Source organism: Cryptomeria japonica, chromosome 2 (assembly GCF_030272615.1).
Source record: "Cryptomeria japonica chromosome 2, Sugi_1.0, whole genome shotgun sequence".
In the NCBI taxonomy this organism is placed as follows: Eukaryota; Viridiplantae; Streptophyta; class Pinopsida; order Cupressales; family Cupressaceae; genus Cryptomeria; species Cryptomeria japonica.
In genome coordinates, this window is record NC_081406.1 from 409,520,048 (window position 1) to 409,592,136 (window position 72,089).

The following is a 72,089-nucleotide window of genomic DNA, read 5'->3' on the forward strand; positions in this document are numbered from 1 at the left end:
ATGCAACTTTGCACTCTAGTGCATTCCAAGGCTCCCAAAGGCCCTCTAAGAATCCTAAAATACCTAAACACAATACATTATACCCCTATTACATGATTACTCTCCAAAATCTAGCGCACACGCAATGTTCTTCCCGCAGACTTCTACTACAAAAGCGGAAGAGAAGAAGGAAGAAGAAAAGAACAAACAAGCGGAGACTCCAAAGGCAACCGGTGGTCAAACCAAACTAGCTGATATCACCAATCCTATTGACCTCCAATCTGCAGATGAATTGGAGTTGTTGCAAGTCATAAAGCTAGCACAAGAAAGACAGGAAACATTGAGGAGGAAAAAGGAGCAGGATGTCATTCACACTGTGATTGACACCCTTACCAGTTTGATTCCAAGTACCAACCTCCCCAGTACCGATTCCTCTCTGGCCAAATTAAAACTTCTATGTACAGTTGTAGAGGACTAGGTACAATGCCTGGAAGAAGTTGTTGAAGCTAATGCACAAAAGAAGCATCAAAAGGCACTAAACACTGCCTTAGTAAAGAAATTGAATGAGCTCCAGTCTCAACTTTAGAAACAGCAGAAGGTTATAAGAGATGCTATGGATGAGGGAAAACTACTGTTGAGCAAAATAAGCCAACCCCATCTATTTTGTGATGATGTGCTTGCACAAAAGGATAAATTGCAATCTGATTTGTAGGCATACATAAGCAACTTTAAGATGTCATATGATTCCTTCACTACATATGGGAAAATTGTTCACCGGTATCAGCTTCAGTCTGCCAGGATAGAATTGGAGATTAGCAACCAGACAAGAGATTTGCAGGAGCTTCAACTGGTTTTATTACCAGACTGCAAATTCTTTAGAAGTGCTTTCTCAATCTAGAAGCTTTAATGGTAACTCAAGAGATGAGTACAATTGATGCCATGAAAGCATAGGTATCACAGATGCAGACGGAAAGTGAGGTGGCTACCTCCTTACTTGAGTTATGGTCATTAGCCATGAAGACTTTTATGCAGGATTTTAAATTTGTTTTTGATAAGTTTCACTCATTATTGTCATAAACATTTACTCATTTTAATGTTAATGGGAAACAGGGGTTATTCTGCATTACTTTGTCATTGTTGGCAAAGGGGGAGTAGTACTTAAAATTTTGGTGAATGTTATGTATACTTTTATGTTACCTTTTTAAGGAAGTAGTATACATTGTCATTTTTGCAAAAGGGATAGTGCATATGCTTAGGGGGAGTAATTTTGATTATGTCATATTTTTTGTTGTAAAAACACGTAGATGTCAAAATTTTCCTAAGTGTTGCCATCAATGCCAAAGGGGGAGATTGTTGTCATTTTGATGATGTTGTGATTGTCATTGATGGACACACACTTGTTTTGAGATCACTTTCTTTATGTATGATTTATGCTCAACCGGTAATTGTTCCAACCGATATTATGTATTATAGTCTTTAGACTATCGATGTTTTGCAGAAGGTGTTTACCGATCACAAACTGACTGAAGACCCAAAGCGGTATGAAGACATCAAGCGGTTCGAGGATCTCAAAGTGGTATGAAGGAACAAAGCGGTAGTTAAAATTTTTCCAGTCTTCATTTTGACAACCGGTAAAATGTATGAACTGATAATCGGTAATGAACCGGTATTACTCTATGATAAGTTACCAACCGGTATTTCTATGATGAGTTATCATCCACCGACACTTCGGCGGTGATTTTGTGTTGTGTTACCAAATATGTCTAGATGCACTGAACCTAGGAACTTGCAATGTAATCCTATTGGACCGACATGAAATCAGACTCCTTTATAAGGACATCATGTCTAGGGTTTTAGGAGTTGATGAGGGTTTTGTATGTGCGATTATATAAGAGAAGATGAGATCTATGTGAAGAAACAGAGTGTGGAGATATTGAAGACTGAAGTAATGCTAAATATGTATTAACAATGAGCTATCAAGGATCTAACCAAGCATACTATGCTAGTATCTAGATCATCTACTTGTTGATTACTCATATCTTCGACAAGTCTGATACCCTTAACCGGGTAGGCCCAGCAAAGCCTTTGTAAATCCTCTAACAAGGTGGTTCACAACTATGAATCTGAAATCCTCTCACAAGGTATTCTTTAACAAGACTTATCTCCTAACAGAGATCTAGATTCCTAACAGGATCTGTTATGGTGAAGAACATTGTATGACCTTAACCGGTCTGGTTTCTATTCTGCAGATAGTTACTTGTGAGTTTCTGCTCACTGTGGTTTTTCCCATTTGGGTTTCCATGTCAAAACTTCTTGTGTTATGGTGATTGTGCTTTTGTGGGTGAATGTTTTATTTGTTGTTTGGTTTGCATTTGTGAATGCTTTATTTGTTGTTTGGTTTGCATTTATCTTAACTGGTTTGTTAGTAAATCTGTTATACCGGTTAACTACTAAATTGTTTAAGAGTTTGAGTTCATTATTTTTTGGTATACTAATTCACCCCCCCCCCTCTTAGTATTCATCACATCTTCCTTTGTACCACTATTCTCCTCGACCATGCTTGCCTAGCCCATTCAGACAATGTTTGGTGGCTCCATTTCCTCTTTTCCCTATGTTGGTCCTCTTGGTTCAACGTTTGCGGGTCAAGCTATTTCAGCTCTAGATACTTTTCATCAGCAAGTCTCCTACTCTAAGACTACGCGTCTTAACCGGGCTCACAAGAGGAAGGAGAAGGATGGACTGAAGCCAGCCCAGCCACATGTGCAGACACATTTCAGCGAGAAGAATCAAAGTCTCTTCTTTGCAACCGTGTTCTCGAAATTCAACAAGTGGGAGTCCCAAATGAATCTAGATGACTAATCCCTATATGTTGTCAGGATTGATCTCATGAATGCTACTACAATGGATGAGGTGGAAATGATGGAAGAAACTTTGAAGGCCGTGTCTTCATATTTCATCAAGAAAAGTCACCGCCTGGACAAGATGCAAGAAGAGCTCATTCGCCTCAAAGAATCCTTGGACCGTTAGAGGAAGGAGGACAAAGCTAGAAGTGTTGAAATCAATTATTTGCAAGGTTTGTTAACTCAAGCAAATTCTGAAAAAGATAAGTTGCAATCCACCCTGAACAATGTGAGTTCCCAGTTGAAGGGGAAAGAGGTGACAAGGAATGCAACACTGAAGGAATTGCAAGAGAAATAACTAGAGGTGCAGCAGCTGAAAGCAGCTTCTAGAGATGATACCTAGATTCAATCTTAGCTGCGGGAAGAGGTTGTCTAAAAGAAGAATATGCTTAATATTTGAGCAATGCGCAGGTCACTCTTTCTGAGGAAAGAGAGAAGTATGGAACAACCACGCGTGAAATACAGAATAGCCTGGAGCAAGCTGAGAAGGAACTCCAGAATGCAAGGGGATTATTATAGCAAGAGAAAGATCGCATAGCACGGCTTTAGAAAGCTTTTTAGGATAGAGGCAACAAGATCCTCACTTTGGAGCATCAAGCCACTCGTTAACAGGATAAAAATAAAGATCTACAAAATGAGATAAGAGCAAAGGACAATGAAATCGCAAGCTTATCTTAGGTTCCCCCCCTTTGTAATTTCCTCAAGATCTCTCCTTGGTTGTGCAAGAATTATATGTTTCTCATTGGGAAAAGATTAAACAGTATTGCCCTTTGTTGTAGCCTGTATTGAGGTTCCTAGGTGAAGCACAAACTCTTTGTGCTGAAGCAGGCATTCTCATTGATAAAGTTATGCTTTTAATCGGTCCTAAGCTCCCCATAGCCAAGAGGTTGATTCAGTGGTTGTATGTCGCTTTCGATGAGGATTTGATAGAAAAGGGAGTTGCAGATCGTAAGAAGATTATCAGAAGGGCCAATCTTTTCATCAATCAACACAAGGAAGCCACGCAAGCGTTAGAAGCACTTAATTCCTTGAGGATTTCGGTCCCAGATATCAAGCGGCGTGTGGAGAAATTTGTGTACATTGGCCTACCTTCACCTTTTCCTATAGATGATGTTATTTTGGGGATTGAACAAATTATGAGCCAGACCGAGCAGCTGCAGCAAGATCGGACTTCCCGGCAACGCCTCAATAGTCCTATCTCGATAGAGGAAGTTGAGCAGCTTTTACATCCCCTGGCTCAGCTCTATGCGCTTTTGAAGATGATCTATGAAGAACCAGCGATCTTGCCATTTGATGAATTTATTTGTTTGGACCAGAGTTGCCAGATCCTGGAAGCTCAGGTATTTCCCTCTGGAGATGATTGGATTCCATTGTAGAAGGTCTTGATCTTCTTTTTTGAATTCAAGCTTAAAGTCTGGTCTCTAAACCAGCAAATATGGGTCCTAGCATTCCACAGGCAGAATTCCCCATTTAGTCGCCAAGAAATGTTAATATTCTTTTGAAATTATTCGCAAGCGACATTTTGGTTAAGTGTTTAGCGTCCCCCTTTTCTCTTTGGCCTGCTCTTTAGTTCGTTCGTAGGTGCCACGTGGTGTCACGGTGTTGCGTTAAGTGGAACGCCTTTCTTGCCTTGTGTTGAGAAAGCATGGAGTTGTCGCGTGGCGCAGGTTTTTCCTTGGCGTATGTTCTCCCGGCCCCAACATTATTTGTGTGCTAGCAGTGACACTTGGCATCTCCGCGTTCCATGTCTCAGTCCCCATTTTGCACTCGACTTTGGGTCTCCTCTGAGTTCTCGTGTGTCCCTTCGATGATTCATGAACCAAAATGTTGTTGGCGTCACAATTTTCTTGTTTTGGCAGGTGCAGAGATCGCCATGATGAAGTTTGCATAATGACATCGAAAGATCATTTTCGCCTTTTTTATTGCATGCGTCTCTATGGACGCCACGCAAGGATTTCTTGACGAGGAGCGGTTGTTGGAATTTTTCTTGTGCTTTCCTGTTGTTGGGCTATTTATTGGCCTTCCCTCTATTGTTTTAGAGGTTCAAACTTTGAGAAAAGAGTATTAGACTTTGGTTCTGTGAAGAAAGCCTTTATGTTAATTATATTTTGTGAATGATAAACATATCAGGCTATGCATGTGGCCTTTATGGTTGTTTTATTTAATCTTAATAGATGAACTTGCGTGCTATGTTTTAATTCAGTAACTTCTATGATACGCGTTGTGAGACTCTACTGATTAAACTATGTTATATGACTTTTTATCATTCAGATGAATGGTGTATGTCATATTATGTTAAATGAGCCTTGTTTAATTATCTTTTCAAATTGTATTGGCCATGTAGATTGTTGAATGGGCCTTAAAACTGCACATTCTTGGGATTTTTGTGCTACAAATGTCTTAAAAAATATTATGGTGCATCACCTAATTAGTGTAGCTTTTATGATTTTCTTTCTCCCTTTTCTCCCCCCATTGTATGAAGAGTCGGCTTCTTAAACCCAGAGGTTATTCAATGAACTTCGTGCAAAAGTCCCTCATAACTGAATTTCCCATAAGGTTGTTAGCATTTAATGCAAAATTAGTAGCCAACATTATCCTAATCATTTAAATCAATTGACCATTCCCAGTTAAATTAATTAAATAATTTTATTATTTAAATAATCTTTATCATCTACTTAACTAAATAATCTTTATTGTTTAATTAAGTTCAAGTTCTAATTTCTCGTGACTAAATAATTTCTTTAAATTATTTAATTATCTAATTATTTCTTTTAAATTAAATAAATTCTAATTTATTTAATTAACTTTCCCTCCATTTCAAATTATTCAAATTTTCCCAAATTCGAATTTCATTCAATTTCAATTTCATTTCATCTCAAGTTTTCGAAAATAAAATTCAAATGAAATTCAGTTTTATGCTAATCTGCTATAGCACATGCCTAAATTCTAACTGCCACTGACTCTAATTCTAACTCCCAATAATGTTTCCTAACTAGTTAATCAATCCAATCAACTAGTCAGTCAATTCAGTTCAACTGTCAATCTCTTTTTTTCTGACTAAGCAATAAAATCAGTCAACTGGTCAGTTAACTCAATTAACTCTTCAATCACTTTTTCTAACTCCAAATCACCTTTTTCGAACAAATCAATCAAATCAGTTGACTAATCAATCTATTTAGTTCACAACTCCATCAAGCCAGTCATCCCCCAATCAATTTAGTCATGCAACCAATTCAAATGAGTTTAACTCTCAATAGATTTGAGTTATTTTCTCAATCAAATCTACTATTCAAATGTTCCTTCTAGAATCTATAAATTCGACATCAATCTCCAATTTTCAACAACCACTATCTTCATTTTTTTTTTGTCATTACTGTGCAAGTTTTCCAGCACAACTCTGAGAGCCATCCAACCACAAGATGCAGGTGAGCAATGGAAGCAAAATATTGATTCAGCAAGGGACTTTGATTGATTATTTTTTATGCTTTATTGATTTTGATATACTTTCATTGTCATTGCGGATTTATAAGTTAGATTTGTGTTTCTAGTGGTTAGACCTATTGAATCTGATTAATTATGTTAAAATTTCCTATAAAACAGTGGGTTGACCTGAAAATGGACCACAATGTCAAAAGAGATACTAAAAAGTGTCTTGCTAAACAATTACACTCTAGTTGCAATAGAACTTTAATTTAATTGTTTCCATAAATCAACCATCAAAAATTGAAAGTTTAATATCTCTCGAAATGTAAAGTATATTGTCCTAAAAAATTGCCATATTGGTCAAAATACTACCAAAACTCTCCCATGAAAGGATTTTGCACCAATTTTGATGAATTTTAAAATTTAAATGTTTCATAATTTGTCACATCGTCATGTCTACTCCCAAGATCTCAATTGAAATGAAGGATGATTCTTCTTTAAATGGTCATCCCTTTCAACATGAATCCAATCACCTGTGACACTCCAAAGATGGATGAAGGTAATGATAAGTATATAACACATCTATCTTATGTTAAAAGTATGGTTGTCGTTACATCAAAAGATCAACATGTTAATGCTCAATATAACCACTAGACTTATAGAATCCATAGGAGACGATTAAGCCATGTCACAAACTCGAGCATTGCACTGCACAACAAAAGGAGACCAAGGGCGCACACCTTGCAACAATCCCCACCCAATGCAAGCGAGGGGGTTTGAACCTGTGACCCAGGCTCTGATACCACTTGTTAAAAGTATGGTTGTTGTTGAACCAAAAGATCGACTTGTTAATACTCAATACAACCAATAAACTTATAGAATCCACGGAGGCAGTTAAGCCATGTCACAAACCGGAGTGTTGTGCTACATAGCACAAGGAGACCAAGGGCGCACACGTTACAACGTCTTATGGTGCCATTGGAATGTATGGTGGCTTTTTATTAGGGATTTTTTAATTTGTAAAAGGGATTTGTATCAAGAAATGGATTGTCTTGGATTTCTATTTTAGATGGCCCTTGGGAGTAAACTCGAAAGATGTCATCACTAAATGTATTATTTGATAGAAATTATGTGGATTGTTCTTGTAAAGCTTTGGGTGATGAATAAATGGTGGGAGATGTGGAGGCTACTTGTGAGCCAATTTATTTTGGATTGCCTATTACAGAATCACATGAGGTAGATATGTTGTTGGTGCGATTGTTTTGTAATGAGCCATTGCTAGTAGATGATTTTGATTGTGCTTGGAAAAAATTTCCTGGCATATCCTAATTTCTCATTGGGTGAATTAATGGGATTATCTTCAATAATGATGTCACCTCGATCAATAAGGTCCTAAATGAGGTTTTTCAATCTTGATAAATTAGAATTTTTATGTTTTTCATCTTATGGTATTCACAAAAGTCTATCTTTCCACCATGTTGGTTTGACTTGAGGTTCATAGTGAACAATTTTAGGCAATGTGATGATGTTTGACTGGACCAACTTTCTAAAGTAAATTTAATTGGTTTTCCAATATTTGTGTATTTTCATTTTGGTGTATAGTGAATGTTTTCTATGGTTTTTCAGCTTAGAGGAATGTGTGATTGGTTTTGAAGATTTTTCATGGGGATGGATGTGGTGATATGGCTATATGATGTGGTTTGTTGGATTAAGGGATTTTTGAATTGCGAGTTTTATGGTGTTTATTGGTTGATACACATGGATGTGTGAAGGTTGGATGATTTTGGGAAATGTACAAGTGGATTTGACATGAATGATAGGTTTATTGTGATGGTGTGGTCTCATAAGAGAATGGAAATTGGTATGATGGTGTTTCTCTTTCGATTGGAAGAATGGGCACTTCAACTTCTCTAAACATTTTTCTCAACCAATCCCTGATTTCTGTCTACAAATTTAGATTAGGATTAGGCATGTTTTGGAAAATTATTTGATTTTTTAGTTTATAAAGAAGACACTTAGAAAATAGTAAAAACGCACTGGCTAATTGACTCTTGACTTTAGGGTGATAATTCCTAAGGCTAAAAAGGCCAATGGTGTCAGTGATATAGCACAAACTAAAGATAATCATAAGAAAGTATAGTCTAATTATTCAAGTAGGTGTGTATACTTAATGTAAGTCCACAATTCAAGCACTAATACCCCAAGATCAGTGTGAGACACCTATCTTTTGAGAGTGGATAGTTAGAGGTCCAGTGGCACAAGGGCCCACCTTTCCTCTCTCCCCAAGAAGCTAGAGAATCCAAAAGAAATAATTTCTACCTCAACTCAAGGGAGTACATTGTGAGCAGCTTTGGGGTATGATACACATCCCTTGGACTAAAATAAGCAATAGGTGATGGCTCCTAGGATTTTATGCACAAATATTTGTACTAAGGGACAATTGTGAACAAAGAGTGCATTGGTGATAGCCTAAGATTGGAGGGGTCTCCTCTACTCTCCTCACCAAACAAGTCTTGGTAGACTAAGGATCTTCTAGCTCAACTTTGAATGATGCTAGCCACTCAATGAGGTATAGATTTCATTCTTTCTCCTTTATATACCCTGTCAGAAAATGTGGTTGAGGTCCCACCCTAAGGTGATGAAATCCCTAGGCATTTCTCCTACTAAAAAATTAAAAAGGGATATTTTTATGTGTTTCATTTGCACCCAGGTTTGCACAAGCACACAAGGGGAGAGGATATGCACACAACTTAAGAAAAGTGCACTAAACATGAAAAACATAGTTTTTCCCTTGAGAAAACGAAATGTGATCTTACTAGAAATCAAGAAAGACAACTTGTGAAAAATACATCACTATTTTTTAAATTTATGTCTTGTCCCAACATTCACCAAGATGCTATACAAATCTAATAAAAAATACTAAACCTTTATCTATGTAAATGAAAGCATGTGAAATGATTAAATCCCTGAAAAAATTATACCTTTGCATTTACGACTGCAACAACACTATTAAAATAGCAATAACTTTATAAAATATCAATAAAATTTAAAACCATGATATTTTGGAAATCTCAAACTAAGATCTAAAAAACCCAAAAACTATTTTATAAAACTATATTTGTAATCTATTTTATAAATGAAAGAATGATACAGATTTTAAAAGAACAATTGTGATATTAAAAAAAATTGTTGGCAATATGTGTAGCATGTTGTCATTGATGTCAACCTGATTGTGTTGTCATAGATGTCAATCAGTGGACAATTTAATATCCTAGGATACTTGTATAGAGTTGATTAATATTGTTGAAGAGGCTAAGAAATGTTGGAAGATTAGTATGTTTGATAGAGACATTTGAGAGAGATGGTTTGATATGTTCATCACAATAGAAGCCGATCCAAAAGACCATTAGTTGTATCTATGGCAGAATGTGAGTTCACATGTATGGTATGTATTAACATATTGTTACACATGCTTTATGCTTTGACCATGGGATGCAGTTACTTCGTTTGGTGTCTACATGCTCATGGAGTCAGATCAAGGCCAATTATGCTTTCGGTCCTACTTGTATGGTTGAAAAAAGTTGTCTAAGGGATAAACTATGTATTCTTCCTAAGTCTGTGAGACAATATTTTGGTTTGCATTCCTCCACCTTGCACAACTTGGCCTCACGGTTTTGGGGATAAGTTTGTCAGTCACTAAAGAATGTGCTTCCAAGATTTCATGTGATAATATCTTCTACAACAAAAGTTATGTGTGATTGTTATCTAGATTACAATATAAAAATGTAATAGTGAGTTTTTGGCTTTGGGTTTTGGAGCATATACCTCCTTATTCAAAAAGGTGGGTTGGGTTGGTCTTGCAACTAAAACGATAGTAGTCTTTTATGTGTGGCTCTAAGTGGCATCCAAATGATTACCCTCATAAGCACTTGCTTCACCCATTGCATATGTAGATGCATTCATTTTATTTTCCATCTTATGAAACAATTGTGTGATCGTATCAATGATCATATCAAACTTTATTTTGGCTAGACCATTTGGTTTGTCATCTACATTCATCCTCCTCTCTTTTTGTTATATTGTCATGCTTTGCAATAGATTCTACAGGAGATAGCGAATTATCTACAATTTATAGATTGGACTTGTTTCCTAATCTCCCACAAATGATATATGATTGCTCCATAATTGTACTACATAAAAATCATGCAAAGTTGAATTCTATGGAAACATGTTGGCAAGATGACTAGATCTTATAACACTATAATATCTCAAGCCAAAACAACAATATAAATCCAATTCTTAACCTACCACAAAAACTCATTATTTGATTAACACTATCAACCCTATGATTGAATTAGATCTTAGATAACTCAAATTTTAAAAATTACTATTTTTGCATCAACAATGTCATTACATTTCAAACAAATGACAAAAATGACTCATAATTCTTATTATAATGAACACAACAAGTAACATATGGAATTATGATCTTTGTCATATTATGTTAATAGTTGTACTACATTCAAATAGTTAAGCAATATCGTTAACTACAACAACAAATTCATACCAATAGTAATGGTAAATCGGTTTGCATTGATGATTTTTAGATTGTCTATGTGAATTTTTTATTAACGTTTCAGATCATGCCCCATGGTCCTCTTTTCTAGTTCTTGTATACGGTGAAAAATGATGATGATAAACTATTGTAAAACCACAAAGATCAAACCACAACAAACCCTAGTCGTACAATGAAACATTTACCATAGACCAATGAAGATACCTAAGAATTTGCAAATCACCAAATGAAGCAATCTCCATTGTCTCCTACCTACATTGATTTTGTTTGATACATTTGCTCTCAAATTTTGTATGTGCACAAGAGCTCAACAAAGAATGGATTGTGGTTTTGAAGTCGCTTGATCGCAAGAAGTCTTGATTGCATAAGCATCAATTAGGGTTGATAATGATGAAAGAATCCTCTTATATAGAAGATGTTTTAGAAAATGGAGGGATAAGATTAAGAGGTGAAAGAAATAATTGGTCGGCTAAGATTAAAGGGTAGGTAGAAGAAATAATAAAATAATGAAGGGGGTAGGTAGAGGAAAATTAAGAGATAAATGACATGTGTCGTAGAGGAAAAAAGCTAATGAATTAATTAAATAAATAAAGATTGATTTAATTAATATAGGAAGTGGGACCAATTAAATAAATAAAAATATTTATTTAATTTAGGAGAAGGGTAATTTTAAATAAATAAAAAATATTTATTTAAATGAGAAAAGGGCTAGAAGAGGCTAAATGAATTAATTAAATGAATAATAAGTTATTTAATTAATAGAAGACTTAAGATAAAATAATTAAATAAATATAAATATTTTTTTAATTAAAGAGGACAATTTTAGGTATCTACATTTTGCCCCTCTTTGAGACAATGTAGCTTGTCACGTTGGCTCAAAGAAGATAAGATAAACTGATACAAAGTTTCCCCAAGACGGGAATGATATGCCCCCTCGAGAGATTGGATGGGAAAAGTGCAGTCAATCTCTCGATAAGAAAGAATGGCTAGAACGAACTGACAAGGTAGGGTGACAAGGTCACGTGGGAAAAAGAGACGGACATGGGATAAGAAGACTGACATGAGAGATTGGGGCTAAGCAGCCTATATGTACAAGCCACAAAGAAAACAATCTCATTTGCATCCACAACATCCAGGAGATCAGAGCACCTAGAGTTTAGAGAGCAGTCAACAAAGTAGGAGAGATGGCAGAGAGGATTCATAGATTTAATCGCGTCCAATGGTTTCAGAAAACAAATGACACGAGTGACTCGGTATGTACCTCAACTTTTCTTTGTACATTTTCTGCATTTATTGCTTCATTTAATGTATTTTTAGATTAGTTTAGCAAAAACGTGGAATCAACAAATTAGGTCTTAATGTGTCTATGTTATATTTGTCCACGTCTATGAAAAAATGTCGCATCTAGGTCTTCTTAGAGCACGTCTGTGAATGTAATCGCGTCTACATCAAGGTACAAACGCGTCTATGATGAACGGGTGTGTATATGTCTGAAAGGTGTGTTTAAGTAGAACAGTGTCGTGTCTATGCTAATAAAGCACGTCTATGTTGTCAAAATACGTTTTGGTAGGATAAAATTGTCTGCGTAAGAGAAGTGTGTATGTGCTTTCAGAAAAAGGAAAAAATTGACAGTTTTGTGATCGACATACGATGTCAGTTGATAAGCTACCGAGAGGAAACACTCAAGCACGTGCCCTAGGAAGACAAACTGAAAGATAGGCTAGAATTGACAATTTTGTGATAAGCATATGTTGCCAATTGGATAAGCTGCTAAGAGGAATCACTCAACAGGTGCCCTAAACAAGTAGGTTTGCTAAGAGGAATATAGGATTGGTTGTCGAATTGATAAAATCCAGCAAGTGCTCTAGCAAAATAGGATCAAGTGCAATGTGATAAACATATACACTGATAGAATGCAGCACCATGTGATAAACATAAGCACTAGGATAGGAGTAAGCACTATGTGATGAACATTAGTACCACTAGAATTGACACGATTGATTTGACTGGATGCAGGAGTACTTTCCCCAGCTAGAGTCACGAGAGAGATTTCCAGTGACTTAGAGATTGCGACTAGAGTTGACCTTCGAGGAGCATGTCGATATTGACGTGATGGGCTTGAGACATGTGTTATATATGCCAGAGATCAGGACAAACATAGGACTGCTAACTACTCTTGCAGAGAGATGGCGCTCAGAGACATGCACGTTTCATTTGTCAACTGGCAAGATGTGAGTCGCATTAGAAGATGCCTACAGGATACTACATGTGTCGATCCATGGGGATCTCATAGTACATGATCGGGAGGGAGACAGGGATGCACTCAGATGAGTCTTTGCAAACCCGGATCTACAGTTGAGACCAGGACATCTGAGCTGGGAGGTTATGTACTCTAGCAGATGGAGATTGCCAATTGTGGTGGGAGGAGTGATTAATGAGTTCTTATGTCCCGACAGGGCTACACGAGGTTTGGCTATCGGATGGGGGTGGACATTGGAGATCCTTCTCACTGAGAGGAGGAGATTTGCATGAGGGGCATGGATTTTAATGCATTTGTACCATAAGTTGCACCAGTTTGTGTACCTCAGTGACTGCAGGTTAGGATGTGGGGTTACACTTTTGCATGTGTGGGCTTATGACCAAATTGTTGTGACTGGGCCAATACATTTCATATTTAGATGACACAGACAGTCATATGTACATTTGTATAGCATGATCATTTCTCAGCCATGGATTGGGAAGGTAGAGTACCGGTGTCAAGTGATTGATGACATTGATAGTGTGATATGGAGACCTTATCTTGACTGTGAGGCCTAGGAGGAGGACGCTACAAAGCTGCCATTTTGTTTTAGCATCAGGTATCTCATTGAGAGAACTCCTTACATATTGGATAGGCACTTCATTGACGAGGTATGCAAGCAGTTTGGCTGACAGCGGCATATACCATGGGGTTCTGGTGAGTTTTCTCAGACAGTCAGGGAGAAGGTCCATTGGGGGTCTGTTTTGTCATATGATGCAATGGTTACACAGTTTGAGCAGTTGGTGCCTATGCCTGGGGATATGTTGCCAAATGTTATTGATGCCAAGATGGATGATGAGTACGCAGCATATTTTGCGACCCATCCATTTCCTACGCTTACGAATCCAGGTGAGCCCATACCTACAAAGGAGGAGGACGGTGATGAGGATGGAGGCAAACGTCGACAGAGGAGACGGAGGAGAGGGGGATCCAAGAGGATGTTCCAAGGTAGAGGGGGACAGAGAGACGAAGGGAGAGAAAAGGGTGTACAGGGAGGCGAGGATGCAGGACAGGGAGGTGGAGAGGGAGGCAGACCACCGAGGCCACCCAAGGGCAGAGGAGGACAGGTCCTACAGATTCCTGGACAGGCTTAGGTACAAGGTCAGGTTGGATAGAGGCAGGGACAGATACAGGGTGGACGGGGACAAGATGCCCCACAGTAGAGAGAATAGGCAGAGGGAGCCCAAGGAGGAGATGAGGAGGAGGATGAGCTACTCATGCTACGAGAACTCACACAGAGGTAGGTCAATGAGATCAAGGATCGAGAGAGAGACGTGAATCGATTGAGGCAACAGCTGGGAGATATATATATATATATATATATATATATATATATATATAGAGAGAGAGAGAGAGGCCATCCAAAGATACACGGTCTTAGAGGAGACACTACAGGTGGCTAAGGCTACAACTGGAGGGGATACAGCATCATGGTTTTCCTTTTGTCTCCAGGTAGGGGATGAGATAGCCTACTGGAGGAACTTGTACTACGTGGCAGTACCTCAAGAGTTGAGGGCAGTGAGCTACATGAGAGCTTCATGCTCTACTACTACAAGAAGGGATGGGAGAGCAACATCCAGTGGCGGGATCATGGGTCCACCCGCACCACTAGGAAGAGGGGACACACAAGGAGATCCAGGGGTGGGTACTTCAAGCACTCAGATTCTGACGAGGCCAGCCGGCTCTGAGGGAGGGAATTCATCATAGCTCTCTAGGATCCCATTTTGTATCAATTTTTGTACGATGTTGGTGTAGGAGCACCTGGAATATGTTAATTGGGTGTTTTGAGTCTTAGGAGTTAGGGTTAGGTCTATTTTGATTCAATAAGGTCTGTTGAGACCATTTGTAATGTTATTTCATGTTTTTGGGTCTGTTGGTCAAAATTGGAGTCATGATTTTTCAAATTTGTAAAGTTGCTCAAAATGTTGTCATTTCTGTCATCGGGATAAGTTATACCGATAAGATGTCATTAGGTGTAAAAAGTTGTCATTACTATTATCGGGATAGGTTAAACCGATAAGGTATCATTGTTGTTATCGGGATAGGTTACACTATCGGATTTGCAAAATTTTGTTCAATCGATTTTGAATAGTTATTCTGATAAGGTATCAATATTGGCATCGGGATAGTTGACCCGATAAAGCATCATGGTGGCAAAAAGTTATCATCAGAATAGTTAATCCGATAAGGTTGTCATCGAGATAGTTTACACTATTGGGATTACAAAATATTGTTTAGTCGACTTCGATGGTTTATATCGATAGACCTTCAAATGTCTTGTTCGACATAAGCTATACCGAAATGAGCGACATCGGGTAGTTTGTTCTATCAAAATTACATGAAATTGTTGCTCTACCTTGAAGGGTTATTCCGATGGGTGAACAAGAAGACATACTCGGAATTGCTATTCCGATACTGGTGTCCGACAGTGATTTATCAATTTGGAATTAATATTCTAATACCTGTGTCCGACAACGACTTATCAGTTTTTGAATTTGAACAGTCATGCAGTCCAACAGTCACGGCGGGAAAGTTCAAATTTGGTATAAATTGTATGAGCAACGGGTAGAGAACGAGAGAGAGAGGGGAGAATTGGGATTCTACAATGTAATTTTGTAACTGTTTTTCAAAAATTGAAATCATTGGCACCAAATTGGAAGCTTATTTTTCTGTAATTCACTTTGTTTCTGTAATTTGTTGTAATCATGTATTTACACATTTCTGTTTGGATTTAAATTGTTTAAGTGAGCACATGTGGGTGTATAGTGGTGTTTTATCTTCCATTCGCCGATGATTCGAAATTCTAAGTTGTTAGAAAGATTTTGTAGATTGTTCACGGGGTCGCCTAGTAGCTAGGCTAACTAGGGTTCTAACAAGAATTTTGACAGTTTCTCCCTGATTCGATTTTCAGAACACCCTGAAACTTGGTGTGAGGACCCAAGAGGGCTAGAGGATAGCTATAGTTACAATTATGGTTGCTAATTTGATGAGCATATAAGCTTGTTTTGTTGTAATCCGACTGTTGAATTTGTAGCCGGGGGTCTTTGAAAGGGTTTTTTGTGTGTTGAATGTTGTAAGTTGAAGGGAAGGGGTTTTTGTACTGCATCAGATGCTATAGACACCTTGGGGTGATTTTGCAACCATATGATATTTTAACATCATTGTATCATGACACTTATTATTTTATATATATATAAATGAGATGATACATCCTTGCGGCAGTTATATACATGTGTTGTATGTGATGTTTATGATTTTATTATGATTTAATTATATATGATGATGTAGTATGTGTGTGATTCTATGATGTATATGATGATTATGATATGGATGCAAATATATACATGATGAAATGCAATATATTTTTGTTCTTTTCTGGATTTATATGTACACTATGATGCAAATGCGATGTGTTAAATGCAGATGGATGTATGCTTGTGATTTATTTACATGATGAGATGCATGATGTATATTTTTGTAATTTTATGTTTTATATGAGAATGCAAATGCTTATATAAGATGCTAATCAGTGGTGTGTGTAGGATGTGATGCTAGCATGATGTTTATATGCATATGTATGGTGTGCTAACATGTAATGATACAAGTGAAAGCTACGTGAAATGCATATCTTTTTGGTGTGTCATTATACTCAGTCGTGTGATAGCAAACTACATGGACTCAGGAAGGGACAACTGAAAAAGGGGATGGAAGGTAGAAGACATGGAAGTGAAAAGCTTCTTGTGCTATTATCATCATTGAGCTTTATTATGGCAAATAGGTTATGATAATCTAAATATATGTTTGACCAAGAAAGCCATTGTACATGTTTGCATGGAGATCAGACAGTCGCAAATGAAGAATGCCCCAATTCATACTAGACTCACAACATTCTCATATCTTTGGATAAGCCAAGCATTACTAAGAGACAATTCACAGACAGCAAAAATAGGTGAACATACCCCATCCTTGCCTTTCTAGTCAAAGACATTCTAGAGATAGAATCTCTAATCAAAGACTTCCTGGAAAAGCTAAAAGACATGTCACCAAAAGATAAAATCATAAGAAAACCAAGACTTGACACCACATTCAATGAAATCCTCAAGTTTTTTGTGTTTCTTGCCACGTATGTTAACATGTTTGATTTGGTCACAATGTTGGTTTCCTGATAAAGGACAGATGATGCTAAAAAACCATGTTGCCAAAGTCTGTTGAAAGATTTGATTTGTTGAAAGCCCACTGATGATTGTGTCTTATCTGAAACTACTGAATCCATGAAACTGGTACCTTTATTGTGGAGAATAACGGAATTTTATTGTAGATCGGCGATGCAAATGATCTAAAACATTTATGAAAAAATACTCAGCCAAATCCAAAAATCATCAATGCAAATCTAACATGGATTGTGGAAACATCTTGCATTTAATGGTAAAGTGGATCAATACAATGCAATTGGAGTCTGCACCAATTAGGCTCAGATGTGACCCTTGTATGAGATTGTCCTTTGAAACCACCAAGGTTTTCATCCTAGGATCACCACGCCCACACGCAAGTCCTCAAACGAATTCTAAAATGAATTGATCAAGTGTAGATGATGGTCTTGAAAAGAAAATATTATCTCTTTTATATCCTTCACAAGTAAACAAGTTGGCCACCATGCACACCCACAACTTTAAATTTGAACAATGATCGTGGATACGAAAGATACCACAAAAAATGACACAATAAATCTACTAGAAACAATACAACACATGCGAGGAAGTTAGGAGGGAAACATAAGCATAGGCAAAATTATCGAGGATGGGCATCAACCATAACACAAGATTCAACTAAAGAATGAGGCGTTGAGCTAAAAGCATGAGAAATGGAGAAGTTAGACAAATTCAAAAGTGAGACAAGCAACAAACATAAGGCATGACGAGATGGAGATGTCCAAAGCTCCAACACAAAGGGAAGAGGAGTGGGGAGAAAAAATACATTCAAAAATGGAAAGAACAAAAGACGGAAATAAAAAAGACACAAGAATCGACCTAAAATGTATAGACTTAAATTGACTACAAAATGGAACATGACAAAAACCTTAAGATTCAAAGCCTAAAGTAGATATTTTTTGTAGGACCCACAAAAGATGTTAACTTGACATGAACTACTCTCATTTCCTTCAAGTCGCACATCCCCTAAAGCCTTGGATCTCAATGAGAGAGCCCTTACCTTCACCATTTTCCCACTCAACAAGCCCACTACAACAACTTCATTCTTCACACAAGTTTTTATGCTATGTACTTGTTTTTATTGTATATTATGATGCATCAAAGGATTGTAAATGTACAAAATATGTTTCTCTTAGAAAGAATATATATATAGTTGGTAATTAACTTTTCAAAAGATAATGTTAGAAAATTGCTTTCACTAAGCTAGATTTGGTTATCATTGAACTGCAATGAATAATGTATTAAGTCATTATATTCGAATTTATTCTCTTATATGATTTTGTTGTACCATATCACTCTTTATACCCTGTACACTAAAAGATAAGTTTAAGTCACTACATCATACATGGAAAGGAATTCAAAGGGTCTAGTGCTGTGATTTTCTTGGTCCCATAGACTGATCAGTCTCGTAGACGTCAGTTAAATCATTCATTCATTCATTCATATGATATTCTTAATACGACCATATCTACCACGTTAAAAGAAATAGACATACATTAGGCAATTCTTCTTCTGAAATCTTTAGTACCAAGAACGCAAGAGTAGAACCCTTGTACTTGAATATTCAACTGGTCATTGTCATAGAAGATAAGCATTTGAGAGTTTGGATGAGACTTCCGTTGTAGTTTTTTGGGCTCACAACTTTCGGGTTGGAATGCACCATACTTCAATCACTCACTCGTTTGAGAGAATTCCAAGATTCTTATATTTACAAACTCCCTAAAACATGATGGGACTGTGGCCTTACCAAGCAAACCCATGGACTGGGGTAACCCATTTTTACTTACCAGGTGCTGCTGAAAGAAATTCAGAAAATACTACAAGAAAGTTGGCCCGATGATAATTTAAATTTGCCGTTATGCTACTAAAACTTCAGATTCTACACAGAAAACTGCCACCGAATAACTTAGAAGATAACTAGAAAAAAAGATTGAAGCTTGTACATTTTCTATTTGATAATAAAACCTCCAAAAGTCCTCCAAGCATATCCTACAATTCCCTCTAGTGCTCACTAGAACTCTCCTAAAATCATGGCCGCTCTAAATTTTTGGGTGAATAAGAGCATTAGTCCCCTCCATGAAACCCCACTCTTACTTCCATGCACGATTATATAGAACACCACGTTGCGAGCAAAATTAGACTTTGAGCAATCCTATTTATCTGCATATCGAGAGGCTTTCTGTAAATACTACAAGCTCAACCTTCAAAATTCACCAAAAATGACAAATAAAGCAAATGAAAGAAAACTCTTTAGAGCCAGAATTTAAATCTCTAGACTTTGTTTCCTTTATAATGACTGCCAAACAAGGCTTTTGTATCCATTTATTGAACCATATTCACATGATATGTGCCCAAAGTATGGTATTGAATAAAACGCTCTCTCCAATAATATGATGCCATGTTAGAGCAAGAGGATTGTAGAAGTGCTAAATTCACTCGAGACAGTCCACAAATTTCCTGTCTGGAAAAAATGGGTGTCTGAAGTTTATTGGGATGGGCACAACATGCTTTAACAGAAAATTTACGAGTGTCGCTAAAATAAAACATGTCAAATAGTGAAGTATGCATTACACTTGGATTTTTTTTGGAAATCTACAAAAATGACGAGGCTTTTCTCAGCATAATTGATAGGTTGCTCAACATTTTTTAAATTTTAAAGAAATTCAAGATTCTACGAAAACTTAAAAACTGATTTGCAGAATCAAAATGCATAGCGGTTACTTCGAGGAAGGCAAGATGGCCAAATAATCTTAGAGTACATTTTCCAATAAAAAATACACATTTTATATTAAACACCACATGAAATGCCACCCAAAATTCCTAGCGAACAAGCATGAGAATTTACCCACTAATCTAAATCTTGAAACATGGCTTTCTTCAATACATCCAGCAGGAGTGACAAAAAACAGAAGCTAGGATTGGTCCTGTGCTGTTATACTTCCAAAATGGAGGGCATCTTCAATAGTTGGAAGATGCAGACACAAACCTACGTAGTAGCAAAAATGTTCCAATCTCCCAACTCCAAAATTTTACACCTCTACCATGACGCTAGGGAGATTGACTGTACAAATCAGATTCATTGTTGACTAATCTTTTGGCCGTCGCTTTCTGAGAGGGTAACTTTTTGTCACTCGGAGAATCATTGGCTTTGCCACCATTTATTGCTGGCTGATTGTGAACTTCATAAATAGTCACCCCACTGCTTACAGTATAAGTGAAAGATGCATCTGCCAAGCCCATTGTGTTTTGCAAAGATTCTAATTGCTCAACAACAAAACTCATTGCAGGCCTACCTTTAGGATTTTGACTAAGACATTGATAGGCCAAGCTAGCAGCTTTCTGTGCACCCTTCACAGAGTACTGTCCTTCCAACCTTGGATCTATAATTCTAAGCAGTTTCTTGTTATTGTTCAGAAGAGGTCGAGCCCACTCTACCAGGTTATACTCTCTGCTTGGTCTTGTCTTATCCATGGATGGCCTCCCAAGAAGCAACTCCAGTAATACAACACCAAAGCCATAGACATCACTTCTAGCTGTTAGGTGACCTGTAAAACCAAAAGACCAATTGTTACAGCTTGTTAATTATTGAAAATAGCATATAAGTATTATGAATCATGAAGATCTTCATTGTAAGAGGACATAAAAAAGTTAGCTCCAACAGCTTCGAAAAGTTCTATTACTGTATGTAATTAGTGACATAAGTTGGATGAGAAAACAATCACATTTGTGAAGTAATGAATTTCATAAGCAAATTTTGACCATGAAAAATATAAGAACGCTGGAGCTTACCAGTCATTACATACTCAGGAGCTGCATAACCATATGTGCCCATCACACGAGTGGAAACATGAGTCTGGTCTCCCTCAGGACCATCTTTTGCAAGTCCAAAATCAGAAAGCTTGGCTGTATAATCCTACATAAAAACAAAATGAATGAGCAAGGAACTTGACCAGTATGCTCCAAAAAAGATTTATATCAAAATAGTTCGTCAGCCAAATCAGCAAAATCAAACGTTCAGATTAGTTTCTACTAAAACTTTGACCCCAGACGATAAAAGGACATTTCTAGAACCAACTTAAAATGTAGCTCAATTTTGGGTTTATAAAGACACTAACCGAGTCCAATAAAATATTGGAAGTCTTGAAGTCGCGATAAATAACTTGCCTTTCCAGTCCATGAAGAAAAGCAAGCCCTTTGGCAGCCCCTAGTGCAATTTTCATTCTTACCGACCAAGGTATGGCAACGCATACTTCTGTAAGAATCAAGTAAACATGAAACATCATCATTAATGTCTTTACAGCCATATTTAATAAATAGTTCTCAAAGCTTGCAAAGTTAAGACCCAGAAAGCCATGCTCATTAATTATTCCTTTATTCTAGTAGGTCAAACAAACGCTAGAAATCTAAAATAGAAGTGAAAAGAAATACTTCGGAATAGATGGTTTTCCAGACTGCCACGAGACATATACTCATAGACCAGACACCTGTGTTCATCCTCACAACAGTAGCCTATAAGTTTCACCAAGTGTGGGTAGCTTAACTGCCCCAGAAAGATGACCTCTGCCTGACAGATGCAAAATATAAGCATCAAATGAAATTGGTTTATATTTCATACAGTATCAGTTATTATAATTCTAGTCCACAATCCAGAAGCTGATCATCTTATATTTAATCTATCAATTCCTCATTTTAAAATGCTATTCTAGTAGAATTTCATGTTTCCATCCACAACCTTAAATCATATGGTTGAAAAGCATTTACAAGGGAACAAGGACTAAATTAGTTACCAGCCATTCTCTGTGCCCCTGAAGACCCTCTTGATTGAGAACCTTAACTGCTACAGAAAGAGCTTTGAGACCTGGTCTGACATTCTCATCTATGTGCCCTTTGTAGACAATGCCAAATCCTCCCTGACCAAGCACATGGTCAGAACGAAAATTTTTTGTAGAGAGCTTTAATTCATTGTACGTAAATACAAGTACATTTGAACCAGAATTCTGCCTTAGATCTTCTACGCCCCTAGGAGTTGGAGGAATGCTTCCTCCATTGCTAGTTTCTGATGCAATTGAAGTACTCTTTTTCACTTTTTCTGGTGACTGTGGCTGTATTGTGAATTCTGCTACATAGTAGAACCCACTATCATCAGACACAATATCACAAATCACAGAAATTCTTTGTGGAAGAAAATCAAAAGCTTATAGGGATTGCCAAAACAAGATATATATTAAAAATAGCTAACATATTTAACTGTGGGAATCTGAAAGATCTACCAACAATATACTTCATAAAAGTAGCAAACCAAAGCACTCCTTGAACTATGAAAAAGACTAGCAAACCAACGATTAAGTTTAAGGAGACCCTATAGAGTAATCAACCGAGAAACAGGCAAGAGATCACAGAAATAGTTATGATAAATTAGAAGTTTTAACTGTGCAACCATTTTTACTTAATATTGAGTCAAAACAGAAAAACTTCACGCAGAACACAAACAAGCTTTGAGCTGCAAACTTCAAATTTTATCATGGGATCTTTCTTCAAACATAGTGATGATTAAATTCAGTCAACTTTTCCCACTGATGGGACATGTAATAGAAAGAGTAAGATATAAAGCCAAGCGGACATTAGTTACAAACAAATTTTTCAAACTTCAAACCACAAGTTATTAAGTTAGATTTTCTAATAGGATCATTAAACATAGCGATGGCAAAATTCAGTCAACTTTTCCTGCTAATGGGGTAGTAATAAGAATCGGATCTACAGCTAAGAAGAAGAATCCTCACAAAAGTCATCAATTTAAATTTTGATAAGATTTCCACATAGCTAGCTACCTGGTGACATCGAGATACAATCAGGGGATGGAAATATTTTCACATCAGCGGACGCGAGAAAATGAAACACCTACATTATATGTAAATACAGTCACCTAATGATGTGAGTATGAATGGTGGTCCATGTACCTATACTGGGGTCTTCTGGCAACAATTGTTTTCAAAGTCCAAAGACAATTATTGCCTGGCTAGTTGTGGGGAATCCTTTGGGATTCAACTCAGGAGATAGTGTTGTTGCCCATTATGTTCCAATACAACCATACATAATATAGTGTTGTTGCCCATTATGCATAAAGACGTGTATTGATTGAAAACTTTCTGCTCTCAAAGAGAAGACATGGATCTTAAATCCAAGATAGAATTCTATAATGTTTTTGCCTATGCTAGAAAGTGGCTGGCCAAGTGGTTGAGTGGTTAGAGTCTTAGACAATGTAGGAGTTGATCCCCCACAATCAACAAGTTTCCAAATCCCCTAGGTAAACAGCTTTGTTTGGCAATTTTAATCATCTGGAGGTCTGGAATGTACCTCAGCTGTACCTGCCTCGCCTTCCTGATAATTAGGGCCTGATCTGTCCACCGAAGGTTTGGTTAGGGCAAATAAAACAGATCTATGGTTTCCTGCAACATTATAGACATTTCAATATATATGTCAGCAGTAATATTAAATCAGTGGCATAATTATTGCATTGAAAAATAAGCACACGACCCATTCTAGACTTTGAGGAAACTCCATGTTGGCTAGGCTACCCATCCAAACCCATCCCGTCTCTTAGGGCTGATAGTGCCACCTGAGGATGGGCCCAGCATACCCCTGGATTGCACTCATTATCTCGAATGTGCTAACAAACAGAGGACAGCAGGAAGATAATAAATGTCTACAAAAAACATAGATTCATAATTATAAAATTTGTGTTACTTCGTTAACATTTATCCATTCTGTTAATTTGTAGGGTTGATTCAATACGTTTGTGCCTAGTTGCAGAAATATGACTATCACTAATTAGTATTCCTTTTCTTTACTAAATTTGTTGCATCTGTGAATAAATGAATTATGTTTATTCCTTTTTGTCTGTTACTAGAGTTCATTTTATTGAATTATAACTAAACCTGATATTGCAGGTTTTCTATTTGGCGTGGAAGATAAGTTCATTTTAACCTTTTGCACGTTATAGATATGATTAATTCATTGGCAAAGAATTTTTATGCATTGATCCGATTTAGCAATTAATCTGTGCAACTAATTAGATTATATTCATTACTGTTGATATAAAGGATGAGTTACAGAAAAGCAGATTGGATACAACTTGCATATGGAAATACTTTCAATGGACGATAAATACATGGACGCACTGTGATACCCAGACGGACTAGCCTGGGAACGTACCAGACTGCCAGCGATGGGGAGGGGTGCTTTACACAAATAGGCGCTGGTTCTTCGTCACTCGGAAGAACCAGCGACTCGCCCTCCACATCGTTACTGCCTGATGCACTCACTGGCTATCCCGCATGGCTGTTTGGGCATCGTAAAAATGAAACTGAATTAATATAATTGCTGGGTAACGAGGTTACCTGTTTGCAAATCCTCCTTGCGATTTTCTCCTCGTCGCCTCCTTCTCCCGTACTTCCCTCGGTGTGCGTGATTTATACCTTTCGAAACCACACGACCCCCTTGGAAGCATGGCGTCTTTTCCAGAGATGATTTGGGGATGATCGCATCCTTTCCTTAATAACATTAGTTAATGAGCAAACACAATTAATCGATCATCCTGATTTTATTAATTGAAATTTTAGAATACATATATATACACAAATCTACTAATGTATTTCACAGTTAGCCTCTAATGAACCCGTTGTCTACATGGGGACATGACAAGGTCATTAATCTAAGGGATATGAAGGTCATCAATTTCAATTTTATTATGGCAGTTAAAAAATAACCCTGCAGGGATAAATAAATATAGCACCAAATGAGAGATGATTATCTCTTAATTATCGACGATTGCATAGTTGGAAGACTCGTGGGACTTGCCACGGACTCGCCAAGACTCATGAGTCCATTGGCGGGCCAAGTTGACTCACCAAGGACTCACGAGTTGAGTCCAGACGAGTCTTGGCACGAGACTCGCGAGTCTATGCCAAGGACTCGCACAAGTCCTAAGTTAGGACTCGCGAGTCCGACTTTAAGACTCGCGACACACAGGTAGACGCCCAACCACGTTAAAAAGTGGGTCTTTTTTTATTTTTCACTCATTTGCCTTTCTTATTTGCTAAAAACAGGTTTGTAGGGTTTGAAGAAGGAGAGCAAACAAAATCAAAACAGCAAAAGAGATCTAGGTAAGGATTTTTCTTCTCTTTTTTTTTCATTTCCATGTTTTGAAAATCACAAAAATCTTGAAAACAAGGGGATATGTTGCCAAACAAAATTTCTATTTCCCTTCCTAACTTATTTCTTTATATTTTTTTCCTGTTTTCGAATGCTATTTTTTCAAATGATTCATTATCATTTTTTTTATTGATTTCCCACAAAACCCTACTGATTATTTTATTTTTTCATGTTGAAACAGCAATGGCAAGTTCAACCCCAAAGCCAAGAAGACAAAAAGACAAAGCATGGAAGATAAAGAGTGGGAGGTCATTTGCACCGAATGTAAGAAATGGATGACTGGTGAAATCAATAGATTAAAATACCACCTTGCACAAATAACTAGATATGGTGTGGAGATATGTGACAAAAGTACTCCGAAGATCATTAGAGAGATGAATGCCCTTTTTTTTGAGTATGATATGCAAAAGGAAGAAAGGCAAAAAAACAAAAGAAGCCATCGCAGCTACAATGAGTCCCACATTGTCCACTTCGGGTCCCCTTGGTCGCACTCATGGAAGCCCAAATTTACGTCAACCACTTTCATCTTTTGGTGACAATGAGGGCGAGGCTAGTGAGACCCCTCTTAATCAAACCCTAATTACTTTGTTCCACGTAATGTTCCAGGAGCACAACCTTCACTTGAAGGTACAGGATGGAATAGAGATAAGCATGAACAAGCAAGGATAGCAGCAGAAAACTTTTTGGTTTTACAATAATTTCCCTTTCAATGCAATGAACAATGTGTATTGGGAAGGTTTGGTTAATGCATTTACAGTTGCAGGTAAGGGGTTTAAGGCCCCAACAAGTAAAGACTTCAAGTGGGCCATTGCTAGAGTAAGCCGTAAAAAATGCACAAGTTGTGGTTGATGATTAGAAAAAACTTTAAAGGAGAAAAGGATGCAGCATTTTATCGGATGGATGGATAGATGGACAGAATAGGACTCTCCTCAACTTCTTGGTGGCTTCAAATGGTGCAATGGTATTCCTAAAATCTATTGATGTCTCAAATGAAATAAAAAATGAAGAGACTTTGTGTAATCTATTGGATGGGGTGATCCAAGAAGTTGGGGTTGAGAATGTTGTCCAAATTATCACGGACAACGCAGTTGCATATGTAGCTACAGGTAGAATGCTTATGGAGAAACCTCCTTCAATTACATGGAGTCCTTGTGCTGCACATTGCTTGGACTTGTTGTTAGAGGACATTGGGAAGATTAGATGGGTGAAAAGGGTGGATGAAGATGCAAAAAATGTCACCAAATTCATCTACAACCATACTTGGGTTCTTGCTTTGATGAGAAAACACACAAATGGCAAGGACCTTGTGCGACCTAGAGTGACACAATTTGCTAGCCACTTCCTCACTTTGCAGAGCATTCTTGGTGCCATTCCTCATCTTAAGCAGATGTTTGTGTCTGATGCTTGGTTGGAGTCTACATACTCCAAAAGAGCTGAAGCGGAGAAAATTGTAAGGATTGTTTTTTATGAAGGGTTCAGCAAAAGTGGAGAGGAGTTGATTGGGGTAAGTAACAAACACAAACATAAACTTTATACAAGAGAATCTATTTGCTGATTTTTTTTTAGGGGTTAATTTTGTACTAATTTAAAATTTGTTCATTTTTTTAGTTGACAAACCTTTGGTAAGGGTTCTTCGTATGGTGGATGGAGAGGGCATGCTAATGGGTTTCATTTATGAGGCCATGGATAGGGCCAAAGAGGCCATTTCACATTACTATGGCAAAAATACAAAAAAATGTGAAATCCTTTGGCGCATCATTGATCGCAGGTGGACAAACCAACTCCACCAACCGATACATGCCTTCGCTTACTTCTTGAACCCGAAATTCTACTTCTCTGATTCATTTAGGGTTGATGAGGAGGTTAGTGGCAAGTGGTGTTGCATGCATTGATAAGATGGCACCTGATCTTGAGTTGAGAGACAAGGTTCTTGGTGAGTTGGAGGTGAGATTTGACATTTGCTATATCTTTATTTATGAATTTGGAAATGTTCGTTGTTGAGTTTGACTGTCTATTTATGAATTTGTAAATGTTCATTGTTCAAGATATATAAGGGTGCAGAGGGGAGACTCTTCTCTTCACAACTAGCAATTGATAGGAAAGGAAAACAACAACCAAGTTAGTTCAATACTACAAGAAAAAACTACAAACTTGATTGTTACATTTTTTTCTCAATTCTAATATTTCTAAATGTTTTTTGTAGATTTATGGTGGGAGAATTATGGTGCTGGCACACCTAATATTCAAAAGATAGCCATTCGTGTTTTGTCCCAGCCATGTAGTGCTTCTGGGTGTGAACGGAATTGGATTTTATTTGAGAGCATTCACACAAAGAAGAGAAATAGGTTGACACAAAAGCGCCTCAATGATCTTATCTTCGTTCAGTAAAACCTTCGCCTTCATGCTAGAAAGGTGGAGGGTGTTTCACATGAGGCCATTGACTTGGATGAAATTGGTCCATATGGTGATTGGACCATCAATGAACAAAATGATGGTGATGATGTCCTCCTTACTGAAGATGATCTTGCAGAAATAGAGAGAGAAGCACAAGAAACAGAAGCAATAGGATTGGATGAAATGGAGGAGGATGAAGATGAGGAAGAAGATGAGGACTTTGATTTTGAAGAAGAATCATCTCACCATTTAGATACCTCAACACCTACTGCTGCTACTACTAGCTCAAGGCCTGAAAAATTGTGCTATATTAGGAGAGCAAAGAGGAAGATGTAGTCTTCTCTTTAGTTTTCTCATTGTCGTTTTTCACATTTGGACATATCATTATATGTAATTTTGTAAACATTTATAAACTTATGCTGCTATTATACATTTTAAAGTTTGAAACTATGAGTATGAATGATGAAATTTCAAATATTGAGTGTTTGGAGATCATATGACATGTGTAATGTTTCAATTATGGCTCTTATGTTCTCTAAATGCATTAATTTCTTTTTTTTTTGGTAAAACTACGGTTTTTTTTTTTGTCGAGTCTCCCAAGTTTTTGCCAAGAGTCCGAGTCCAATTTTTTGGGCTGCCGAGTCCGAGTTTTCCAACTTTGGACGATCGTACAATGGACAAGGAATATGGCCTAATGCATTATGATAAGATTGGCAATCCTAGATCCCATCACCATTGAGTTACGAACAGGAATAAGTTAGAAGCTAAAAGGGCAATTAAATTCAATGTCCCTAGCTATTATACCAATTCTCTCCTTTGAAATTTGTTTTCCTGTATGCAATTGAATACCTACTGTTCCAATATTTCAAAATGCTACAGTTGTCAGTTAACTTGTTCATTGTTTTGGATAGATAAAAATGGAGCACTAGCAATAGATAAGGGAATACATTTAGCACCTTAAGGACCTAAGAACAAAGTGATGCCATCAGCAAGAAGTAGAGCAGCATCACAAAGCACAATCAGATATGTTGTATAAGATATGTTTATAACCATGAAATTCTCAAGTTTTAAACATGTCAAGTTCTGTAACTCTTAGAGCTTACAAATATAAAGGCTACAGGAAATGTTATAAATAGACTTAGAATGAAATATTGAAAGATATAAACATAACTCAAGGAATATATCAGATGGTGTTAGATGATAAAGTTATGAGGAAAATGAGTTACAAAGGTTTGTGGTGCAACAGTAATGTTGTGCAACAAATAGTAATATGCCAGTAAGGGGACAAGGGCATCTTCATTCCTGAACCAGTCTGGGCTCTGTCAGGACTCGCCAAACTAGGGTTAGCAGCCCTTAAAAAAATGCAGCTTTTATGAGATCAGATTGTGGCCTTTTAAAAACCTAGGTGATGAAATAAAAAGGATAACGGCAATTCATTGTAAAAGAGCCGACAAGGGTAAAAGGTACAAATCAGAAAGGGACCAAACTTGTAAAATAACCTAGGTAATAAAATAAATAAAGTAAGCCTAGGGCCAACTTAATTAAAGGGAATTATGAGCCACATTCCAAGGAAGTGATTCTTAAAAAGGAAGCCGACTAACATAGGGTTATGTTGATGGTGTTTTCATGCACCATGCAACACAAAATAAAATACTAAGTATTCTATCCTCTCTTGAACAAAATCCTCCCAAATGCTAAACTGCGTGATCAAATGGGATGACTCCAAGGTTCTGAATGTCAAGTGTTGACATGCTCTTGGATAGACTCAGTCGTTTGATGTGATATTGCTTGAATCACAAAGTGGACTTACGTTGAATCTTGAATGCTTTGAATATTGTTGGAATGTGGAATTTCACTTAATTAAAAAAAGGAAAAAAGGATGAGGATTTAAGAAGCTACTCTAATCCTAGGAATGTAAGAGCAATGGACAAAATTTGGTGAAACTCAACTAAATTTTGCTTTGACATGTAGTGAACATCTCCACAAGGCTAGGCTAGTGTGATCTTCTAAGGATAGCATAACGATTTTCAAATCACCACTACAAGCATAGATACCTTCAAGGTGAAGCATATCAATGAAGAAAGAGCAATTGAAGTTAAGCTTGGCTAAAATGGATCCAGTTGACTACGCAAGACACTTTACAATCAGCAAGGTGTTAGTAGTATGGATGTACAGATTTCACCATTGATCATACACAAAGTTATTCCATTCATCTAAACAACATGAAAATTAAATGAGAAGTAGAGACCATGCAAATTGTTGAATCAACATATGAATTTCACCACATCTTCAATGAAATTTACATGCTTCTTACAACAATGTCTTGGCAACAACCTTTGCCTTCTCTTCCTATTCTACTCTAACTATCTGCTATTATCTAACTTCTATCTACTATCTATTATCTATTCCCCTTTACAAATGAAAAAATGGAGCTTTATATAGTGGTCTCATTACAACTGAGTGGCTCAAATTGACTCTCAATCAATGGCCAAGATCGAAAGGTGAAAACCCTAATTAGGGTTTGTTAAACCCATTACAAAGCATTTAATGCTTGACCAATGATAAAATTACATTTTATGGGACACGTGTCCTTCCTTGACTAATTGAACAATAGATGAAGACGGTAGGTGCATCAAACTTTGTGCTCACAAGTGGTAGTTATCTTCTTGTTGGATGAGTCAAGTACATTGAGTCTGGACGCTTTATCTTGAGTAGATGTGATTGGATAAGTGATGATTGAGCACCACCTTAGCTAGCTCATTGTAAGCCATCACAAGTTGTAAATGAATGAGGCATATCTCTTGATACATTTCACCCTTCATCTTCTTGCTTTGAAATTCTGCCCTAGTGCTGCATTTGATGTAGACCTTGTGATGCTTATGCTTGATCCTTCCTTCTTGCCTTGGATGCATTGATCTTACTTGTACAATGTTATCTTCTTCATGCGTTGGAAATCCTTCATTCCAAGCCTCGAGCTTTCTTGTATGAACCTGAGACTTTAAGTGTTGAATTGTCCACCTTGGGTTCTTGTCTTTGCTTATATGCTGAAATCTTGATGTTGTTTGTGAGCTGATGTTCCTTCCATGCCTTGAAGTCTTGACCCTCTTCACATTCCTTTGCATGTTCATTCCACCTACATCAAACCTGGAAACAAACAATTATGAATCAAAAACATTGTATAAAGTACTTAATCAAGCTTCCTACTACCTTCTCTAGATCTGGAAATGAATATTCTGATTATGAAAACATCTGATTTTGTGTCTCAGGCCTGATTTCTCACTTTGTATGCCTGATTTGATAGGTTTCAGGTCTGGGAGAGACCTGATTTGCATTGGTTTCAGGTGGCAAAGGAAGTGCCAATCCTTAGATCACACATTTGGCAAAGTAAAATCCTTACGTCGCACTTTTGAGGTATCAAAGGAAATAACCCTTAAGTCACACTTTTGGGGTATCAAAGGAAGTAAAACCCTTAAGTTGCACATTTAGACCCTCAAAGGAAATCGTCATGCCTTAGGTCGTGCTTTGGAGAGCTCAAACCAAAATGCTTGAGTTCGCACATTGAGCGCTTCATTGGAATTGAAATACTTTAGTTTGCTGATTTAGATCATCAAAGGAAATGATATACCTTAGGTCACTGATCTGGGCAATCAAAGGAAATCTGCATGTCTTGGTTCGCAGATTTGACCCTTCATTGGAAGTGATCAATTTCCTTCCTAACTTGATATCACTTAAGCCTACAATCATCTTCCTAGCAACGCAATTAGCAAAAACAATGATCTTATTCAAAACAATGCAATGCAAAACCTTAGTTTGCTGATTCAAGGGGTCAATGGAAGTGAAGACCTTAAGTCACACTTTTGGATCATCAAAGGAAGTAAAATCCTTAAGTTGCACATTTGGGGGGTCAAAGGAAGTCCTCCAGTATGGCAACCTTCGCTTGTCTTAATGCCTTTGTTCCAAGCTTCTCATGGTATTTTGAACTTCAGTTCCCTTTCCCTTAGAATGTTTACCTCTACAACCAACTTGCCTTAGCCAGATTTAGCATTTCAACTCTGATTTTGCAAGCAAAAGATGATGATCAAATGGAATGATCATTATGAATCATTCATTTCATAAGCTTCAAAATAAAACTGACCTCACTTCGTCCTTAAGAGAGAGACATGACTTGATTTTCTCCTAGCCACTTAAGACACTACACCTCTTCCAAGTGAAAGGTTAATAGCTAAAGACTACAACTATCCTGGAAAGAAAGCAAAGAGCGGGGATCCCCATTTGCAATGGAGCGATGTGCGAAAACGTCACAACAAATTACTTGGAAGCGATTCCCTAATTAAGGGCCATAACAACAAGTTATCAACAACAGTGAACTATTCAAGCGACACATCCTTTGTAAGGGATATGATAAGGACGAAGCCTCATCTGTAGAAGGCATTGAAAGATCAAGGAAAATAAGCAGAAAAAAAATTTAATCAGAACTGAAATTGATATTAGCAGCAATTCTAAATAACAGATAAAACTAATAGATAAATAAATAGAACTATAGATGTATAAATACGTGTTTCATGCAATAGAGATACTTGCAGAAATTATTGACCTTTGCAAGTAATCTAAATGCTTATCTTTGCTATAGATATGTGATAGGGGATTGAATTGAGAGAAATGGATTGCAAATAGGAAGGACGACCAGCCTTCTGAGTTCACGAAACCCAAGTATGCCACCTCGAGATGAATGTTATGCTTGTGGGCGAAGGGACTTAGTGTGCTCTTGGGCTTGAGATCCCATCAAGTACACCACCCCGAGATAAATGCTATGATTGTAGCCCAAGGGGCTTAGTGTGCCCTTGGGCTTGAGGTCCCATCAAGTACGCCTCCCAAGATAGATGCTATGCTAGTGGACCAAGGGACTTAGTGTGCCCTTGGGCTTGAGATCCCATCAAATACACCACCCTGAGATAGATGCTTGGGGGCCAAGGGGCTTAGTGTGCCCTTGGGCTTGAACAAGGAGGATGGCCAACCTCCAAGGTGAACTGAGGGACGGAAGGGCGGCCCACCTTCCATGCTCTTGCAGTACAAGGGCAACCAACCTTGAGACTGGTTTGCAAACATTTCAACAAATTCCTAATGAGGTTATCATGGGAATCCACATGGGAATGGCTAATGTCTTGATTAGATCTTAATATGAGAATGTTATATGACTCTATGATGTATACTATTACTAAAAATTAGACAAATTAGATAATATTTTGATTTATGATTTTATGTTAATGTCCAACTGGCTAATATTGTGTGCAGGACCTAAACCAGGATTAATCTTGTTAAAAGGCTGTCCAATTGGTAAATTTATACTCTTTACCTTATATTACATTTCTTAAATTTAGTTGGAATTGTGATTTTAGGGCAAAATATAGGAATATTCCCAAAGGGAACATTATAGGCTCAGTGATGTTCCCAGTTAGACTCAACAAAAAAGTTATTCTCAGATTTTATATGTTCTCACACATGTAGTATGTGATTGTGCATAAATGTGTTACTATTATGAATTATACTAACCTGCAAAATATAAGGGGAGATTATAGGCTCAGTGATGTTCCCAGTTAAACTTAAGAAAAAAGTTATTCCCAGATTTTATATGTTCTCGCACTTGTATTATGTGAATGTGCATAAATGTGTTACTATTATGAATTATACTAACCTGTAGTAGCACCACCAGAGTTCTAACAAAACGGTATCAACTAGTACAAGAATAATATACTTAGGGAATGAATGACAATATGACATGCATTATGTGGTAATAATTGCATTTCTTACAGTGTTGGATTAATCCTAAGGTTTCGTGGATCATACCTACTTAACGAGAACCCATATGTCAGCATGGGAATTGTTAAGATAGATTTCCAGCCAAAATCGATGGCACTTTCAGATTGAGAAATGTAGCTGAAGCTGCCATTAATGTCATTAATTGCATTTTTGAGATGCCTATTAATCATTCAGAGGGATAAACATGAGATTTACTCATACAGGGGTGTGTTATTTTGAGATAAGCATGCCTGTATGGGTAGATCTCATGTTTATCCCTCCAAAAATGGTCATGCACGGCCAGTCACTGAATAACAAGATCTGTCCAGACCTCAAAAAATGAAGGTAAATATTGTTGGTATCGATGCATCACATGCATTATGCATGACTGGCGATATTTTTAGGATTGCTAATTAGGTAGTCTTAAAGTAAAGCTGAGTTCTATATTTGTGCATGCTAGATGCATGGAACAAAGCACTTCAGTTTACTGTCTATATTTAGAGAGTGCAATCTTTATAAAGGATTGTCCTCATGTTGTTTGAAGCAGAGTGTGTAAGTCGGATCTGTATTAGATGAAGAGCAGACCTCTAAATTGAGAGGCAAGATGTAATCAGATTTGAATGAATATAAGATTAGTGTATGTTAAAGATTCCCTGTCTTTTAGCAATTTTCTCTCTATTGCCTCTGTTTTCAGATTTTTTGTTTGTGTTTATTCTCTATTTGTTGTAGCTGTGTTTGGAAAAAACTACAATTGGTATAAGAGCAGGCTGATCGGGGGAAAGTCAGGTTTGAGAGCTTTCAAAGAAGATTTTGTTGATGTTGTTGAAGAGATCAAGCAGTATATTAGAAATGCTGCCAGAAGACAATAGGATCACTGTCGCTAAAAGGAGATGAAAGGCGAACAAAAAAAGTAGTCTGCAGATTCAAAGTTGCCACGAGAAATCTAAAGATAGAAGGTTGCCGGTGGAGTGCCAAAAGAAAGAAATTAGTTGGAGCGCAGGTGAACGATCTTGGGAGATGAAAGAGATAGAAGATCACAGGTAATTGATGCCATCAATCAGCCAACCATTGCATTATAAGTAAAAAGGTTGAGATGATTGCCAGGAGGATTCATTGGTAAAAGGAAGGCCGAACCAAAGGAAAAGGTGGCGCCGAATTCAAAAGGAAATCCCAGTTTTTTTTTCTTGCAATCTGTTAAAGTTCCTACCAGAATTGATTAAAAGCCGTGGAGAACAATGGTTGTGAGAAGCATATCAGAACTAGTGTTTACCAGATAAGTGTGCGCTGGAGGGAAGAAGCCACATAAAAAGAGCCAATTTGTGATGGCATTGCTGCTTGAGGAATTTGTAGTGTTGAAGAATTGGTTGCTGCTATTAGTGTTGCTGCTTTAAGAAGTGAATACAATCACCAAAGGAGATTATTAGTCTTGTAGATGCCTGTAGTCAATGGCCAAGGTAGAGGAAAATCTAGGACTTCCGATTGCAGGTTAGTTGCCAGGAGCAGTTAAAAGCTGGAGCAAAGGTTGAAAGAGTCAAACCAGATCGTGAAAAAATAAATAAAGAAGGTTATAGGAAGTCACTGCTAATCTGAAAGAAGCCGTCTGAAATGAAGTGAAGAATTCTTCTAAAGGAGTTTGCAGGAGGAAGCTGTCAAAATCTGCATTGAGAAAGGTGAAGGTATATCAATTTTTTTTTTAAATTGCTATATTTCAGGATCTGTTATTACTACTTAATAGGAAGATTGCAGCCATTTGAGAAATTGATCAAACAAGTCTGAAGACATTGGAGAAAAGAAGGAAGAGAGAAGTTCTAAAGAATCTGAGAGTGAAGATATTGAAGAGCAAAGGCACATGTAGCTATCCAAATAAATTGCAAGTATGAGCAAGGTGAGGTTAAATTGTTTGTTTCAATGGGGAAAATTGGCAAAAAGTGACGAAAGAAAATTCAAGTTTAATGTGTGAGAAATTGTTTGAAAGATGAATTGACGAAATTGAAAAAGTCTAATTTAGAATTGATAGAAACTATAAAAGAGTTGAGAAAAGATATCTATGAAAATTTTGTGAAAATGATAATTTTGAAAAGGACTTGGAGAAATTCAAGGAGAATGAAGATTTGGAAAAGAAGTTAAAGTTGTTGGAAAAAGAAAATGAGCTTTTGATATCAAAGTCATTAGTTTGTGATGTCTCATGTGGCACAAAAAAATTGTTTGGTTCCTTTGATCAATCAGTTGATATGGATGATGTACCTAAAGTTTGTTTAAGTGAAGATGATCCAATTGAAGGTAAGGATATGTGTGAATCTCTAAATTTTACAAGTGCAAATTGGGATGTTAAAAGCAAAGGTTGTTTTGAAAATAATATTGGTTTGAAGATCATGCAGAAAATGGGATATAAGGGGAGAAAATTGGGAAAACATGGGCAAGGAATAAGAGAGCCCATTCAGCTAGTTATGAGGCCAAAGAATGAAGATCTCGGACATGGTAAGAAAGATAGATTTGATGTTGCTAGTGTTACAAGTTCATACTTCATACAAATCAGTTCAAAAAAGGGAATGCATGTCATGTTCTTATTGTCTTAGTGAAAGGCATAAGAAAGAGAATTGTTAGGATCTTCGCCCTTGTTCAATTTGTGGGTTGAAGAAACACTATGAAAAATCATGTTGGAACAAAGAGAGAAATGAAAAATCTATGAAAGATTCTATGCAGATTGATTATGGATGGATTGATGGATCCAATTGGAGAAAAGTTACAAGTATGTTCAAAAGGTTGTATAAACTTTAATGTTCGCATGTTAAAAGAGATAGTGGTCGAACAAATTTTGAATGTTTGAGTCAAGTGGTTAAAGACTGCTTGCTATTATTGACACATTGAAAGGTGTCACGAGTCTTCTCTATGTTAGAGAAAGGAAGGGAAAGCCTTGTGATCTCTCATGAAGGAGAAAGATGAGTAAATGGGTACTTGAGATGAGTAAAGGTTTGGATTTTGCCACATTTAATTATCTTATAAAACATGGTCACATCAAGTTGCAAAGATCCAGTTTTCAAAGCTTCAAGTACATCTTGTGAATCCTGTCTGCATCAAGGGAAGGTATGTTGGTATTCACGGGTCGTATGCATTATGCATAACTGGTGATATTTTTAGGATTGTTAATTGAGAAATCTTAAAGTAAAGCTGATATCTATATTTACGCATCCTAGATGCATGGAACAAAGCACTCCAGTTTACAGTCTATTTTTAAAGAATGTAATCTTTATAAAGGATTATCCTCATGCTGTTTGAAGCAGAGTGTGTAAGTCTGATCTGTATTAGATGAAGAAAGGACCTCTAAATTATGAGGCAAGATGTAATCAGATATGAATGAATTAAAGATTAATGTGTGTTAAAGAATTCTCTTTCTTTTAGCAATTTTCTCTCTATTGCCTCTGTTTTCAGATTGCTTGTTTGTGTTTATAACTTTATTCTCTGTTTGCTGTAGCTGTGTTTGAAGAAAACTACAAATATGACTCAAAAAGAGATCATTTGATGACAGAGACAGGTGATAGGCAATCTGTGCCAACCTCCAAAATTCATGGACAACATGCCACTCTTGCAATGTTGTTTGCTTAGTACAAAGCTGACAGATTACATTTCACAGATACCTACATCTGAATGGTGCAGAGTTACAAGATGAAGCATGATTCCATTGCCCAAGCTGTGGATAAACTTTGCCAGGAACTGTATCAAATCCAATAAGTGCAGCCTAATTTCGTTGCCTGCTTTAGTGGAAAATTTTCTACATTCCTGCAATCCATTGGCTTTGGATCCTGTAAATTTTATGTTTCCAGAATCCATTTGCCTGTTAATAGGCTTTTTTGGCCTGGCACAGTCAGGGCTTTGATGTTTTTATTCCTACTGATAACTTTTCCATGGCTTCTGTACCAAAGACAACTGATAATAACAGTGTTTCTCAGAGTTTCTGGGAAGGGTAACATGGGGACATGGGAATACAGTTTTGGGATTGCAAAAGTTTTGCTTTTAGGAACAGGAGGGGGATGGCAGGAAGATAGCATTTAAATCATAGTTGAAAACGATTACAATTACTCACCTGACTCGCAAGTAATTGCAAGCTTATATCAGCCATGAGTAACTTGCAGTATTACTCAGTGCCACGCATAGAAACGGGACTCGGACTCGGCACAGACTCGGCAAGGGTGACTCAACTCGGGACTTGGCAAAAAAACTCGGCGTAGACTCAGCAGGACTCAGCAGGACTCAGCAAAGTGGAAAACCCAAAATATTTAGAAATTTATAAGAATTTAAAACTTGTTTCATGCACCCTTTGTTTTAATAAACCTTAAAGGCACAATAACATCATCAAATAGAAGCTGATTTGATCACATACACAGGTATACATCGATCAAATAAGTATAAACATAAGTTACCGGCTCAGGTTCGACGACATGACGGGCAAAATTTTTGGGTTCGTGGGTTATGTATATCTGTGTGTGTGTGTGTGTGTGTGCAAAAATTTAAAGAAATATACAAAATTACAAATCTAAATACATTTAATAGTATGCTGCTTCATCATTGATCAATACCAAATGCCAATTCAATTGATAGTTCAGAATTTCAAAAGGCAAAAAATTAATCTTTTAATGTTAAAACCCAGCTGGACGCCTGGGTTAGCCCAGGCCCTTGGGGTGAACCCTAGCCAGACCCAGGCAAACCCAGCACGAACCCAGACCCATGCGGACCTGATCCGTGTTAGGGGCCTAAAACCCACGAACTTGGCAACTTAGGTATAAATGCAAATTGTAATTGGAGGAAATAGCAAACTTAGATATATAAATCATAGAAGCAATAGTCTGCAAAAAATCACGATTATATCTGATTAATCCTGAATCTTGGAGCCAGCCGATTTATTCCCTGAAAAAATCCCTATTCATGAAAAAATTGTTGACCAATCATTGACCCAATTTTCAATGATTTTTTGCATTTAAATCACGTTAAAATCATGTTCAAAAACAAAGAAAAGGTGAAAAAAAATCATTGTAAAAACTTGCAAAATCCTAGAAAAACTTGTGAAAAAACTGAATTGTTTAAAATATGGTTGATCCGAGACGGAATCAGAGTCAATGTGGAATCAACATTGAAAAAGTTTGTTATTTTGTCCATTTTTCGGGGGTCATCATTCCCCACACTTCACTTGTTCAAACCCATGAGATTAATGACCCAACAAAGGCAGAAAACCCGCAAGCTCAATGGCCCAGCAAGGGTTTGAACCTTGGTGGCTGCCTCACCAATGAATGTTTCTACCACAACACTAAACGTCTGAAGACATATATAATATATATAGATATAGATACATGATTTTTAATTTCTAATTGATATAGTTAATTTTTGCACAAACAAAGACATACAATTCACTATGTGAGCAATATATCCAAAGTGCTTCATGAAATAAATCTGAATGACAACAAACAAGCTTACATAGTTGTAATAAAAGAGCCTCCAACACACAATCATTAAAATTTGTCTCTACCTAAAATAGTAGTTGCAAGCTAGGTATTGCCAAAACCAGTGGCTTGCTAATCTTTTACTTCAGCTAAAGTAAACAAATGCCTTTTGTTGAATTCTATCCCGTATAAAAGACTTACCAATTGCCATCAGGGAATATAAAGCATTGCAACTGTGGAATATGATTTGATAAGATTTTTCAAATATTGAACTACCCCTAGAAAACTCCTTGCCTCAATCACAATGGAAGCCTTGGATCACTTCAAAATGGCTTTCCACTTTTACTAAATTCCTAAAAATAGCTGGATCTCTGTCTGATCAATTTTGATCTCAGCTACTTCATTGACTTAGCTTATCTTTGATGTCACACTTTGACAACTATTTGGTGCATTTGGTGACTGCTCTTTTAAAAAGTTAATGAATATTTGCCTATGTAATCAGCAATATGAATATAAACAACAAAAATCTATTTTCTACAATTCATGGGTTAAACTCGATTTTATTTACTCTCTATATCTCTATGCTATGCTATGGAAATGCCCTTAAGTTTAAAAAACAAAAGGTAGTTTGTGTCTGTTTTTCTACAATTTTTTAAAATCTAATTTTTTCCCATTTTTTCAAAAATTCTTATACTTTTGGTTTGCCGATTTTTTCTCCAACAATTTTTATTGCTATGATATAAAGCATTGCAATTATGGACTATGATTTGATAAGCTTTCTAAAATATTGAATCAACCCTAAAAAATTCCTTGACTCAATCACAATGAAATTCTTGGATCACTTCAAAATGGCTTCCACTTTTACTATCTGTCTGTTAACTTTTGATCTCAGTTACTTCATAGACTGGGCTAGTATTTGATCTCAGACTTACACAGCTATTTGGTGTATTTGGTGACTGCCCTCTCTAAAAATTAACCAAATATTTGCCTATGTAATCAGCAATATGAATATAAACAACAAAAAATTACTTTCTACAATTCATGGGTTAAACTCTACTTTGTTTGTTCTTTATATCTCTATGCTATGATAATGCCCTTAAAAAAAATTTAAAAGTCATTTTTGTCTCTTTTTCTACAATTTTTTTTTTTTTTTTTAAATCCGATTTTTTCCTAACTTTTACAAAAAATCTTATACTTTTGGTTTGCCGATTTTTTCCCCAAACGATATTTGCTACAATGAATTATAAATATTGTCAAATGTATAAAAAACCTCATGGAATATAAAATCCATGACATCAGATCTTCCACACAAATATCAAAACGATAACTACAAGTTTGTGGCTCAAAGGAACCTACATCCCTCCTACGAAGGCGTCTAATGTAGGTCCTAGATGATTCAACGGCCATAGTCTCTATTAGTGACTCCATGCCACCCTCACCAACATCAACTGTGCCTATGTCTACTCCGCGCTCTAACCTCCTCCTTTGCCATGACTACAACCTTAGCCTCTATTTGCTTGGTTGACCCAACCAAGGTTTGGGTCCTTGTCACTAAAGACAGGATCCATAGCCTCAGTGATCCACACAAGGTTTTAGATGTCAGAAAAAACCCAATGATAGAAGGTGTCCATTTTCATTTTTTGAGATTTAAATTAAAAAAAAATTGAGTCTGGCCGAGTCTAGGCATAAGGACTCGCTGGGTCCGGGCCAAGTTTGCAAGTCCCTGGACTCGCCCAAGACTCGGACGAGTCCAAGTTCGGGCCCTTGGGACTCTCCCAAGATCACCCGGCTCGGGACTCGCACAGGGTCACCCGGCTCGAGACTCGCCGAGTCCTGGCGAGTCCAGGAACTGTGGTGCCAAGTAAGTAGAAAAACTCACCATGAGCAATACCTAATAATTTGCCAAATTATTTTTCCTGTTTCCCAGGTTTGTTTTTGGTCAACAATGTGTGCTAACTATTAAGGCATTAAACGAAACTTCCACAGTTGTGTGCTCGGTGCTGAGGCTTTGGTCTATGGGTAGCAGCATAATAGACAGGATTACAGCATGGGTTGCAGGTCTCATTATTAATTGCAGGTATGTGCACTCAATTGCAAATCTGTTTAAAAACCTTAATTGTTTTTTCTTTTCCTTATTCATGCCATACCTGGGTCCTGCTATAAACTGTTTCAATGGTCATCCTCTTTTAACATTGTCTAAAGCTTTGAACTTTGACTGAAACTTGAAAGTGAACATTTTAAAAAACATATTAAAGATTCAGATATTTTTTTATTTATGACGACTGTCAGTGATTTTTTTTTTATTTAGTTCTAAACTTCTAGCCTCTAGGCTGCTAGGGTATTCATTAATTTTTTGTTTCTGTTACTTCCCTTTTGCTAGAGTATTTATTAATTTTTTTGTTTCTATTAATTCCCTTTTGCTAGGGTATTAATTAAGTTTTTGTTTCTGCTACTTCCCTTTTGCTAGGGTTGATTTTCCTTTTTGCGAGAGGAATATGGCATCTACAAGTACGAGAATTGATGGCAAACCTAGGGACCCTTTCTAGAAACATGAGGCAACAGGTACAATGGAAGGAATGGTTATTTGGAACAACTGCAAAGAGGATATGGGAGGAGGCATAAATCACCTCAAATATCACTTGGCATGGATCCCTTGCTGGGATGTTGTGTCATATACATAAGCTGCTCCAAAGGCTGAGAAGGAGATGATGTCATGTCCTCAAAATACAAGAGATCGTAGGCCTTAACTCTCAACCTAGGCATTGAAATAAGATGGCAGCGATCCCATAAAAAGAGTCAATTAAGATTAAACAAAAGAATACCATGGCCAGTGATCCATAAAAGCATTTAAATTAAATTAAATTAAGTCATTGACAGTGATTACTTAAGGAAAGTAATTAAATATAAAGGATCAAGACCGACAATTAATTAAGAATTGTTGCAACTCTTTCAAAGGGCAGAAATTATGAAAGATTGTGACCCCAAAAATGAGAAGATATAAAGGGGAGATCATTTCTTGGGAAGAGGGGATAACATGGAAGGATTAATCAATCAATCAATCAATTTAGAAATAAATGATATCCTCACAAGGCAGTGATGAAGGGTGGTGACTGGGTACTTGTGAAGAGTGGTGACTTCTTCAAGAAAAAATATAAAGGGCAGATCATTAAATTGAGAGAATTATTCAACAAATAATTAATTCATAAAGGAAACAAGAAATCAATCAACTAGGAATAGAATATTATGTGACTTTGCAAGTAAATTGAATTATGTTTTCAAGAGTAGTGATGGTGTGAGAAAGGGTGTGACTCTTCCATATATATATATATATATATACATATACTCAATAAATCAAGCAAACAAACACTCAGCAAAGATCGAGGAACAATCATCAAATCCACATCAATCATCAATTCATCTTGGGATCCAAGAAACAAACAATTCAGCAATCAAGCAAATCAGTCAACCATTCAAGCAGCAAATCATTCAAATATCAACTATTCAAGTATCAACCACATATATCATTCAAATATCATTCAAATATCAGCTATTTGAGAATAAGCATGTTAATTCATCAAGAGGTACTTAGTTAGAAATAATCTAGCAAATTCCTTGAGAAAACGGTTTTGAATTTGTCAAAGTGTCTTGCAAATAGGAAGGACGAAATACCTTCCATGTTCACAAGAGAGAAAAAGAAGCCCCCCCTTCATGCTCTTATCAAGTTGAACAGGAATTCGAAGGATGGTCAGCCTTCCATGCTCTTGGGCTTGATCAAGGAGGAGGGCAAGTCTCCAAGGTGGACTGAGAGATGGAAGCACTACTCACCTTTCATGCTCTCGGCAAGTCAAGGACGACCAGCCTTGATAATTGCCATTTGCAAGCGTTTCCAAATAGTTCACAATGTGATTGGCTGCGAGTAATATGCCATGATATATTGTTAATGATGCTATGATGTATTGATTTGAATATTATCATAACTTCTTGATCTTTAATATTTCTAATATCAGTTTTTAGTGATTAATGTTGTTTGCAGGCGTAAAAATCAGGAATATCCCCAATAAGGACATTACAGATGAAAGCTCTCCTTGCAGCATACGACTAGAGGGAAGTAAAGAAAAAGAGGAAAACAGAGCCAATGATAGCCCAGCCCCAATTTTTAGTTCTATAGAGTCAAAAGGAGATATAAAGAGCTCTTATTTTTCCATTGGGCCATAGATACAAAGAGTAGGCAACTTGGGCAGTCATAGTTCCACTTTTTTTGTTCCTTGTAATACTCTGGTGCAATTGTTGAAATGTACTGTATGAAATAAAGAATTGCAGCATGAGGCAATTTTGGCATGTGCCAATTTGGTATTACAATTTAATGTTGCTTTGAGTCCTTATTGGGAATAGCTGGTCATTGCATTGACAATGGCAAGGAAGGGATAAAAAGACCCAAGTCAGCATGATTGAGTGGCCCATTATTGCAAGATACAATCCAAAACACCTAGCAAAGGAATAAAAACAAATTTGGAAAAAGAAAGGCTACAACATTTTATCTAACACGAACATGATGCTCATTAACTTTTTATTAGCTTCAAAAACACAATTGATCTTTTTGAAGTTAATTTATGCCTCCACTGAAATAAAAAATGCATAGACCTTGTGTGGTTTGTTGGATGAGATGGTGATGGAGGTTGGAGTAGAAAATGTCATCTAAATAATGACTAACAATGCATCTGCGTATGTGGTTGATGGTAGACTTCTAGAGACGAGACACCTTCAATTGTTTTGAAGTCTTTGTGCTGCCCACCACCTTGACCTTCTCCTTAGGGCATAGGGAGATTATGTTGAGTGAAAAAGATGGAAGAAGATATAAGGAGTGTAAGTATATTTACAGTCACACATAGGTCTTGAGTCTCATGAGAGAGCACATTGATGAAAAGTCACACACTTTACCACTAATTCCCTCACCTTGTAAATTATAGCAATTGCATTGCCAAACCTAAAGCGCATGTTTGTGAATGAAAGGTGGTTGACAAGTGTTTATTGTAATGAGGTCAAAGTGAAGAGAGTCACCATTTTATATGATATATTCCTTAAGGTCACGGAGGAAATCATAAAGATAAGTTTTCAATCAAAAATGTCCTTTTTTTATATTTTATAATGTTAAAAAATTTTGATTTTGTAACATTATGATATTTTAATTTGCTAATTTTATTTTATTTTTATTTTGATCCTATATAATTTCCTAATTTCATTTTCATCTACTCTCTTGTTTTAGGTGTCAGAACTATTATTAGGGTTCTATGCATATTGTGCATACTTGCCAAGTCACCAAGTACTTGCCACTTTTTTTGCTCCGCAAGTTTTGGTGAGGTTTATTTGCCAAGCTTTTTTGCAGAGAGTTTTTGAAAAACTCATCGAATTTTTGGTGTACTCGCCAGAAACTCAGTGAGCTTTTCCATTTAATTCATGGTACCAACATGTCAAATTTTAGAAGAGAACATGAGTTATACGCTACCAAAACTATATTTTTGGGGCCTTTTAAAAATTTATGAAAATGGTGTGCACCATGAAGATTTGTGTGATTTTGAAGGTCTTCATTTGGGTTGATGGTGAGGGCTCTGCCCCTCGACACCACACTATATCGCGATAGGGAACACGCAAGGGGCATTGCCCCCAAAATCTGCGAGGGGTGCTACCCCTTGACCATGCTGGGGGTGCTGCACTCAAAGCCCAGTGAGGGGTGTTGCCCTTCAACACTACTAAGGGCACTACCCCCACAAGGGGTGCTACCCCTCAACCTCATAGATGCCATTGCTCCCATACCCCCATATAACAAATTTGACATATTTTATAGCTATATTTTGAATAAAAATTATATTTTTAAAAAAATATATATTTATTTTTTTAATTTTAAGTGTTTTTTAAGATGTTGAGTTTTCTTGAGTACTCAGTCAATTTTTTTTTACTTGCCGTGTACTCTTTTTTAATTTTAAGTGTTTTTTAAGATGTCGAGTTTTCTTGAGTACTCTTTGAGTCGGTTTTTTTTTGCTTGCCGTGTACAAGGGCAAGAATAAAGCCAAAGAGCTGATTCAATATTTGTATAGGTCAAATACAAACTAAAATAAACCCATAAGGCATATTATCAATCAAAAGTGTAATAGACAATTCAACCAGCACATTCATGTTGTTGCATGCCATTTAAACCCCAAATTTTTCTTCTCCACTACATTCAAAGCAAATGACAATGTCATATTTTGCCTGAACCTGTGTATTGAGAGGTTGATTCTTGATAAGAACCTTCAAGCAATCGTACATGATGACTAACAAGTTTATAAGGGTGTAGAGGGGAGATTGTTTTCTTCACCTTTATACATTCTAAAAGACCCGCATTGAAACCAAGTGTAAAAATGTATATGTTTAATTTTTGTTTATTGTTTACTTAATTTTTTAAATTTACTAAAATCCTTGCAAACTTTGAATATTGTCCTTAAAAAATTTTTGTAGGATTGTGGTGCAACAGCACTTGATCTTCAACAATTTGCCATTTGTATTTTGTGCTAGCCCTGTAGCACGTCTGGTTGTCAGCGCAATTAGTCTTCGTTTGAGGTCATTCACACAAAGAAGTAGTTTTTAAAATATTTGGATCAGCCCAGTTATTGCCGGGTCCAAGTTGTTCAACAATGATTTAGATAGCTTAAACAAACTAAACACGGCTGAAGTTTTTAAAAACAAATGCAATGTACTGAATTTTGTAATGACATTCGTTCCCCTTTTAGCTCTTTAGGGCTTTTAGTATTGTTTTTCTTAAAACCATACATTTTTTAATTTCTAGCACGAATGGGAGCAGACGGTCCAATCCAAATAAAAGTGGGCATCCCCTCCAAGTCTCCAAGCCCCCAGGAAATCGGAAATATCACCCAGACCCTTAGGAACACGTTCCTGGGGGACACTGGTCATAATAATTTCAACAAATATATATGTTTATTCCCTATGATTAATTATCCTCGTCCATGATTTTTGTTCCTTTACAGCTGAAAATAAAACTATATTTACGTGTGTGTGTGAGAGTGAAAATAAAATGTAATGCAAATTACAAGAAGCAGGCATCATGTTTTAGATGTGTTGACATAGACAGGTGAACTCTAGTAGCTTTTATTGTTCAGAGATAAGGCAGCCTATTCATATGTGCTCCTTGCTACTAAATATCATACAAAAAAAAACCGTCTGTGAAAATCCATCCTCAAATCAAAAAATATGTAGAATACAATCACACGGATATCCCTGCTACACCCATTTATACTAGTGCTACAAAATATGTGTCAGTCAACCACTCGCTCTCCCCTCTACTTAAATATAACCGGATATCATAACATCAAAATCCAAGTAATTGAGAATTCATCATTTTGAGTCAATAGAGTTCAGTTGTTCTTGATCCAGAGGGGGCTCTTGTAAACAATCATATTGAATTCATTAAGAATATAGTTGCATCCAGTTCATTTTGCTCCAAATCATGAAACTTATTTAATATGGGCACTGTTGAAGACCCGCCCACAAGCCAACTATGTTCGGATGACAAACTTGAAAATTTTGCTGCAAAGGTTGTCATGTTAAACTAAATTTCAGCACCAGTACACCATATGGTGTGCTTCTTTTCTACAGTCAAACTTCAATCATAAATAATAGCTTTAGTAAAAACTGTAATTCACACCATAGGAGACAAAATCTTCTGGTAAAGAATGCTTCACCACAAATAGCCCACCGAAGGTTCAATTCCCCAGAAGAATCAAATAAGGAATAAGGTCTGGTGCAAGCCAAGTTAGACAAATTTTTGACACAATACATACCCTTGCCTTTAAATCAAAGGACATCAATCATCCCTGGACTACTAACGGATTGTTTGTTTAGCACTAAGTTGAAGGAGATCGATCATCCATGCACCCCAACACTAATGGGTTGCTCGCTCTCCAATCAAAAACATTGAAACATATTCATTTCCATTCAAAATTTGGTTTAACATTAAATGATAAGCTCTTTGAATCCATCCCTGTCGAGAAAACCTCTTGCAGTTTACTTTAACACAGCACGTGAATCTTATCTTAAAGCATTTTATCCCCACTCAAGAATCCAGTTTCTACAAAAATAAAAATTACTCTTACAAGCAGCATAAACCTAAGAGTATTCATCTGTTGTTCGATTCAAGAAACAAACAAGGTGAAAATAATACAAAATCGAGGTGTTACCAGAACATACACTGAGTTAATTCTAATCAAACAGTAATCCCGGAATCTGTAACACTTCAAAAGGGATTTCTCGTATTGGAAAATGTTTTCAAATTGCATCCAATCAATAACCCTTTCGGAGTCATAAAGAATTTGATACATATGAATAGAAAGTGAGAAGTGATTAGACGTACCTTGCCTGTGTGAGGAGACTTTGCTCCGAGGGGATTCGTCTCTACCAAAACAGTTTCCCATCAATACTTATATGGCAGAGCATAACACTCATATTATTCCATGTGGGTATTGGTTTTGGAGACAATATCAGCACAAAAACTGAGAATTTCTTGATACCCAAGCTTTGGTTTACTCATCTGAAATGGGCAAGGATGACCAGGCCAAAATTTCCGTGTCTGAATTCCAAGACCGAATATTTGTCAAAGGTCTTTGGTATTGGGCAATGACCAAGCAAATGGGTATTAGAAGAGGAGAGGTAAACAAAACTAAACCAAACTTAAGATTGTAAATCAGGACGACACATTTTTCGAGGCCATCCCTAAGGCTACGACGATAGATTCAAAAGACGGAGGGAGCCTGGCGGGACGGATCTGAATTGGGTACACGGCTTACACGCCTTATCAAACTATTTTGTCAAAATGGGATCCAATTACTTTTTTATTAATTTGGTTGGCAGGGATCTCGGATGTACGTGGGAAATGCACCTGCTTTGGAGTTTTTTTAACCAGGTTAAGATAATTGTTGACATTTGGGCTCCTCCCGATGGTTTTGTAACTTCAATTATTTGTTTCTTTCCTTGGAATGAGATGGCAACCACTACGAAATGGGCCTCACGTTGCCGGAAAAGGCATTGTTGTCTTTGGTAAGATGGGCCTTTCATACCTCATAAGTTTCCAGCTTTATTTTGCGTTGTCTTAAAGTCATAGTCCTCGTTTTTTTAAAAAAAATTAAATATGGGAGAAAATTCAGGAGAACTGTACTAACTTTGGTACTAGTACTAGTCTCCAAGGAAGAGGCATTTAATAGCAACGATGCCATCCATAATTTATGGAAGAAAAGCCCTTAATGGGGTACTCTTCAATGGTTCAATAAATATAAAAAATTTAGATTTATTTACAAATGTAGATGAAAAAAAGTGTATATCTTAATATTTTTATTTATGTTATTTTGGATTAATTTTTTAGACACATAATTCAAATTCACTAATTCAACATATATGGTAGGTCTTATGATGATCCAATGGCCCACCATATGACCTTGCATGATAAACAATATAAGAATAAAAATTCTTAGATTAACTCTTTGTCTAGTGATAATGTTTGGTCAACTCGTGGAGCCCTTTCGTCTTTTTGATTTATATTTTTGTTTAGTCATTTCTTAAGCTTTTATTCTTTATTATTTTTTTTTTTAAATGAAAAACTTTTTTATTTTTAATTGATGCATTCAATTTACCTCCAATGATTACATGAATGCTTTAACAATTGAATTACTATTAAAAGGGGCAAACTTTTTGTGTTATTTTTGTCTCAATGTTTTGTTTGCATAAGTCTGTTTTCACACATTTCATACACCTTAGTATCTTGTTGGAGTCTTCATTAGTTGCGCCCAATATAGTTAAGCCTTATCTATCAACTCTAAATATTGATCTTTTCATGTTAATAGTTTTGTAAGCTTTTGTGTAATGAAATGTCCCCTTTCTAACCATCCCAAACTGGAGGTAGTATTAGTACATTTCCTATTTCTAATGAGCTAAGGTATAGGAAGATAAAAAATAGTTCATCTGCTATTCAATTGTGAAATCGCCAAACCATGGAAAAAAAATTAAAATCTTGAAGTGAATAAAGGGAAAGAGGATTAAGTGTCAAAGAGTTCTATTTGTTGTAAGATTCGTAAAATTTTATAACTCTGTGAAAGTGTGACAAAGGAAGTTGAGATTAATTGATGTCTTGAAAGTTCACAAATTGAAGGAAAGTGTGGCAAAATTCTTAAGTTTGTCAATTCACCAAAAGTGTGAAATTGTGGCCAAGCAAAAATGAAGGAACCAAGTTCTTAATGTTGCAAAGTTCATAATTAGTACTCTGTGAAAATGTGAAAAGGTTTATGGAATGACAAAAAATGTGACATGTTAAAGAGATGGCAAGAGAGGAAGTGAAAGGAAGAAGAGACCAAGGGTGAAAAGTGAAGAAGTTCTAATTGTCACAAAGTTTGCAAGTTTGTGAACTTCACAAATGCGTGACAAGTTCATAAGTTCACTAGTCTATTGAAAATGTGATAGGTTGGGCAAAGGTTGAAATCTCTAACCTACATGATAAGTGCAAATTAAAAAATTAAATTTCAACTAGGACAAAGAGCATCAATTAATGTAATCGGTGCATCTGTGATCTAAGTCACTCATCTGGGAGGGATTCATTACCAACTATTTACTTTAGTTATTTAAAGGGATGAATGCTTTCATTTTGAATCCTTGACTATACTTTTCAAACTCTTGTCAAAATTTAAAAAATTGAGCACTTGTGTTCAAGCAAACAAATATGAGGATAAGGGAAAAAAATTTGCAGAGAAGATTATGGAGCGGAATGGAGCGGAGCGAAAAGGAGCGGGAATCCCAAATTTCAAATTGGGAAATGGCGGAATTTCTAGGAACGATAGATTTCCTGGAAACTGTTGTTCCCCTGGGATCGAATCTGGTACGCAGGCAGGAGGTCAGACATCTCAAGGGTCAGAAGAGGACAAGGAAATAGCAAAACTGAGAGAAGAAAAAGATTCGATCACCGGGACCCACACGACAGAGGAAAATGGAAAAAATGGTCATCGCTATTTGGAGTGAAGCCACTGGTTAAATCCGGGCTCCCGGAAGTTACGAACATCTCAGACCCCGTCTCTGGTCTGGTTGCTATTTCCGTTCTGGACAAAGTGGTCGATATGACTGTAGCTGGCCTATCGATGACCTTAGTGGGACGATTCTCTGGCTTTAGGCCCAACATTGATGATGTTAGGAATTTCATAAGGAGAAAATGGATGGTAAAAGGACAAGTGGAAGTGGTGGCGCTGCCTAGAGGGTTTTTTACCTTCGCCTTCAACTCTGAAGAAGACAAGAACAAAGCTCTCTGCGAAGGCCCCTGGATATTTGGCAAGTCTTCCCTGGCTCTCCAGAAATGGGTCCCGAATCTCATCCTGGATGAATCCTTCTTCGTTTCTGCGCCAGTATGGACACGCCTCCCGGGTCTCCCGCTCGAATACTGGAACGAGGAAGTTTTCAAGGGCATTGTGAAATCCTTTAGAGAACTCTTATCGATTGACTCGATGACGGCGGCTAAATCAAGGTTAGTCTTTGCTCGCATTTGCGTAAACGTTAACCAAATGACAGATATGCCTCAATCCATAGATATCATATCTAAACTAGGAAAATGGTCCCAAGCTATTGAATATGAATCTCTACCATTTGCCTGTTTCCACTGCAAAAAATCGGGGCATTGGGCAAAATCTTGTCCGCTCAAGAAAGGCAAGGAACCTAAGATAGATAGTATCTCTAAGAACAAAAAGATCTGGCAAACGACAAACAAAAAAGTAAATTCATCAATATCCGAGAGCAATCAAAAAAAGGATGCAACGGAACATATGAATGAAGTCAAGAGGACTGGGAGTAGCAGCAATGATAAACAGGATTGTGTTTGCTCCAACGACCTGCCAGAGAGATCCAAAGAAGCAGAGCCAGGAACTGAGTTGATCAACAAAGAAAGCCCAGTAGCCTAGGAGAATGAAACTGTAAACCAGGAGAAGGATGAATCCATTCTAGACCAGAAGGACGGATCAGCTAGCCAGGAGAAGGAAGAACCATTTCCAGCCTCTTCACTCCCTAAATCGGCTGACTCAAACTTTAATGACTTTAATGAAGCCCAAGACCCTTCTGATTCTGAGCTCTTATTGCTCTTAACTAACGGAAGCCCTAAGCCTCTCCAATGTAAAACCCCTTCCCAAAGTGTGATTTTGCTTGATGAAACCTTCTGGATTCCCAGGTCGAGAGAAGCAAAATTGAACAAGGAGGAACTCAAGGAAGGAATCTCAACTAGAAGCAAGATTAAGAAAAAGGCAGATGTTGGAAGCCAAAATAAAAAGCAAGGAAGGCCATCCCTAAAACATCAAAGGGAACAGGAAAGCTGGAAGAACCGTGCTGATGGAACACAATGTTCCATCGAGTCAGCCATATCCCCAGTTAAAATATGAAGATTATATCCTGGAATATCAGAGGGCTAAACGCCCCCCATAAGTAGGATGTGTTACGAAATGTCATCAGAGATCATAAACTAGATGTGGTCCTTGTTCAGGAAACCAAGATGTCTAAAGAAAAAGTTGAAAGGATCAGAATTTTCAAAGAAAACGGAGTCATAGGAACTAACTCGGAGGGTGCCTCTGGAGGAACTCCGATCTTTTGGAACAAAAATACTATAATATGAAAGGAAATCATCTCTGCCTTTAATAGGAACTTAGTTTTGCTCGAGCATATTAAGGACAACTTTGTTTGGGTGTTATCTAATGTCTACACTCTTAACTCTAAATCCGGGAGAGCTAAATTATGGAAAAGCCTTGCGGCTGACAGACTCCAGTTTGCTGATCAAAGCTGGATTATCATGGGAGACTTCAATACCCCACTCAGAGACGAAGATAAGATGGGAGGAATCCCCTTACATCTCGATGGAAAACAAGACCTTATGGATTTCATTAATGACCAAGCTCTCATTGATGTTGATCTCCAGGGCATCAATTACACCTGGACCAATAGAAGAACCGGAGCTGATTTGATTCAAGTCAGGCTTGACAGATCCTTAATTTCTCCTGACTGGCTTTCTAAGTATAGTTGTTCCCTTGGTTCTGTTATCAAAATCGGTTCAGATCATTTCCCTATCTCTTTTTCTGCCAACTCTTTTTCGACTAAGAGAAATTTCCCTTTCAAATTTGAAAAAGTTTGGCTCTCCCACCCTTCTCTGGAAGCCTGCATTACTGAATGGTGGAACTTTGAAGTGGAGGGTAAGGCTCTTTTCAGAATTGCTAAAAAGCTCAACATCATAAAAGCCAAAATCAAAATCTGGAACAAGGAGATCTTTGGGGACATATTCAAGAACAAAACTCAAGTTAAAGCCGACCTAAAGCTTGTTCAGGATAGAATCCAAGAGATGGGGTTGTCCGAAGAACTTAGGATGGCTGAAAATGATCTGTTATCTAAATACCACTCCATCATTTCTAACGAAGATACTTTCTGGAGACAAAGATCTAGAGCTCTGTTCCTGAAGGAAGGCGATAAAAACACTTGCTTCTTTCACTTAACCGCCCTTAAGCACAGGGCAGCCAATAGAATATCCAGACTTACTTGCAATAAAGGAGTCCTAACAGAGGATTGTGACATCAGAAAGGAAGCTCTCGAGCATTTCAGCACCTTGCTGGGTGAATTGGACAACCTAGATCACAGTAAGCAAAACACTCTTTTACAAGCCATTCCTTCTATCCTATCGGAAGTTGACAATCGCCTCTTATCCCGTATTCCTTCTAATCCTGAAATCAGAAAGGCGGTGTTTTCCTTTCAGGGTGATAAATCTCCTGGCCCAGATGGCTTTCCCATGTTTTTCTTCCAAAAATTCTGGCACATTGTGGAGGCGGACATATGCAATGGTGTTAAGGAATTCTTTGGCTCCAGAAGACTTCTTAAGGAACTGAATGCCACTTTCATTGTTCTTATCCCGAAGACACCCGGAGTTGATTCTCTCAACAAGTTTAGACCCATCAGCTTATGCAACTCTTTCTACAAGATCCTTTACAAGGTTTTGACTTCCAGGTTTCTTGATGTTCTCCCAAGGATTATCTCTGTCCAATAGAATGGCTTTGTCCCCGGAAGACAGATTTTGGACTCCATTATCTTTGTTCACGAAAATATCCACTCCCTGAAAGTGGCGAGTAAACAGGGATTCTTCCTTAAGTTAGACATGGCAAAAGCTTTTGATAGAGTAAACTGGCAGTTTCTCCTCAGGATTATGGAATCATTTGGTTTTGGTGACAAAGTTATCCAGCTCTGTTCTCAACTCATGGGAACTTCCTCTTCTGCTGTTATTGTCAATGGCTCCCCGTCTAATTTCTTCAAAAGCTCCAAAGGTCTCAGACAGGGAGACCCCATCTCCCCCATCCTGTTTACTATTCTTGTCGAATGCCTGGGCAGATTCATCCTTAAAAATGTGGAAGAAGGCAATCTTAAGGGTCTGAAACCCTCTTCTTCCAACGTTGTTTTCTCTCATGAACAATTTGTTGATGACTCTATCACCATGGGGGAATCCATCTTGGAAGCCAAAAACATGAAAATAATTCTGAATACCTATGAATCGGCCTCTGGTCAAAAAATCAACTGGGATAAAAGCTCTCTATTTTTCATTAACACCCCGGCCCAAAGGCAAATTAGGATTGGCAGGATTCTTGGTTGTAACATTTATGAGTTTCCTTCTACCTATTTAGGGCTTCCTCTCTATCTAAAGCCTGAGGATTCCTTCTGGAATAAGTTAATTGATAGACTCAACCTGAAACTCGTTGGCTGGAAAGGGGTTGTCCTTAGTCAAGCTGGTAAAGTCACTCTGCTCAAAGCCACATTCCAAAATCTTCATGTGTATGCTCTTAGCTTGTTCAAAATCCCCTCTAAGTTTGTAGAAGCTATTGAAAGAATCCAAAAAAAGTTCCTTTGGTCGGGAGTGGAAGCTAAAAACAGAATCCCCCTTATAGCTTGGAATAACATTTGTACCCCTAAGGCCTTAGGTGGGTTGCGCTTAAGGAGTATTAGCTCCATGAATAAAGCTTTATTAGCCAAACAAATATGGAGACTCAAAGGGGAGGAAAGAGAATGGAACTCTATTTGGAAAAACAAATACCTCTATATGCAACCTTCTGAGGAAGAATTCTTTGACAATTCTTTCTCTATTGATGGATCTACCATTTGGAATGCAGTGCAATCTGCTAAAGGCTAGGCAGCTGCTGGCAGAACCTGGAACCTTGGGGATGGGAGGAAAATTAGATTTTGGGAAGATAGATGGATCCTGGATAAACCTCTAGAGGATATCCCTATCATCAAAGATTGGAAAAGACAGCTTCAAATGCAGGTATGGTGAAATGGTTAAATATTACTGGAATAACGAGGACAGGATTGACTTTAGCCAACAGAGCCCGGATCTCAAGTTCCTTCAGATTGCTCTTTCTGCTAAAATCCCTAGAGACAATAAAGATGACATTCTAATATGGGGGAAAACCATGGATGGGAAATACTCTGTTTCCTCTGCTGTAGCTATTCATAATGTCCCTGAGGAAGCCACCCCCATTTGGGCTAAAGTCTGGAATAAGAATTTAGTTCCCAAAATCAACATCTTCTTTTGGATTTTCATCCAAAATAAAATATTAACCCTGAATAATCTTCATAAAAGAGGCATCATTTTTCCTAACATGTGTTCTCTTTGTTTTAGGGAAGAAGAGACAAGCCATATTCTCAATCAGTGCTCTTTTAGCCATGACATATGGAAAATCATCCTGACCAGGTGGAACCTAAGCTGGGTCTTCCCAAATTCTCTTGGTGACACTTGGCTTCAATGGCATTGTCCTAACTCTAATCCTAAAATTGTGGAGATCTGGAGACTTACTCTGCCAATTGTCATCTGGAATATTTGGAAAGAGCGAAACAATAGGATTTTCAGAGATAAAAGGGCTATTCCTGAAGTGGTTGCTGACAAAATCTACAGGAGTATTTTTGAATGCCTCTATAGTACTGATCAGAGAATTGCTGCTAAAGAGGATTTCAAAGATAGGTGGAACCTTTCCACCACCACTACTAGTAAGGAGAAAGGCAGAGAAGGTCTTGTCTGGTGTTTCCCCCCACAGGGATGGATTAAGGCCAACTTCGATGGGGCCTCTAAAGGAAATCCGGGTAAAGCTGGATATGGGGGCATAATCAGGAATTTTGCTGGAAGTTGCCTTAAGGCGGTGGCTGGTCCTCTGGGAAATCAAACTAGCCATTTTGTTGAAGCCTCCGCTGCCTTGCATACTTTAATTATAGCCAAAAATCTCAACTATGATAAAATTTGGCTTGAGGGGGATTCACTTAATATTATTAAGTCCTTAAAGGGGGAATCAGAGCCTTCTTGGTCCATTGAGAATATCATCATGAAAGCTAGAGAGATTATCGCTAGTTTCAAAGAAATTATTATACGACATGCCTACAGAGAGCAAAACAGTGTTGCTGACTGTTTAGCGAATGCAGGAGTTAATTCTGATGTTCAAATGATTTGGCACGAGGATGATCTCAATTTAAACATTAAAGAGATCCTCAGAAAGGACCGTTATACGGGGAGAGAAGGACAATTAAATCATGACAAGTAAAAAGCACCACTCGCGCCTCGCTGGAAAGGCCATCATTACCTGGCACCATGACAGATCTCCCACTATTTCCAAAAAATTGTCGCACGCTTTGTGGGTTACTCAGGGCGATAATTTGAGTTGCAAAGGGAAAGAAATTCTAAATTTGCAGAGAAACAGAGTCGACATCCTACATCCGAAAATGGGAGGAGATCTCAGACACGAAGAACCTGACAACACGTCGACCTGGAAAGCAATGCCTAAAGTCTGGGCAAAGCTGGAGAAGGGCCATCTCACCAGCTTCATGGAAAAGCTTGAGGACTACAACAAAGGTAGGGTCAACCTCGTTGTTTCCAAGATTTCTGAAAACTTGTCTAATGGCTCTTTTAAACTTTACGGAGTTAAATTTAAGTTGGATGCTGGGCTTATTTATACTATAACCGGTATGCCCCACTTCAGGCTCAACTTCTTTCGAGACCTCAAGGTCTCCAACAATGTTGTTACCCTATTCCCGCGTAAAGAGAAAGAGCGGGCCAAAATCAGCAAGGCTACCAGGGGCTACTATGATGCTGCAAACATCAAGAAGTTGTGGGGCTGGGTCCTGAATGCAATCATGGAGTATATTACGGTTAAAGGTCGCTACTCCAAGGCCCACACTTACCACTTTGTGCTCTTGAACCACTTCAGACACGACAAAAAAGTGTCTTTGCCCTACTACCTTTTTCGATCCCTCTCTAGGTCCCTGAACAAGCACATGATGAACCCTTCCAGCCCGATTCTCCATTGTGGGCTCCTGCTGCTCATCTATGAGCATTGCAAAACCCTCGCTCTGCAGGAAAATAAGCGGATTTCCGCCTCCCCTGGTAAAAGGAGGATGGAAGAGGGAGACACTAGCAAGGAGAAGCGTCATCTAGCAAGAAAAGGAAAAGCTCCCCTGGGCTAGAAACTGAGTACATTGTCAAGGAAAGCAGTGGTATGGAGACAGACAACTCTAACGGAGAAGACAACTGGAAGGAAGAGGAACTGGGCAACGAGGAAGAAAGTGGAGATTTTGAGCCTGGTCAAGATAGCCCTATTCCAAGTGATCACCCTGGTAAGGACAATAGCCATCTGATGGAGGAGACGACACCCAAGGATAATGAGGAAACCGAAGTTAATTCTGAGAAGGAAACAAACAAATGCTCCGAGAAGAACCTGGCTGAGGAAGGGGATAGCAAGGCTAAGGATAGTGCTGGCGAGGGGCTTATCCTGGATAATCTCAAGAAGCTCTCAGAGGCCAGAATGAATTTTGACAGACAGACTTACGAAACCCTGAAAAACCTGGAGAAGCATGGGATAAATTCGGATAAAAAGAGGGAGGATGAAAATAGAGAGCATGCTAACTGGAAGCAGGAAATGGAGAATAAGGTAAAATCGCTGGAAGAGGGAAAAGAAGCAATGAAAAATCTAATGGGAATTATCCCAAGTATCCTCTCCACTGTCACCAAAAATTTGGAAGACATTGCCAAGGTCTTTGACCATACTCCTAAACCGGTTGTGGACCTTGACTTGGAGGAGGAGACCATCCAGACTGGAAGTGCTAGTGATGCTACCCCGACGGACGGAACTGCTAAGAGAACCATGGCCAGTATCAAGAAAGTTGTGGCTGCTGCGGCCAAGGACCCTCCCAACCTCAAAGACAACATCAAAGAGCTGCAAGAAATTAGCAGCACCCTAGCTAAAGCCCTGGATAAAATTTGATTCCTGGACGGCCTGTTGGCTTTTAGGGGCTTTTGTAGGCTTTTCTCGGTTTTCTGCTAGTTTTTTCCTTTTGTTCTGTTTCTCGTGGCTTTGTTGTTTTAATCTTGCTTGTATAGGGTTTCGGGGTCCCTTCAAAACCTGCTTTTTCATTAATAAAAAACAAATATGAGGATAAAAAAACCTTAGGTTTATTGGAGATTAGAGGATGAAAACTCTTTGGTTTTGAGAGTTAGAGAACGAAACCCCTTTAGCCCTATAGGACAATCTCATCTAGAGGTTGTGAATGTGCTTCCAAGTTATCAATTTAACAATTCCAAGTTTGTATTATTTTGTGATTTTGTTGTAAGGTTGAATATAGTAAGTTTAGTTTGTTGTTGTTGTTGTTGTTGTTGTTGTCACTATGATACCATTACAACATATTTTGATGTATTCCAACTCTCACTAGTAATGAGAAGAATTTATGGAGCCTTTCTCTTATATAGTGGCTTAGCAAGTCCTATTTTATTTAATATAAGTTCGAAAGAAGGATGTGAAAAAAAACTCATGATAAAATGGTGTGACAAAAGAAGGATGTGAATTCTAGAGGGAACCATCTTCAAGTAAATCCTACGACAATTCCAAATCAAACACCCTATAAAATTGATATGTCTAAAATTGTAAGCAGGGACATTTTATCCTACAAGCAAATGACCATCATTGGCAGAACTATGGGCAAGAAACTAAGTCACAAAGAAATAAGGCTTTGGATCAAATCAAATTGGGTGACAACAACGAAAATTACTTCATGGAAAAATAATTTTTCACAATAGAATTTGAGAAAGAAGAGGAGATAAATGAAATTGTGGAGAAGGGATCCTAGTTAATGGGCAATCATCATGCATTTGTGCAAAAATGGGTTCCAAATTTTGATCCAATGGTCATGTGCACAGGAGAAAAACCGTTATGGCTTCGGTTGTACAATCTTCCTTTTGAATTTGGAGCAAGGATGGAATTAGGAAGATTGGCAACCATCTAGGTCAAACTCTAGAGATCGATATGGCTGAAGATGATAAAATTATATATGTTAGAATTCAAATTCTATCCATTCTTAATCTCCTCCAGTCTATCCAATTGATTACTTTAGTAGGGGTGTGGGAGCGAAAAATTGATATTGAAGAAGAAAAGTTTTCTTTCACAAGATGCAAAATGAGAAATCATAATGAAGATACTTGCAGGGCCCCCGCAAGGAAGGAATGGCAACGAAAAGTTGATCAAAATCCCATACCGAAAAAGCAACTGGTGGAAGATGATAGACTTATAAAGAACTGAGAGGGGGGGTGAATCAGCGACAGCAAAAACAATACCACTTGAAACCCAGACCGGTAAAGATACTTAACCAGTTTACTTAATACTATGCATGCAATCCAAAATTATATTAAAGCATCCACAACGAGTAAAACTTCCACCATAACACAAGTATTTATACGTGGAAAACCCAACTGGGAAAAACCACAGTGAGATGGGACTCACAAGTTAACTATCTGTAGTAATAGATAACTAGTCGGTTAAGGTCTACAAAAGGGCTCTGCTAGGAGCGAATCTTGTTAAAGATTCCAAAGCCCTGTTAGGAGCTATACCCTGTTAAAGGTAGTACCTTGTTAGGAGTAACTTCGGTAGAGGATTTCAAACCCAAACTAATGGATCACCTTGTTAAAGGATTTGTACATTAAATCTTGTTAGAGCTTACTTGGTTAGGGGATTTGACTGTTGCAGTGATTAGAAAACAACAGGTGGTGTGATCTAGAAGTAGCACAACTTGCTTGAATAGATCCTCTTCTACTCACTCAAAACTGTATCATCGACATACTCTGTTATGCCTTCAGTAAATCGTAATAACTCGATACTTCTATTTCGCATCATGAAAATAGTTAATCAAAATGTCATTATATAGACATTAGATTTCATGTTAGCTCAGGAAACATATCACAATTTCTTAGGTGCATCACACAATCAATGAAACTAGTTGGAACATCGATACCAGTTAAGAGTTAACTTCTTCCAGCTCATAGACTGGTTGTCCTCCATTTTCTTCTTTGAAGATCTTCGCTCAATCTCCAAGCTGGTGTCATGCCATTCCTACATATATCGGTTGTCTACATATACCAGTTAGACACCCTCTAAACCATTTGGACTTAACTATACATATAATACCAGTTTTGCAATACAAAGACTTAGGAGTAATATTGTCTTGTCTTAACTAAGATGACTAAGACAATGTGAACATATGTGTGTGTATACGTGTGCCATCAATGACAACACATGAAGTCATCCATTGCAATCATCATCAAGTCAACAATCTCCCCCTTTGGCATTGATGGCAACACTTAGAAAATTTTACAACTTTACAACTAAGTGTGCTTACAAAAATTGTACAAACATATTTTAACTCCCCCTTAACAATACATACAATTTTTTTTACAACACATACATATTTCTAATCCTCCTTTGACAACAACGCTAAATTGAAAAGTAAAATACATATAGATTATATCAAAATTTGCATCAAAAATTTACATATACAAAAATGTAAGTCTTTATCAAGGAGTGTTCATTGCAATTTTCAAGAAAATGTCACTGAAAGTGATCTTCATCTGAGAAAAATCATTTTCCCATGTTTCCAATAAGGTTTCAGTGATCTCAATGGTTGTCATGACCTATGCAGTGAATTCTTCCATCGCATCCACTGTGCTCATTTTTGGAGTATCCAGAACCGCTTCTGCATCCTTGTATACCCATTGTAATATGTCCACTTTGGGTCTTAACTAGTTCTTTAGCTCTTTCAAGGATCGGAGTCTCTTAGCCTATTCATAATCATAGACATCTAACCGATTTTGTAAATCATCAATTGATTTGCCAAATGCTAAGGTTGAATCCTGTAAAGGTATGTAGGCAGTACATATCCTTTCCAGTTCCCGTTTTGTCTCTTCTCGACTCTTAATCAAATCAGTATAAAAAAATGAGACATTAGATGTATAGGCTATTATCCTTCCTCCTATTTCAAAAGCAGTCCTCAAAATTTATTTATTCAGGGATAAAGCAATATTCCATGTATCAATATCCTTCATTATTTGCTCTCCTCTCTTCTTTTTGTAATTCTTCTTAGCTAAAGTCTGAGAAGCTTCTTCAAGGCACTTCAGTTGGTCAGAAGCATCAGCAACCAACTGGCCAAGCTTGCCAATAGGAGTTGACAAGTTTCCAATGTCAGTCTCTGATAGAAGACTGGACAGAATTTCAACGACAGTTTGAATTGTTTCTGCTTCCTTCCTCTGCTCTTTCAATCTTTTCTTCTGAGCTCTAGATTGCATCACTGTTGCAATCTCCATGAGTTTAGATGCACTCATATTATCTACATCTATAGGCCCTTTTATGCCTATTGATTCATCCTCGTCATCAATTTGTTGCTTAACCATTGCTCTTTCCTTTTCAGCTAGTATCTTCTCCTCTGTTTTTTATTTCTCTTCCTCCTTTTTCTGTTCAGATTCCTTCACTCCAACCTCTTTTTCAGGTTTCTCTTTCTCTCTTTTTGGCTTTGTTTGTTTCTCTAGTTTTTCCGTTGTAACCGATGGTAATTGATTTTCTACTTGGTGTTCTTTTGCCGATGGAGGTTGAATATCCACACTAGGTTGAATTATCGGTGCTTCAACTGCTTTTTCCTGTGTAACAGTAATAACCGGTGGCTGTAATGGTTGCATAACTGGGTCAATGATATTACCAGATAAATTAATGGTGTTCTGAATATCATCTATAAAGCTAACCGGTAGAGAAGTAGTGTCATCCTTATGCTTAATAGGATAGACAACATCTGGTGGAATAATCTCTTCTTCATCTAACTCTGGTCGATCTCCAGTCTCAGTTTGATCAGTTTTATGAGACTTTATCTGCTCGTGCATCCTTTGAATATTTCTAGCTATCTGATGAGTTTCCACTTCAACAGATTGCACCTTTCCATTCATTAACATCAATCTTCTTGTCTTATAATGAAATTGTCCTTTGAATTTATCAAGCAAAGCTAATAATTCATCTCTAGACAATTCAGGAAAATACTGAATGAAAATACTATAAATGATTTCTTGATCTTGTTTAACCGCCACTTTCCACTTATTTACAAGAATAGAATACAAAGAATTAGAAATATCATTTTTAAGATCCTGAGGTAATCAATTGTATTGACATAAGTAGTTGATTACATTTTGAATAATTTGTTCATTCTGATCATCATCAAATGAATCAAAATATTCTTTCACATTATCAAACCTATTCCTCCCTAATGTTTTTACAGTTATCTCAGAATCAGTCATAGGTTTGTAAGATAATGCATTAATAGGAATACCTTGTTGTGAGGTGTCTTCTACTAGTTTGGCTTTCTTACCAGTTGCTTTCATTTTCTTTGGTTCCTCTTCAGTGTTGGTATCATCAGATTCTGCTTAAAGAATAAGTTCCCTATCTCTTTTCTTTGTTGCAGTCTACTTCTTAGCATATACTTTGGGTGCAGGTTCCTTTTTGACTTGGACACTTCTTGTCACCCTTGTACCAGTGGTCACTGGAGGTGCTTGCTCAACTTTCTTCTTCTTCTTATCCTTGGCAGGGCTGGGTTCAACAGGTGCATTTCTTTCCTCGTATGTTCCCAGTCTTTTTTTCTTCTTATCCTTAGGAGATGCCAAAATATTGTTGGCATATCCTATTAATAAGTCATAATTAACTTCATAACTCATTTCATCCATTTCATCCTCCCTGGGCTCTACCGCCTCCATAAGGAAAAAGTCTGTGGTGACTGTGAAACAGATGTCTTTTGCAAATTTTTTCACCACATCTTCAGGTAGCCTCACCCTCATGCTCATATTCTTTTGGAATTCATTAAAATATCTATTCATTATAGCAGAGAATGTGTTCTTTATAGCCTTAATGTTGTTCTTGATTTGAGCAATTACCGGTAGGTCCTTTGATCATTGAATGTCACCTATTCTTGGTAGGAAATTCTGGAAATAAAAGAATAGACCAATCAATAGTTGACCAAATTTGAACTTTTGATTGTTGTCTTTATTGATTGATTACATGTTCAACATCAATTGGCTCCTTATAGCCTCGCATAAGTCATAATTTGCATGCATAGCTATAGATGGCACACTGTTCATTCTGCTAGGATAAAATATCATGTACCCAATGACCATAGTAGCCATTCTAACTGTTGGGTCTTTGATGTTATTAACTGAAAATGCATGACCATCAGAGGTAGTCTAAGTTAGCGTAACCACAGTCTCTTTTGAAATTTTCCTGAGCTTAGGAACTTCACCGGTTTGCCAAAAACTAGTCACTGCATGGATTGCTTCCTTTGTGATTGTCTGTGACCTTTCAAGATACATATTTCCACTGGATGCACATGGCTAAGAATTATCCTAACATGTTCTTCAAAATCTTCAAGAAAATACGCCGCATTGTGAAAACCCTTTTCATAAACCCTAATGTACTCGGGTTTGATTTTGTCGTTGTTATCACACAAAGATTTCAGTTGAGAGTAAATTGATAATGATACTAAATCTTCAATTCTACAATCAATGTAACTGAATAAATCACCTTTTATGATAACACCATCAAGAACTTGAGACAAAGCATTATAAGACACTATTTTGTCTATTTCCATAGATTCCATAGGTTCAACAGTGATCATAAGTCTCCCTACTTGCTTAGACAACAATGTCATTCTGGATAAACTCGATTTGAGAGAGATTAACAAAAGAATACCTTAATTCCTCTGTGTTGGCAAGGTTTCCAGTTGATCTCTCGAATGTACACTCGTTTCAACTTTGCTAATCTTCGAATCCGATTGAATCTTTCAATCCGCAACTCAAATCCATTTACAATCAACTAGCAAATATCTTTTTCGCTCTGTAGGTGCTAAAGAATTTTCTTTTGAATGCAATTACATTAAAAATAACATAGTAAAACTCACTTTTATAAACTTTACCTACTGCATTAATTTCTCGACCGATAGGGTAGCAAACCCTAATATGTTGCTTAACAAAACTTCCCAATACTGACAGGTATATAACCGGTTGAAAATATTTTGAAAAACCAATAGACAAAGATATCAAGAATTCTCACAAAATAACTCAAAATGCAAACTCTCTTACCATGCATTCTTCAAGGGGTCCGGAAGTAAATTTACCACTATGCTCCCCTTAGGCCTGTTGAAAGGCTTAGTTTTTCGGTGCAGGATTCTCCACACTGGGTGAAGGGATAGATTTTTCTGCAGGCTTGTCCTCACTCTTCTTTTTCCAGATTTTGTTCATCTCCTCTCTGGTTTCCTCAATATTGACCTTCTGCTTACCTTTTTGATCTTCAAAGTGGTTAACCAGTTTTTTCTTCCTAGTTCTACATAACTTTTCCATGTGACCCAGTTTGTGACAATTATAGAAAGCCATTCCAGATGATCTCCAAGATCCTGCATTACCTCTTCCAGTTCTCCTTCTAGAGTTCATAGCCACATGACCATAATTGTTACAAATGGTGCAAACAACATTAGTTACCTTTTCCATTTAAAATGGACTAAACCGGTTGACATAGGGTTTCTGCCAGTTCATGCTTCCCCGATTGTCATAGGTTCTCCTCCAATCACCATTAGGTCTTGGATTTATGTGAGGTGTCAGATTGTTTGCTCCATATCTGCATTCAATTTATCTACGTCTATACATGTTGCATGTAAAACAGTGACCTTCAAATCTCCTAGATGCATACCTAGCATTTGCATTATAGCATGTATTCTCATTAGGTCTGCTTCTACACACATTTGCAGTATGTCCAGGTTTATGACAGACAAAGCAAACAGGTTTAAAAAATTTCTTACCGGTAGGCTTGTTAGCCTTAGGTGCAAATTTACCTTTGTGTATGTTTCTCTTTGTACCAGAAGATTCTCCTTTCTCATATGTATTAAAACCTAGTCCAAATGTGTCACCTTTCATCCTCTGAGATTGGATCTGCTCATCTAGTATAGAAGAACTTTTATTGAACTTTTCCAACTTTCCATTAGCCTTAGTGAGCTCTCTTGTAAGATCTTCATTGTGTTTTGTCAGAGTCTCTCTTAGAGATGTTGCCATTTCAAGATCTAGCTGCAAAGCCTCCTCTTATTTTTCTTCATGTCAATGCTCATGCAAAGTTGCATTCTCTTGTTTGATCTTAGCAATCTCATGATCTCTTTCTTTGATTAGGTCTTCAGCTGCCCTTCTAGCTTCAAGCTCTTGGCTCATGCGGATGGTTAGGGCTTCTAACTCTCTTCTCAGATTTAGCTTTTCACCATTTAGTTTTCATATCCCCCATGGTGGTTTTAGGGTTTCCTTCCAAGAGATTAAGCCTTAAGGAAGTTTGGCTCTAATATCAATTGGTAGACTTATAAAGCACTGAGAGGGGGGGGGGGGTTGAATTAGTGACAGCAAAAACAATACCACTTGAAACCCAGACCGGTAAAGATACTTAACCAGTTCACTTAATACTATGCATGCAATCCAAAATGATATTAAAGCATCCACAACTAAAACTTCCACCATAACACAAGTGTTTATACATGGAAAACCCATCTGGGAAAAACCACGATGAGATGGGACTCACAAGTTAACTATCTGTAGTAATAGATAACTGACCGGTTAAGGTCTACAAAAGTGCTCTGCTAGGAGCGAATCCTATTAAAGATCCCAAAGCCCTGTTAGGAGCTATATCATGTTAAAGGTAGTACCTATTAGGTGTAACCTCTATAGAGGATTTCAAACCCAAACTAATGGATCACCTTGTTAAAGGATTTGTACATTGAATCTTGTTAGAGCTTACCCGGTTAGGGGATTTGACTGTTGTAGTGATTAGAAAACAATAGGTGGTGTGATCTAGAAGTAGCACAACTTGCTTGAATAGATCCTCTTCTGCTCACTCAAAACTGCATCACCAACATACTCTGCTATGTCTTCAGTAAATCGTAACAACTCAACACTTCTATTTTGCATCATGAAAATAGTTAATCATAATGTCATTATATAGACATTAGATTTCATGTCAGCTCAGGAAACATATCACAATTTCCTAGGTGCAGTGTATTTGGACAATCTAACATAACTCATCATAGATTGCCACCAAATTTGTTGGTTAGGGATACCTCATCACGACCGGTGATAACTCATCACACAATCAATGAAACTAGTTGGAACATCGATACTGGTTAAGAGTTAACTTCTTCCAGCTCATAGACCGATTGCCCTCCATTTGCTTCTTTGAAGATCTCCGTTGAATCTCCAAGTTGGTGTCATGTCATTCCTGCATATACCGGTTAGACACCCTCTAAACCATTTGGACTTAACTATACATATAATATTGGTCTTGCAATACAAAGACTTAGGAGTAATATCGGTTTGTCTTAACTAAGATGACTAAGACAATGAGAACATATGTGTGTGTATACATGTGCCATCAATGACAACACATGAAGTCATCATTACAATCATCATCAAGCCAACATAAGATAGAGTTCAGAGACAAAGTGTTGGAAGAACCAAAACCACATTCTCCCACCCCATCTAATTTGGAGAAAGCCTTTTCACAAGAAAGACCAAGTAGTTTGAAGCAAGGGAAGGAAAAGGAACTTGACTCTCATGAGTTTTGTGACAAGAAGATGTCTAGGAATGGAAATCTCCAAGGATTGTGGTGGACTTGGGATAAATCAATAGCCATATTCAAATCCAAGTGCAATCTGAAGATGATTTGGATGTTATAGAGCGTAGGACAATAAGTCAAACAGTGGCTTCATCTTAGAAGACACCAATTGTAAGACCAAAAATTGGACGAAAGACAAATAGTAGGAAAAGGATGGAAGATGACTTACTTCTTGATCAAGCATCCATTATAACATATATGACTAGGTCCAAGGGAGGAGGCCCCTCCCTTGGGAAACAATGAGAGTTCTTACTTGGGATGTTAGGGGCATTGTGTCCCTAACATAAGGCACATGATAAAGTGCCAAATTAATAATATGGTGATTGATATTATATTATTGCAGGAGACCAAATCAAGTAAGAATGATGTGGAAAAGTTTATAAAACAATGTGCTAGGTGAGTATGATTTGATTTTGATGCTAATGGGGCCTTCGATAGATGAAAAAGACATTCTAACATAGCTACGAGATTGGATTGATTCTTACTTTCAGATGCCTAGAATGGGCCAAACATCCAACCAAGCACGTTGATTAGTCCATGTCTAATATCTGATAACTTTCTACTTGAATTAAACTTGATTTAATATTCTCATGTAGTTAGGTGCTAGTTCAAGTTCAAAAAGCATGTGGTTCAGATGGTTGGTGTTGGTGCATATAATGGAAGTATGGTGGATAGAATCAAGTCAGTTTAACAAAACTAAATTTTTTTTTTTTTGTAAACAATTACAAGCAATGAAGGAGAAGTTAAAATATTGGAACAAGAGTACTTTCAAAAACATATTCGAGGAGAAAGTGAGGATTGAAAGGGAGATGGAATCTCTAGGTGATTTTGCAATCTAGAACGAAATGTCAAAAATAGATTGCTTGAAGGAGAAGGAATTGCTTAATGAATATGATGAAATCCTAGTCAAAGAGGAATGTTACTGGTGATCAAAGTCTAGGGATGACTAGTTAAAGGAGGGAGACTGCAACACAAAATTCCTCCAAAACTCAACTTAAGCCAGAGGGAATTGGAACAAGATTTCCCAAATTCAAAACTTGGATGGGCATGTCTTAATAGAGAGAACACAAATTGAAAATGAGGGAATCAAATTCTTTGGGAACCTGCTAGGAGGGGAAGGATGTTCAGAACAAATTGATGATGGCTTCATCAATAATATCCCGCAAATAGTTACAAAGGCAAAAATAGCTTCTTGATTGTGCCTTGCTCTAGCTGAGGAGGTGAAAATGACAACTTTTTAACTTGGCTCGAATAAAGCATTGGGACCAGATGGCTTTACAGCCCTATTATTTTAAAAATGTTGGGATTTCATGGTCCAAGACATAATTGGAGTGGTTAAAGAATTCAAACAAAAAGGAGTCATATTGAAGGAGTTGAATAACATGAACATTGCCTTGATTCCTAAGAAATAGGAGATCTCTACCTTTGCTGATTTTCGAACCATTTCACTATTGAACACCATTTATAAGATAATCTCCAAAGTCATGGCAAACAGGTTGAAGATTTTACTACCAAAGTTGATCTTGACTGAAAAAAGTGGATTTTTCCTAGATAGAAACATTGTAGATGGCATCATTATAACACTGAAGTCCTGCACTTAATCAAGAAAGACAATCTCAAAGTCATGATACTAAAACTTGGCATCCATAAGGCATATGATCATGTTCAATGGATATTTTTAATGTTAATCTTGAAAACATTTGGGTTTTGTAAAAAATGTCTTGATTGGGTATGGGAGTGTATATCCTCGCCTCGTTATTCAATACTAGTGAACAGATCATGATATGGTTTCTTTCAAGGTGTCAGGGACCTTAGATAGGGGCATCTATTATCCCCCTTCTTGTTCATTCTCATGGTCGATTCTCTTAGTTGTAAAATAAAGGAAGAATCAACAAATGGCAAGTGGAGAGGTATCCAAGATGTTATGTATATGCCTCCATTTTCCCATCACCTTTTTATCGACAACACCATATTATATGGACAATTATCAGTTATTGAGGCAGTCAAAATTAAAAAGGTTCTAGAAAAACAATGTATTGTCTTAGGGCGAATCATAAATAGAGACAAATCATGTATGTTTTTCTTTAACATTGAGCCACAAGTGCAAATAAAAATTGAGGCGATCCTAAGATTCACCACAGGAACGACCCCATCCACATATTTGGATGTACCATTTTTCAATGGGGTTGTCAAAAACAAGTTGTGGTCGGAAACAATTGAGAAAATGAGGAGGAAGATAGAGCTCTAGAAAGGTAGATGGTTGACTTTTGCTGAGAAAATAATGATGATCAAATCCATACTAGTCGTAGTTCCAATTTACCTTTTGTCCACTATGGAAATCACCAAGGGCTTGGTGAAAGAGCTGACAAAACTTCAAAATTTCTTTGGGATGGAGCATTTGATCAGCATCGAATCTCGTTGATCTCATGGGATACAGTCAAAAAAGACAAGGAAGTAGGAGGGACTAGGATTAGGGATTTGGTGATTCAAAATAAGGCTCTAGGGGCCAAGTTAGTGTGGAGGATGTATGAAGAACTCACGACCATGTGGAGTACTATTCTTAGGAATAAATACCTAGACAATCCTACTCCTAAGAGAATCCTCACTATCACAAACCCACTTGTTGGTTCTAAAATTTGGAACTTTATGGTGAAGTGTTGCAACCTGATAATGGAACACATATCTTGGAAAGTTGGAGATGGTAGTAGAGCATTATTTTGGGCGGATTCGTGGAATGGATACATTTCACTATCTGATTTGCCCAAACTTGTTGGAGTCAGAGAGGCTGCCATGGGTTTCTTTGGACATAAGGTCAACGACTATCTTAAACCCATTTCTTCTGGAGATAGAATATAGTACAAATGGAAGGATCTAAATAGAATCAACCTAGTGTGTGGGAGGGTTGAGATGGAAGAATTGAAGAAACAACACATTGTGGTTGGACAAAACAAAGACTAAGTTATCTGGTGTGTGGCCAAAATAGGATGATACATGACTAAAGTTGGGTATCAAATAGAGACTTTGAAAAGAGAGCAATGTAAGTGTCAATATCTATGTTGGAGTGCACCTATATTGCCTAAAGCCAGAGCCTTCACTTGGCTTGCAGTCTAATATAAATCTCTAACAAGGGAGAAGTTGTTGATATAGGGTTTCGTTGAGCCCTTATATTGCCCCCTATGTAAAGAGCATGAAGAGAATACAGACCATTTGTTTGTAAATTGTCTATTTGCTTACGGTTATTGGTCTTTTCTCGAAATAAGTTAAACTAGAAAGGGTCAATTCTCGGGACATTGATAGAAATGTTGAAAGTTGGTCCATTATGAATAAATCCTCAGTTTGGGGAGCTTTATGGTATGCTATCCCTGCATTAATTGTCTAGCACATTTGGAGAGAGAAATGCACTAATTTTTAACAATAAGGAGTCCTCTTTACAAACAGTTATGAACAAAATTGAGGTAGGTATTTGTGAGCATATAAATGTTAAAGTGACTAAGAAAAAGCATGATCATTTCACATATTGGGATCTTCAGATGTCTAAAAGATGGTCACATCTCATCCCGCTAAAGGAATCAATCCAAAATAACAAAGCACGAGAGGAGGCCCAATGGTCACTTTCGCCAATAGGCCATTTGAAATTAAACTTTCATGGAGCCTCCAAGGGTAATCCTAGTCCACCGGATGTTGGGTTCATCATTAGAGATGACAAAGGAGAACTGGTGTGGGGAGGTCTAGTCAAACTCCTGGATGACACTGACAACAATTATGAATATGTGGCCTTGCTTGGTGGCCTCAGACTTTGCTTAGAAAAGAACCTTCAATCAATTGTTACAGAGGATGATTCCCTTAATGTCATTCATGCAGTCATTTCTAATTTTGCCCCCAGTTGGAAATTAGAGATGTGGCTCGGTGGGATTCATGAGATTCTAAAGGGCATGGGATTTTTCTATTAAGCACGTGTATCAAGAAGCTAACATGGAAGTTGGTTTCCTTTCAAAACATGTCATAGATCAAAGTATCTATTGGATATTGTTGAGAAGTTTGTTGGAATGATGTGTTGTCATTGATGTCAACATATTCTAGTTTTGTAGGCATATTGAGTGAGTTAGTTTGGCCAATGTGTTGCAGATGAGTTGTTATGGATTAAAGGGTTTTGAGATAAGTATATTTAGTTGATTCAATGCTCTGTATGGTGATTTGATTAAGTTATGAGATCCAGTATTGAGGTTGATATTTCAGTTGTTCGTGTTATTCAGTGTTCTGGATTTTGTTCCGCATTGCTTTGGGATTGCAATATCTTGGTTTATGGATTTTGCAGAGTGTTTGGGATGTTCGCATGTGTCCTTAATTCAGATGGTTCATGATTTGGAGATCTGCAAGTGAATCTTTTAGTTTGATAGTCAGTATAGTTGGTGTTATTGAGGTTCGGTATAATGATGATGAAGAATTTAGTATGTCGTGATGTTGCAGTTATTGTTGTGGTAATTCACAATGTTCTTGGTCAACTGGATGATTGTAGCATGTTTTTGATGTTTGTGGCTTAATTCTTGGAGGTGTTTCATGACCGAGGTGGTGATTTAGGTCCATACTATGTCTTATTCGACATTGTATTGGTCCACATGTAATGTTGTAGTGTGTGTGGTTATATTCTTCTAATTTGTGATGAGTGCTGACTGACCTTGAAATATAGGTTGATGATTTTTATAAATATATGTAATAATTGTGTGAGAGAGGCATCGGTGTGTGTTAATAATTTTTTGATATTTCGATAGCAGAGAAGAAGTGTGAAGAAGTGCGAAAGAGAAGAGTATGTGATATTTGCTTAACCGAAACTGTAACCTGGCATGAGGAGATGCTATTTCATCAATTCATGATCCTCCAGATGCAATTTGAATGTTTTTGTAAGACAATGAGTCTTCCTTAGGGTTGTAGCCCTTCTTGTTATGTAATTTGAGCAATGAGCTCTAGGCAATGTGCCTGAAATGTGCATTCCCCGTTATAATATTTCATATACTCCTAAAAAGGTATTATCTCATTGTGGGTAGGTTCCCACCATGGTTTTTCTCTTAACCAGGTTTTCCACGTCAAAAATCTTGGTGTTATGTGTGTTATTATTGTGGTGTTGATTTGTGCTTTCACTATTTATCATCATATTTAAAATTTTGTTTGAAGAAGTTAAGTTTGTGAGCAAACTGATTAACCCCCCCTCTTAGTTTGCTACATTTTTGGCAAAAATAGGTATCGGAGCTAGATCCTCCGAAAGAAGCTTGACCGCTTGAGGTGATCTAGGATGTCAACCTATGCTTATAAGAAGGATAGTTTGAGATAAATTAATGGAATAAATTACACTCTTTGGAAAAACGGATGGAATGTCACTTGAGATGCATAGGTGAAGACTATTGGAAGATTACTAAGAATGTGTATATTGTTCCTCTAAATGGTCCTACAACTCCGGATGAGATAAAGGAAGATGAATTCAATATTAGAGCTAAGGAAGAATTGTTGAGTGCCTTGTCTCATTCTAAGATGACTAATGTGATGGATTTGCAGACTGCTCATGAGATCTAGAAGAAGTTGGAGACTTTGTATGAAGGTGATAGCCATGTGAAAGTTGCTAAGTTGCAGAGCTTGAAGGGAAAGTATGAGATACTGAAGATGGGCGAAGATGAGAACATTACCTCCTTTATGCAAAAAGTGAATGAGATTGTGTTGAATATTAGATGTGTCGGTGGAGTGTTGGAAGAATCGGAGATTGTGGCTAAAGTGTTGAGATCCTTGCCTCCTGCTTACAAGCACAAGGCTGCTACTATTG

General features: G+C 37.4%; 1 protein-coding gene across 3 annotated transcripts; it reads right to left on the minus strand.

The window, feature by feature from the left end:
* Nucleotides 1-20,145: 20,145 nt before the first annotated feature.
* On the minus strand, nucleotides 20,146-48,283 carry LOC131061994 (probable serine/threonine-protein kinase PBL8). 3 transcript variants are annotated; one of them, XM_057995826.2, is made up of 7 exons: nucleotides 47,620-48,283; nucleotides 24,783-24,930; nucleotides 22,173-22,521; nucleotides 21,814-21,949; nucleotides 21,501-21,637; nucleotides 21,175-21,298; nucleotides 20,146-20,930 (listed from the first exon to the last, which is right to left on the minus strand). In XM_057995826.2, the coding sequence occupies exons 1-7, from the start codon at nucleotides 47,678-47,680 to the stop codon at nucleotides 20,434-20,436; spliced, it is 1,452 nt and encodes a 483-aa protein (XP_057851809.1). In that variant the 5' UTR covers nucleotides 47,681-48,283; the 3' UTR covers nucleotides 20,146-20,433. The 3 variants fall into 3 exon arrangements, with proteins under 3 accessions (XP_057851809.1, XP_057851810.1, XP_057851811.1); XM_057995827.2 differs by having other exon boundaries at nucleotides 22,173-22,501; nucleotides 24,783-24,935; XM_057995828.2 differs by lacking the exon at nucleotides 24,783-24,930 and having other exon boundaries at nucleotides 22,173-22,501.
* Between the last annotated feature and the right edge of the window lie 23,806 nt (nucleotides 48,284-72,089).

Bases quoted from the DNA above. Each gene is read 5' to 3' on its own strand.
- LOC131061994 (XM_057995826.2), bottom strand. From the start codon at position 47,680: ATGGGAAACTGTTTTGGTAGAGACGAATCCCCTCGGAGCAAAGTCTCC. The intron at 21,638-21,813 runs GTATTTCTTTTC...TGATTCTTACAG, and splicing joins GGAAAACCATCTATTCCGAA to AAGTATGCGTTGCCATACCT. The intron at 21,299-21,500 runs GTTAGTGTCTTT...GTTTTTATGTAG, and splicing joins CCAATATTTTATTGGACTCG to GATTATACAGCCAAGCTTTC.